Source organism: Rosa chinensis, chromosome 4, assembly GCF_002994745.2.
Source record: "Rosa chinensis cultivar Old Blush chromosome 4, RchiOBHm-V2, whole genome shotgun sequence".
Taxonomy (NCBI): domain Eukaryota; kingdom Viridiplantae; phylum Streptophyta; class Magnoliopsida; order Rosales; family Rosaceae; genus Rosa; species Rosa chinensis.
The window spans coordinates 48,281,178-48,334,685 of NC_037091.1; the positions used below are offsets into that span (position 1 = coordinate 48,281,178).

Here is a 53,508-nt window from a genome sequence, read left to right on the forward strand (position 1 = left end):
TAGTAGGGCTTCCTTGATATTCTTTGGTTCAATTAGGGAAACAAACCCACACTGAGATATGACATTCATCGTGGTTTAATTTTTTGTGATAAAACAAAGTAAAGCATTACCTTGACTTACATCATCTACACTTACCTGTGGAGCAGCTTGGCTTCTTGTTTTGAGACCATATGAGATTTGTCCAATAATATCTTGACGAGAGTGATCTTTTTGGACTTGCTTGAACCCTCTTTTCATTTGAGGAGCTGGCTCGAAGATGTTGTCAGCATTCTCTTCCAGTTCATCAATAGCTGATGTGTCTTCTGATTCTGAGCTGAGAGGAGATGATGTATCTATAAAAGCTTCCTCCTGTCTAATGTAATCATCAATAGACATGTTAATAGATTCCATAACAATCCTAGTTCGTTTGTTATAAACTCTATATGCCCGACTGTTAATAGAATATCCAAGGAAGATACCATCATCACTTCGTGCATCAAATTTTCCGAGTTGCTCTCGATCTCTCAATATATAGCAAGGGCTTCCAAACACACGAAGGTGGCCTATGTTTGGTTTCATACTTTTCCACAGCTCACAAGCTGTTTGGTAAGTTCCAGGTCTCAAAAAGACTCTATTGATGATGTAACATGCAGTACTGATTGTCTCAGCCCAGAAATTCGAGCTTAGACCAGCAGAATGCAGCATTACTCTTGCCATGTCCAACAACACTCTATTTTTGCGCTCAACTATCCCATTTTGCTGTAGAGTGATAGGGGCTGAAAATTCATGGGAAACACCTAACTCATGGAAGTAGTTAGTAAAAGCAGCATTTTTAAATTCAGTTCCATTATCAGACCTTACTCTTACCAAGCACATATTTGTGGACTATTTTTCAATTATCATTCTCTGGTTTAAACTCTTAAATGATTCAAAAGTTTCAGCTTTGTCTTTTAGGAAATAAACCCAAGTGTACCTGGAGAAGTCATCAACTATCACAAGCATGTATTTCTTACCTCCAATGCTCTCTGTTTGAGCTGGTCCCATAAGGTCCATATGCAGTAGTTCCAACACTCTTATGGTAGTAGCAGAGTTTATTGTTTTATGAGGAGATCTGGTTTGCTTTCCAGTTTTGCATCCTCCACATATCTTGTCGGTCTTGCCACTTAGTGTTGGTAAACCTCTGACACACTACTTGGTGGATAATTTGAGTAGATCCTGATAGTTTACATGTCCCAATCTTCTGTGCCATATTTCAAAGGTCTCTTTGGCAGATCTCACAGACAAGCAAGCCTGTATATTTAGAGGTTCATTAGATTGAATGTGATAACAATTATCGAATGATCTCTTACCTCCCATAATATTTTCACCCTTTTTATCAAGGACCACACATCTTTGTTTGTTGAACCAAACATCCTCATAATCATCAGCCAAGTGATTGACACTTACTAGATTGGCAGTTAAACCGTCAACATACAAAACATTTTTTAGATTAGGAATTCCAGGAGTATTGACTGTTCCTCGTGCAAGAATTTTGGCTTTCTTCCATCACCAAAGGCAACTGAACCAGTGGTGCTTTCATCTTCGAATGAGGTGAACCAAGCTTTATCCCCAGTCATGTGTCTGGAGCAACCACTGTCCACATACCAGAAATCCTTTCGCTTATCTGCCAATGCAGTGAGTGCTACCAGGCAGGTTGCCTCAATATGTGTTGGAGGATTATCTGTACTTACATTTGCCATGAGACAGATAGCATTAATAGAGTCAGTAGAATCAGTGTGATTAGAATGATGATTATTCAAATTCTTTCTACTCCAGACATGGTTATCTCTAGTTTGCATGTTTGCCTTAGTAATCAAGTTAGCCAATTTATTGATAAGCTCCTTCTGCTCTTTAAGTTCACAATGCAAAGATTTTAGAGACAGCTCTTCCTCACCAGATGGGATTGATTTATGTCTCTCATTACATCTAGGTCTAATATGTCCCAGTTTACCACAGTAATGACATGTAGGAATAAAAGACTTAAAAGTTGAGTACCTGTTATGATCAGTTGGAATCCTCTGATTCATATTTACCTGAGTGACATTCTGAGAAGGTTTTGGTTCCTTGTCAACCCTCGTGATAGTGTCCTTGATGACCTTGGTGATTGAATCACTTTTCTCCACTTTTGGATTGGATTCTCTCACAAAGCGTGTACCTTTGGAGCTTTCTCCAGAATATCCACGGTCGAATGTATCATGGTGGGCTTTTCCAGAGCTGAATAACCTAGATGCAGTTCCAAAACTTATCTCAAACTTTGTGAACTTCTCTTGAGTGGACTTCAGTTCTTCCTGCAATGATTCATTTTCAGTTAGCAGGTTTAAGTTTAGAGCATGTTGTCCTTTTACCTCAAGTTCAAGAATCTTGATTTTGTTTTTCAGTTCAGCACATTCTATCTTCCAAGTCTAGGGACTTTTGTCACTCTGTGAGTTATGTAGCTCGTCTGTGAGCTTGTTTCTTTCTTGTTGCCAAGTGTTTTGAGAAGTCCTCCACATAAGCTCTAATTTCTCATTCTTAGCCTTCAGTATCGCAATTTCATCTTCCAAACCTGCATTTTTGAGTAATGTGGCTTTTGATGCTTTATAGAGTTGTTTGCAGCGGACAGTAGTCTCGTCATCTGAGAATCCTTCATCACTTTCAGACTCGAGTGAAAGAGATGACATGAAGGCTACATTTTCAACCTCTTGATGTTCATCATCACTCCATGTCGAGAGAAGGGATTTGTTGTTGCTATTTCCATGCTTCTTGTTACCACAATCAGTAGAAATATGGCCATAGCCACCACATTCACAGCATTTTATTTTTCCAGACTTATTTGCTCTAAAATTTCCTTTAACGTTGTTATCATTGTTAACAAAATTTTTCTTGGGAGCATTAAAATTTTGAGAAGAGGACTTATTTCTAAGGAACTTTTTGAACTCTTTAGTCAAAAGAGCAAGATCAAGTGATTCATCTTCCTCTTCTGTCCCTTTCACAGCCTTGAAGGCCACACCTTTGGATTTCTTTTCAAGTTTTAGCCTTAGTTCATAAGTTTTTAGATTTCCAATGAGTTCGTCCAAAGGGTATTCATCAATGTCAAAAGAATCCTCGATACTAGTGACTTTAGAGTGAAACTTTTCGGGTAAGGCTCTAAGAATTTTCTTGCCAACCTTATCTTCATCAAAAGGGGCACCTAGACTACGACATTGACCTGTAATCTTTAGAATTCTACCATGAAAGTGATCCACAGTTTCATCATCTCCCATGGTCATAGTTTCAAATTCATAGATCAGACCTTGTAGTTTTTGTGCACGTACCTTTTTGTTTCCTTCATATGTAGTCTGTAGCAGATCCCAAACTTGTTTTGCAGTGTCACAGTGACTAATCCTCAGCTTTTCACGTTCAGAGAGAGCAGTGAAAATGCTATAATTTTTTGCTTTGAAATCAGCTTGAAGATCGCGTACCTCCACATCAGTCCAGTCCTTCCGTGGCTTAGGAATAGAGACTGATGAGCCCTCACCTTTAGCCGGAATTATAGGTGTCTTCCAGCCATTTTCCACAATGTTCCATACATGTTCATCTTGCGCATACAAGTATGATTTCATGTATATCTTCCATTGAGTGTACTTTTCACATCCTCCATCAAACCATGGAGGACTATTAACAGATCCACCAGCAGCCCTATCTCGATATTGTTCCATCGTCCCTGCGATCTACTAGAATATTCTAGAACCCGCTCTGATGCCAAATGAAAATACCAAACAGAACAATATTGTACTATAATCAATAGAATAGCTTAACAATGAAATCACTATATCAAAGAGGACACAGAAATTGCTAACGCAGTGTAAATCTCTCCACTGAGGAAATTTCATTGCGTGGCTTTTAACGTAGCCAACACGAAAAATCAATCCAATATGAATCAAATGAGTTTACAGTATACAAGTAGTGTTGTTCATAACAAACACATTCACTTAGCAACAAATGCTAACTTGATTTATAACTGATCTAACTTTTACTTAATCATCACTCTTTGAACAAGAGCCAATCAACCAATCTTCCTTGATCTCAATGTCTCGCTGATCTTGAGAATGAATTATGAACTTGAGAGATTATGCAATAGAATACATGAAACAAGCAGAGAGAGTTTTTTTCAGAGACAAAAACGAGCAGTTCAAGAGAGGACGATTTTATGCATGAAAAACCTACACCTAACTTCAGTTTCGAAACCTTTTATAAGGGAGGAAAACTCCCCCTCAATCAAATCTTTTCTTAATTAACAATAAGATAAATATGGAAAGATATTAAAACTAAAATCAACACTTCCTATTTATCTGCCATGCATGTCAAAAATCTTTAATGCAAATGTGTATACCAAATCAATTTAATCGACATGCATATCAATTTAAATCATCTAGCATGATATGAAATGAATACCACTTATACTCAAGATCAGTGAGAATGATCCTCCTTGATTTCCTCTTGATGATCCGATCTTGTAGACTTCTTTGATTTTCTTTAAGCCTCCGAACAAGTAGGAGAGATACTCTCCTAGTGCTTTGTATTTTCTGATTTCCTTGTGGTTTTGGGAAAGTCATGTGTTGAATAGGGATAGTCCAATGTACTTACAATTTATAATGGATATATATGATTATGTATTATGTTTTTAGGTTTTTATCTATAGATTTGTTTATATTGATTGGTGTAAATGATTATAGAAAATCATTGTTTGTCCACAATCATTATGCTTGTACAGTTTGCAGTTTACAAGGTGCAATGGTTACGATTATTGATGTTATTATTTTGGTGGTAAATTTTTGGAAAGAACAATTAATTTGCTATCTAGCACCATTTGGTGTAATGGCATAAACCCAGTTTGACATTGCTTTTGGAGCCTGCTTTTGGTCGAAAAGCACTTCTGGTGCAAACTGAGGCTGTTTGGTAAACTCTAAAATTTTAGCTTTTGGGCATAAGCGCTTCTGCACGCAGCAGGAAATCAGAAGCTACTTTCATATATTAGTTTTTGAAAATGGCTTTTGCGGAAGGGAACTGAAAAACACGGAACTACTTATGATTACCTTCTCCTCCCCTCTCTATGGTCAGTTCATCATCAATTATCCTCATCATGAACTCTCAAAATCAATTAACAAAGCTAGACCCATCCCATACCTCAAGAGCTCATCAACATCTTATTTGAAACCCAGAAAAGCCGCCTCAGAATTCTCAGAGAAAAAATTAGTGTAAGAGCATAAATAACACACCCAATTCCACAAACACACTCACTTTTCTGCTAAGGCTTTATAGCTGAACATCACTTCGAACACTCCAAGATACCACTAAGTTTTTCAAATCACTGAAGACCCATCATTTGAATTGCAAAAACAAAACTACCCCCCATCTCTAAAATTGATGAAATCTTGCAAAATTCAACTTTCAAAAGACAACCGCACAAATGAAATAGTGCTCCACCCAGAACATCAAGTAAAAAAATCTCAAATACCCAACACAAAATCCCCAATTTAGGAGCAACCCATCAAAGAAGAAACAAAAGAACCCCCTCACAGATAACGCTATAGAAACGTATTGATATGAAATAGAACTCTTGCTCTTTCTTTCATTTTTTTGGGCCTGATATATAACTCTAAAGGTAAAAAAAATCTAGAAAAAAGGAAAAAAAATAGACGAACAAATTTTTTTATTTAGTGATATTTTCAACATTTATGTCCCTGTTTAATAATTATAAACAGTCACGACACTTTTTACACACAATTTACCAAACTTAAATTGCTTTTTGTTATCACAACACTTTTGAAAATAGTTTACCAAACACTTAGGTGCTTCTTGTTACAGCAAAATCAAAAGTGCTTCCTCCTACATCAAAGTCAGAAGTGCTTTCTCTCACAGCACAACAATCCCAAACTGGACTTAAGTCTCCTTTTTATAAGTAGGAGGTTGTGAGTTCGACTCATAAGACTATTTGTTGCTATAATTAAAAAAAGAAGAAGATATAACAATTAATTTGTTGTTTTAAATCGGGTATTAGGAAAATGGTTAAGTATTTATGGGAAATTGGCTGTTTTAAGGACTTAGGAAAGGAAAGTCATTATTTTCCTTTCTTTGGTAACCACAAACTCCCGAAATACTTTCCTGACAGAGGGAAAAGTAGGGGGAAAATCATTCCACTCAGACCCCATGGGATTGATTTTCCCTTCTTATTTCCCAGCATTTGTTACAAAAGTTTTGGACAACAATACCCTCTCTTGCATAAAAAATTGGTGTACTTTTGAATTTTTATGATGTTGTTTTTATTTTAAAATACAAGGGTATTATTGAAACATTGATGTATTTTTACTTTCCTTTCCTGCACCAACCAAACACCGGAAGGGAAATCAAATGATCTTTCCTGAATACTTTCCTTACTTTACCAAATAGAGGAAAAGAAACTTGATAGGAACTTTAGTTTCCCTTCTCCATCGGAAAGACAAGGGAATTGATTTCTCTTCCGTGAACCAAACGAGGCCTAAAAGCATGTTGTTAGATTTTAGAGTGCTTGAATTGAGTTGAGAGTCAATTATGGGATTTGAGAACCGTATCTAATTATTGACATCATTTTTTCTGTGGATGAGTTATGAAAATTGCTATTGAAGAAATTCAGATGAATTTTTGACTTTCCAGTATATGTCATGGTTTATACTGCTCTTAGATGCTAAAATGTTAGATGTCTTTAAAACATCGAGGCATGAAATGCCATGAAAAAAGGCATTCGTGCATGATGTTGGCAGGTTGTCAAATTAAAATAAGGAATTGGCTAGCCTTTGCATAGTTTCAAATGTATATTCTTTTAGCTCCTGAAGTAAGCGGCTAAGCCTTTTTTTTTTTTTTTTTGAATGAAGGGCTAGTGCAACTGCCTTCAAGCCTTGATTAATGAAACTATCGAATACAAGGGGAGACATTGAGCCTAAACCCTTGATTACAATAAGCATCTAGAGAACGTCCTGAAATAATAACAAGAGTCTCTATCAAATAAATGTACTCAACTAGGCACCAACTAGCAAAGAGTGCACTACTAGCACTCTATTTACTTTTGACATAGCGGTGACATAACGGAAAGATAAGATAACTCGATATGTAACCTGATTACAATGAAGCATAATTACCATAAACATAGCTTTCCTACTATGTTGCCACCTGAGGTTAAATCCGACAACACTTAGTTTCACCTTGCCACTAGGCGATAGCAACCATTTGACTCGCCGCCTACCTAGACCAGGCAAGGCACTTAGAGTGCATATACATGCATTCAGTCCGACTACCCTGTAAAATATATGCAGGGATTTATTACGTGCCAAAGGCGCATCAACATTAACCAACTAACATAATTCAAATTAAAAATAAAACAAAAAGTGAAGCCAGCCCAGGCCGGGCCCAAAAGAAGAGCCCAAGCCCAAGCCTTAATATAGGAAGCAAGAGAATTGCGTGCTGTCAGCCAAGCCTGGCCCAATCCAACACCGACCGCAGCGGGCGAATCACCACCAATGCCGCCTCTCCTGAAATGCCAGACCGCCACCACCATCATACTCGAATCACCCTTGCGCCGTGGATGCACACTACTTTCAACCAACCCCGTCCCAATATCAGATCCAAGAGATCCGATCCAGATCGGAACAAAACGATCAGAGCGATGCCGTGCCCCCACGAGCCCTCCAACACCCAGCAGCCTTTGAAATTGCGCCGCCCATCCCCTTTGCTAATGCCAACGATGAACAGACCAAGTCTTAATAGCTACTGTGATTTCCTCTTGCCCCAACTTGCAAACTACCACTAACGACCCCCCGATACGGACAAGGATGTCGATTGGATTAGGTTAGCTCCAGACCCACATGGGGCCGATGAGGCCCATCCAACGATGGTGAGAGGGCACGTCGCCGGACAGGGATTAAAAATCGACTCTTGCTCTCTCAAACGGCTATTTTCGCTCTCTCGTTATAGCAAAGATAAATTGTGTTTATAGTAAGCGGCTAAACCTGCCTACCCTTGTGGGTGTTATATTATCTAGATTGATATCAAAATTTAAGCTTTTAATGAAATATTGTTTTTTTCATGGAATATATATATATATATATATATATATATATATATATATATATTATCTCCTTCTCTTTCATTTCTTCAGATTGCATTGGTTATGCATTTAATGTGAGGGGTGCAATGGAATGCCCCATTTGCCGGGCGAATGAAAATGGCACATGGAGGAGGTATTCTGAGAATCACGGCCCTGAACAGAACTTGCATTTTGAGAATCAACATGAGGACTACTTTCCAGAGCCTATTTCTATGGTAAAACTTGATTTATGTTTTTACCGATCAATACTTTTTATCAACTTTTATAAGTCTTCTATGACATTTCTAGTATCTTACTTGTACCACAATTGCATGATTGACAAGTGAGGGCTAGTTGAATGATTTCTTTTCCGTAGGAGGCGAGGTTTTTTCATTCTTGTAGAGGCTCGCTTAAATGTGAGCGTCTCAGATATTTTAATGATCTACTCTAACTTAGGTAGGTAGTTCGGCTTTTCTTATCGGATTTCTTATGTAAGTTCTTGCATACTCTAGCCTTTGGCTCTTGATCTAATGCATTCAACTTCTACTTTAAAAAATCAAGGTTGTAAATTCCATTTTTCTTTTTCATTTTGACTTGATTTATTAGGAAGGAGTTATATAATTGGTTGAAGGATTTACCCGTTTGTTAAACCAAGTCAGGACTCTGTCCTTTACACTATTCTTGATTCTGCCTTGAAGGATCAAGAAATGTGTGCACGATTGCGAACCTTACACTCTTTGATATTTTCTTATTCGTTTGGAGTTTCATCATCAACACACATGGGATAAAGTGTTTGCAACCTGTTCATGATGATTTTCAAGTTTCAGTCGATTCACTGACCTGGATTATTTCATTAGGATAGATGAGTGTGGTTGACATTGAACTCTATGTTCAGTTAACTTAAATTCTTATAGGAAAAAATTGTACAAGAAAATATGCATGCGGAATGGCTTTAGATCCTAATAATATTATCTAAGTTTGCACACTTTTTTCAGTACATAAGCATGTACTAGTGCGACTTACCACAAACCCGGCGATTTCAAAGGTTCACAAAAAAAAGCTCGGTCATTCTTTGATATGCCTGACACTCAAAACTTTAGCTACCTGCAATTCCCACTGTCAATTTAAAACATGCATAATTTTGTTTCAATCTACTATGTCGGCTTTGTACTTTTAGTTCTAACTCTTAACTTTCCTTTGTGAAGCGACTATCTAGGTTTTGCTACGAAGAGAAATAAACCACCTTATTACATTATAGGGCCCTACATTATAACTTCTAATAGGCAAATAACATATAACCTATTTATGATCCCAATTCAACGTTATGTAACTCGACAGTTTTTGTGCTTGCTTGGTTTTATTAAACCATCATTTGCTTCGTATTATGACTTGGGGATACATAGTCATGTATGTCCTTTGAATCTGTCATGTCATTATACACTGTTTTTCATCTCATTAGATCTGAGTTCTCCGCTAACTCTCCTTGAGGTAGCTAGTGTGGTTTCTTATACCCTTTTATTGCACATTAATCAAAGAAATATAAGTTGATTCCTATTAGCGGAAGGAGCTGAAAGCATTTAGATATAGGACTTGTAGGTGTGTGTAATGTATGTGGTTATCTGGGTTTGGATCTCCTAACTGAGTATATGAGGAATTGTATAAATGAATGATTACACTTTAGATTGTATAGTTATTAATTAGTTTATAGTGTTTTTTTTCTGGTAAGAATGCAGCTTCTCTTGTAGAGTAATTATATATGAGTGAAAACTGTGAAATAGACAGCCAACAATCATGTGGGCTGAAGTACTAAAACATAGATGACGCAAACTTATTTGGCTGATAAAAGGTCAATAGATATTACAGTTAGAAATGTGACATTTAAAGTGATTCATTTACGGTATTATGTTAAGGAATCTAAATATCTAAAGCACTATTTCTTTTGCTAACAACATATGTAGTTGGATTATCTGAAGCTAAATTTTTAACAGAGGATGAATACGTATAAAATTGTTCGCTCAAAAGTTTGATTCTTTTGCTGGATGTTTATTGTTGGCATGGCATGCCTTACCTGAATGTTTCGCATTTCTTTCTTCTTTCTTTTATTTTATTTTTAACTCTTTCTATGATTCATTTCCAGATTCCACCGGGAGATCCTCACTCTATTTGGTAAGCATTATTTTTAAAAGTTTTTTCCAGTCCGTCATGGACTCGATTTATGTAGATTTACTTGGTCTTGCCTGAAAGTGATAAGTTTCTGTTTTGATCTTTGTATGGATGAAGAGTTCACAGCAATAGACTTTACTAATCATGCCATGTAGTGATGAATCATTGAACTCACAACATTTTCCTGGCAGGTATCTACATTAATAATAATTGTTATAGATGTCATGATCATTATTTCTTTGGTCTTTAATTGTCTTAGACATTGATTTTCTGTGCCATGATTTGCTTGGCTTTATAAAGATTGTTTCCACATCACCATAATAAAAAGAAAAGTAAATTTGACAGATGAAATATCTTGGTAAAAAGAGAACAAGAATTTCTTACAATTGCATACCTCTTTCAGGATAATTATTGAGATTAGAAAATAATAACTATTCTAGACGTGATGATTAGTATCCTTTTGGTCTTCATCTCACATATGGATGCTTTGAAACTTGCAGGCAGTGGGATCTATTATTGTCGGACTGTAAGTTCATTTTCTTTCCATATCACCTTTGATCTGACTTACTAATTAATTCACTTTGTTCACAGTAGACTTGAAACAATATTTTGATTATGCAGATCGATTTGCTGTAGACCCCAATGGTGGTATTCCTAATAATCATCAACCGACTGGCCCTTCTAAAGTATCCGAACCAACAGAGAGTCCTCTACGTTCTGGAATTTGTGATGATTGTATCAACACACTTCTGTCAAGTGGCCATGCTGGTCATAGTAATGGGGTTTCAGTTCCAGCTGGAAACCTGGGAATTCCTAGTGATGATGTCAATGCCAATATCCATGTGATTTCATAATTCCTCCTGCTGGTTTTGATGGTATACAGAATGACAGGGGAATGCCAACGGCCGCCTATACAAATGAGCAGGAGTAAGCTTTGAAAAACTTGGTTCAATAGTGACCCCCCGGGAGTTAATTGAATTGGTAGTGTAGACATTGACATCATCACTCACTCAATGCCATCTAATAATCTATGTCGTGACTCGTGAGAGATGCATTTAAATCTCCCAAGTCATTTCTGAAACTTGCCCTTCATAGTCTGTAGTTCACTCTTTCAGATTTTACATCGCATCTTTGATATCTTACATATATGCACCTCTTCTTTGTAGGATCATCGTTGTGCATCATTATTACCCACAACGGCAGGCTGCATCATCTGTCCCGGAGAACCAGGAGGCTTCTGAGGTTCATGATCAAGAGGAAGTATCTCGGGCTCACACCATTTGATATCAAGAATTCAGAAACCATATATAATTGTAGAACTATTTAATAAAAAGTAGTTTCTTCTTTGCCTTACCAATAAGTCTGGCTGGTTAGCTCCATCTGATATGGGACAATTTGTTTCATCCTAAAACTTTTGTAAGGATCGAGAAAAAAACCCTAAGTAGAACGCGCCTCACGTGCGACTAACCTGCCCTTCTCCTCCTCTGTTTTCTTGCTTGTCCGGCTGCGCCTCCATGCCAGCTCGGGCCTTTGGCCCTGCCGGCGTGCGGTGTGTGTGGCCGGACAGGACTGGTGTCCATGGATTACTCGATGGTTGAACAACGGGATCGTTTGGCGTGATGGTGTCCAGAAACGGGTTGGTGGCACAGTGGAGTGGAGATCAGATCGTTTCCGATCTGGATTGCGGAGGGCTGATCGGATTTGCAGGCGGTGGCGCTTGGCAGTGTGGCGTCAGTTGGTGGTAGTTGTGTGGGATGGGCATAGCCGGCGACTGGGGTTCCTTGCTGCGTGTGCAGCGGTGATGTGATCAGGTATTGGCGCGATTCAATCCTAGATCTGTCCTAGTTTATTGGATTTCAAGGATCGGGACTGTGGTTGTCGTCTGTTGCCGGCCTGGTGGCGGTGATGTGAGGGTGACGCAGACTGGTGCCGTTGGGTTTGGAGGTTGTTGGGCCTGTGGGATCTGCTGCGTTTGTGGGATGGTTGGTGGACTTGGGCCATGTCATTGGGTTCTGTTTGGTCAGCCTGGTTTCGTAGGTTTGTTGTTTTATTTTATTTCTATTATTTAGTTGTTCATGGCCTTAGGGCTTTAATAATTTCCTACCAATTTTTGGTAGAGATAGGTGGGCATTGTCTTGATATGTACACTCAGCGTGTCTTGTCTGTTCTAATGAGTCGGCGAGTTCCTTGCTTTGTCAAATGGTTGCAGCCTCCTAGTGACATGATGAAATTAAGTGTCACTGGTAGTATCCTCCGGTGGCAACATAGTGGGAAAGTTGGTATTCTTGGTATATGGCTTCACGTGAGCAGTATCTTTCCGGTATATCACCACAACTGTAAAGCAAATGGAGTAGCCAATGATGCACTCTTTGCTAAATGGTGCTTGTTAGAATACATAGGTTATATAGAGAATCCTGATATTATTTTGGGATGTTCTCTTGAAACTTATTGTAATGTTGGGTTTAGGAAAAATGTCCCCCTGTTATAAATATTATATATATGTGGCTGTCCACTGTAAATACTCATTAGTTATGTCCTTATGATGTAAACACTACTCCAATATAAAGGGGTCTAATGAGAATGAAACACACATTTCTACCTCCTCCTACATTTTGTTTCTCTATTCTATCTCTCTCTTTTTCTCTAGTTTATAACACGTTATCAGCACGCTTTGCTCTTATTTTTTCTTCTCTCTAAACTCCATGATGATCCGTAAGTCTATGGTGCAACATAGTTGCCTATGACCAAGGCTAATAATCTATGAGTTTTTCTTTCATTCTTAATGAATTGCTTCATATATAACATAGATATCTTATATTATCGCATAACAAATATATGTGTTTCATGTTTATCATCTTTGTTCCTATTACATATGAACATCAATTTTTTTTTATGCGATCATTTTCATATTTTTGTATGTATCCACTACTACAATAACATGATTTAAGTGAAGGAGTTATGTCCTAAAACAATCATTTTGATGTAATTATTATTGTAATGATTATTAATCAAAAGGGCAAGTTTATTGTTCATTGCTTATATTTGATATTTGAATGAACAAGGTCCAAGGAATATGAGTTAAAAAGAAAGTAATCTAAAGAGTTAGATGTGTGAGACATTTACTCTTTTACACTCTTATCCTAAAAGGTTCCTAGTCATAGGATTATCATTGGATATTGATAATCTGGAAAGACTAGCACATACTATATATGCTCAAATATTGAGGGTGATATGTCTCTTGTCATTCGTGTGGAGACACTAATACAAGTATGTGTGTGCTCTTATTGAAAAGAGTACACTGAACGCGATCGTTAGAGTTCTTGTATGGAGTTTTACTTACATGTCAAACTTGAACTCTAAATTGCAATAATACAAATTAGTCCTTTGACCTGAGACACCATGGTTGTCTTATGAGTGAGTGGATTAACACTTAATGATGCAATAATATTGTGTCCCTTAACGGATATGATTGATGCATTCATTGGTGTAATCAATTCGTTCATAGAGACATGTGAGTGTACAATGAGGAATCTCTAACCTTAAGTAAATAAGGTGTATGTTCAAAGATGTGATTCAATGAGTCTTTGGCCAAAACATTGAATGAGATCAGAAAGGAGTTTCTAATCACATTCAACGAATCACATAAGAAAGGAAATCACATTAGAGGGTTGACATATCAATTCCAAACCCCAATGATGTGATTTAGAATATCATGTTAGAGAAGGACCGTATTGTATTGTAATTCCAATTGAATGAGTCATTCTACATTAACTAGGGTAGTCATGATATGTTGCAAGACATCACTCATGACTTGTGAAGTCCCTGAAGATTGATAATCATTTATGATCCTAATAACAAGGGAGAATCAAGAAGGAGTTTTGATTCATAAACGAAATAGAATGGTTCTATAAACTTCACTGCCTTGTTAATTAGAACCTAAGAGATCTCACATCATATAAGTGGATCCTTGAGATTGTATATGAAGAAGATTAAGCAAGAGTTGGTTATGACCAAATAATTAATTAGATTTATTATTTGGACATAATTAGGTCTATCGGGTAAAACCGAATGTATTGGGTCTAAACGATTGTCGAAATGGTGTGGACTTGGGGTTCACTAAGTGAGATTGAATGAAAAACCCAAGATACAATTTTACTCCCCAATAGCATGAATAGACCAGCCAACATATTGGCTTTGTGAAAGTCAATATTTCACTTTTAGTAGTTGGAGTTATTTCCAATTATAAAAAAGGGAAAACATCACAAATGGTGTATGAACTTTAGTCATTTATACACTTTGGTGTACCAACTTCCATAACTATCAGAATGGTGTATCAAGTTTGCTCAAATATTTCATTTTGGTGTACGCCGTTAAATTTTCCGTTATCTTTGCAAAAAAAAAAAAAAATTTCCGTTATCTTTCCTTTAGCTTTGTCAGTTTTTTTTTGTAATAGTTGATTGACAGTGTAATAGTTGAGTGACCAAAGTGATATATTTGAAACTTCAATGACCAAAGTGTCGAATGAGTCATAGTTGAGTGACCATTTGTGGAATTTTCCCTTTACTATATACAAAAGTTCCTACACTAATTCATTCTATTGTTCACTCGAGGCGGAAATGACAAGTTTGCCGTCGAGTTTAATGAATGAAGAAAACGCCTGGTTTATTTGATCCGTCTTCATATTTATTCTAGCACGCAGCAATCAAAATTTGGGATTTTGATTTATGGATTTGATGTAATTTGTGATTTTGATCGTAGACCGCTGAGGTTGCATCCATCAAGCTCTAGGATATGAAGGTTGGGCTTATAACAAGTAGGAAAGGTTTAGTTTGCAAAGTTTATGTGCGATATTTATTTTAGGATTTTGAATTATTCTACCAGCAATCAAAATTTGGGATTTTGAATTATGAATTTGATGTAAGTTTCTGATTTTGATCGTAGACCGCTGGGGTAGGAAAAAGAAGAGAAAAAATCCAAGATTTTGGTTGCTGCTAGAATTTTCATCGAGTTTGGGAGGAAGCTTTAATAGAAGAAGAGGTATGTGTTTGATTTGTTTTTTTTTTTTGTTTATTTTTTTTTTCCAGTTGTTTAAAATTGTGGTTTTGCACTGTTCTAGCTTCCTTGATTGGTCAATCCGACCAGGTAGTCCTTTCATTCCTATTCTATGTTCTTGATTGATTGCTATGTTCTTGATTTGCATATGAAATAAGGGATGCTTCTGGTTATTTGAGTTCAAAATATTGGTGTTTGGTGATTGAGTTTAGGGATTTACTTTATGTCCTGCAAGTACAGGAACTTTTGATAGGGAAAAACTTGATCTTTTTAAATTTATTTTTAAGATTATGGTGGTGAATTTTAAGGCGGTGTGAAATCAATTGTATCCAGCATATATATACATATATATATATATATATATTTTTTTTTTTTTGAAGAAAAGGAGAAGCTTTATTAACTAAATACAAATATGATCGTACATGAGAGCGTCCAGTATGAATTCTAGAGCAAAAGTAAACCAATCCACATGGATGTTTGAATCAAAACTATGACTAGCTAAGCGATGTGCAACCCTGTTTGCTTGCCTAGAAGCAAAGCAAACTGTAACTTCTCCTACTGCAGCTAATAGGCCTTTAATCTCTGAGATCAGAGCTCCCAAGTTAGACAAGTCTTCAGCTAGAGAGTTTATGGCCTGTACCGCGACTCAGCAGTCACTTTCTACCACTGCCTTTGTGATATTCATGGCTAGCAACAACATCAGACCATATTTCACAGCAAAAAACTCTATATGCAGGGGAGAGCTAACAAAAGTAGCCCCGTGAGAGAATGCAGCAACGAAAAGAGCTTGAGCATCCCTAATCACCCCACTTGTACCTCCATATGGAATAGGAGAAAAAAAGGCTCCATCAACGTTCAGTTTGAGTACAACCTCCACTGGAGCAGTCCACTGTTTCCAGCTTACAAGTCGACCCCTATCCATGGCCTCAGAAACTTGGTTAGCTCGAGAGTACTCTTCGAACCATGCCATGGCAAAGGCCACCATTCCAGGTCCAGTTTGAGACCGGTCTCTCCACATCTTGTCAAAACTATTCTTCCAGATACTCCATAAGCAGTTTGTCAAAGGACTCCGATGTCATAGAAGTGAATTTTTCCAAAAACCATTCCTTCCATGGTAAAGAAGAAGGTTGGATGAAAAAAAGGGAAGCTCTTATGATCTCCCGAGATAAATCACGTTGACATAACAAATGTTCCACAGTTTCCATAGCATTAGAACAGATAACACAACGAAGATCACCAGAATACTCTTTGTGTGACAAGGCAACACGAGTAGGGAGAAGGTTGTGAACTGCTCTCCACCCAAAAATAGCCACTTTGTTGGGAACCTTAGCCTTCCACAATGCTCTCCAAATTAGGCGATATGGATCTCTAGTGGAGGATGAGGCAAAGATGTTTCCAATCGAGAAGTCTAGAGCTATAGTGTAAGCAGATTTCATGGAAAAGAATCCTCTCTTATGAAGCTTCCAGGCCACTCTATCCTGGCTATAGCGACGACTAAGTGGAATAGACAACACTTGAGATGCCACATGAGGTTCAAAACAAACATGAACTGCAGCTTCATCCCACGTCCAAGTATCCATGTTGATCAAATCAGGCACTCTCTCAAAAATAGTATCCGAAGGTTTAAACAAGGAATGATAAGAAACAAATGGTATCCAGTCTTGATCCCAGATACTAACAAAAGCCCCATTGCCAATCCTCCACGATAAGCCAGCCTGCAGAACTGGCCTAGCTTCCATGATACTCCTCTAGGAATACAAAGGTCGCTCACCCATGTCAGCAAAAAGAAAAGAACCATGAGGATAGTACACTACCTTGAAAACTTGGGCCACAAGGGAATTTGGCTGAGTAAGCAAACGCCAACCTTGTTTTGCTAGCATAGCAAGATTATGAGCATGAAGATGTTTAAACCCTATACCACCATGTTCTTTTGGAAGATATTCTCTCCCAAGATCGCCAATGGATTTTTCGTTTTTCAACAGTACTTCCCAAAAGAACTAACAACAGAGCTATTGTAGGTCATCACAGGGTGACTTGGGTAAGGCATAACAGTTCATGACATAGTTAGGAAGAGTTTGAGCAACTACCTTGATAAGTAATTCCCTCTAACACTTAGAATCTTTGTTCTCCAGCTAGTAAGTTTCTTTGTAAGCCGTTCTTTTCAGAAATCAAAAATGGCCTTCTTATTGCGCCCAACGTGGATGGGTAGCCCTAGGTACAATCCATGTTCTTTAACACATTCCACACCCAATATAGTTGCCAACTCGTTCTCTTTGGCAGGCTAACATTATCGCTGAAAACTACGCTGGATTTCTATAAGTTAATGTGCTGCCCAAAAGCCCTAGCATACACAGCTAGTATGTTCTTGAAAGCTCAACATTCTGCTGATGAAGCTTCTGCAAACAGGAAACTATCATCTACATACAGCAGATGGTGTAAGATAGGTGCAGTGGGAGACATGGTAAGCCCTTTAACCACTCCACGCCGTACAGAAGAAGAAATCAAAGCTAAGAGCCTTTCTGCACAGAGAATAAACAAATGCGGAGAGAGTGGATCCCCCTGTCGAATGCCCCTAGAAGGTAGGATGAAACCTGTAGAAGACCCATTAATCAACACAGAATAGCTAATTGACTTCACTGTTGCCGTCACAATCCGAACCCAGTTCAGACAAAACCCTAACATAAGCAGGACTGCCTCCAAATAACGCCATTCTAGGTGATAATAAGCTTTAGAGATATCGAGTTTTAAAGAGAAGAAACCATCTACCTGTCTGCGTAGTTCCTTCATTAAGTGAGCTATTTCAGTGGCCACCAAAGTGTTATCAGAGATCAGCATTCCCGGGACAAATGCACTCTGCAATGGAGAGATGATATTCAGAAGCAGACACTTCAAACGATTTGCCAGGACCTTGGAAGCAATTTTGTAAACCACATTGCATAACTCAATTGGTCACAAATCAGACATTTGCTTAGGTTCTTTTATCTTCAGGATCAAAGTGAGATGAGTGAAGTTGGATTCCCAGGATATCTGCCCTGTATGAAGAATCTCTCAAATAGCCATGCAGACATCTTGTTCAACAATACTTGAAAACCTCTGAAAGAAGCAAGGAGACATCCCATCTGGCCCTGGAGATTTGGAAGGACGCATTTGGAACAAAGCTTTCTTAATCTCCAAGTCAGAATAGGGAGCAGTGAGGTCAGCATTCATTGTGGGGGAAACCCTAGGTTGCAAGCATGCAGTATTCATCTCCAAAACTTCCTGATCAGTACTATCTACCCTAAAGATGGATTCATAGTACTTGACAATAAGACCATTTACTTCTTATGGATTGGTAGTCCACTGCCCTTCCGAGTTTACCAAACCCTTAACTCGGTTCCGACATCTTCTATTAGAAGCTCTTCGATGGAAAAAAGACATATTGCAATCCCCATCTTTCAACCATAGAATCCTTGACCTCTGTCTCCAGTATGTCTCATTAGCAGATAATAATTTATTCAAACGAACCTGAAGAGCTTTCTGGACCTCATAATGGTGCGGTTCAAAACTCTGTTTCATCAGAGTGTCAAGCTTATCCTGAATTAGCCTCATCTCGGTTTGCCTTTGTTGGAAAACACCTGAATGCCAATTTGAGAGAAGGTGGCCGATCTGCTTAATTTTCCTACCAACCTGTGACATTGGCTCCCCAATAGTTGGAAGCATCCATCCTTGTTGAATAACTTTCGAGCAATCTGAGTGGTGCAACCACATCTCCTCAAACCTGAATTGCTTTGGGGTTCGATTCCTAATAACTGGCTGGGGAGAAACTTTGATAAGTAAAAGGCAGTCATCTAATTTGCTAAAAGAGGAAGTGTAATACATCTAGAGAAAGGGTAAAGCTCTCTCCATTGCGCAGTTTGGCAGGCACGATCGATCCTTTCTTTGGTAAACCGGTTAGACCACGTGAAATGAGGTCTAAAGAACCCCATATCCAGCAACTCACAATCAAATAGCTCTTGGTGAAAGCGAAGCATCTGTGCTGCACACCGAGGAGAGCCACCCTATTTTTCGGCATGACTAAGGATCTCATTGAAATCCCCAGCTACAAGCCATGGCAGTCGACTCTATGCCACTAGGGTGCGCAACAGATTCCATGTGATAGTTTGATTTGCTGTTGACGCAACACCGTAAATACCAGTGAATCGAAATACTCTAGCAGATCCTATGGCTCCAACCTCCGCATCAATATGGTTAGCAGGGTAATGCCTGAGGCGAACATGAACCTCATTGCGCCAAAATAGAGCTAAGCCATGACATTCATCTTCTTTTGGTGCACAAACTACACCGTCATCCAATCCGGCGGTGAACTGTTGTCAGGAGATTTGGTGAAGCTGGGGTTTCAGAGAGGAACACAAGGCTAGGGTTTTGCTGATGAACAATGCTAACGAGGGCATCCTGAGTTTCCATGTTATTTAGGCCTCTGCAATTCCAAGATAGAATCTTGAAAGCCTGCATGGAGATCTAAGTTTGGTATAGTGATCGTCGCTGGTCTAGGGTTTGCTAGGGCGAGAGAGAGAGAGAGAGCTCTCCTTTAGAGTATGAAGTAGAATATGTAAAAAGTTTCACAGTCTACCGTCCCAAAGGTTGATTCTACAAGCAAATGATCGTTAACTTTTCTTCAATTAAAGGTAGTGGCTTTTGTTCTTCCAAGCTATAGCTTTCCTCTGATGATTTGAATAATTGCCATTTACAGTGGTCTGTGCTTTGGGTTCATCTGTTTCTTTTGCTTTGCTTCATTTGTTTTGGTTAGGGATTGATTGACTGTTGGATCCATTTGGGTTTGTTTTGTGATCAATCTCAATGCTTCTCTAATTTCAGGTCAGGGGGTTGGATTGTTTTTAAGATTTTGTGTTATGTATTTTTTATGTGTTATTTTATGACTGTTATGATGCAAGCTGCTTTACTTCTCTGAAAAGCATAATTTTCCAAATTGTTACTATACTGGCCAAGTCCAAATTTTTAGAATCTCATTGCTTGATAGGTTGTGATTAGCGCTGTATAAGAGGAATGGAAAGGAAGTACTGAAACGAAATGTGATTCTAGCTATTTGGGGTAAAAAATAATGAGAGTTAATTTGGAAACTAAAAGAAACTGCATCTATGCTTTTTGGATGCTACTGGTAATTAAAAGAAACTGCAGTTTACGTATGTAAGAAATTACCAGCCACCCTAGGAACAATGCTACACCGTTACAGACGTACAGGTTAGAGTTCTTCTTACCAGCAATACCCAAGTACCTGATACAATATACATGAGTACATAAGTAATGCCACAATGATGACCAAGAGAACTGGACAGACTCAGGAATATACAAATGCTAAACTCACCATCTTAGGTTTACGAAAGGAGTTGTGCTCTCAGAGAACAAAACCATTAGTATGTAAATCTACTTTTCACCACTTACAAGGGAAAGTTTGATTGAGAACATAGATAGTCCATGGTGCAAAACCTAAAAGGAGAATCAATAAGATAAGCATAATTAAACTAGATAAATATGAACTTTTACTTGCAAAAAAAAAAGGATAAAAAAAATCTCAATTCTCAGAACTTGATTGAACAACTAGGATACAGATTCAATTGATGATGCATTAACATGTGAGAGTTTCCCAAACTTCACCAAAACGGCCAATTATTTTCAACCAAGCAGTTGTCAAGATTTGAGGAAAATGCACCATACGAGATAGTCAGATAGCAGTGTATAAATTATATTTCATGACAAAGAAGCATTATCCTTCAACCTATGTACTCACATACTCTAGTCCACCTAAAGCAGGAAACCAAAAAATCATTGCTATGTCTGCCAGAAAATAACCAATGCAGATCTGCAAAAGTACCCAAATAGAAATAAAATTAGTTACGACAACAAGTTAACTATGCAAATAATCAAAACTCAAACATATCCAAGTTCTTTACAGGACAACAAGTGAATCACCGTAATTTGGGACCTAGCCTCAACAAAAAGAAGAAACAACAGCCTCCTATTAGTTTCAGGATACACTTAGGGGGCATTGGTTTTAAGTAAACTAGCTCAAACCAAACAAATCAAAGCAATTGAATTGGGTTCAGAAATGCCGTAAAGGAAACATTTAATGGGCTGGTGAGGATAGATGCAGACACAAAGGTCAGAAATGTAAAACTAAATATTTGGCATTCACATGAGACTAACATTATCAGAAGTATACATTACCCATTGCTACACAGTCAGATAGGTTCTCAAATCATAAGCAAACAGTAAACTTTGGCTGGACATTAACAACTTTTAGAAATTAAACAATGAACTAATGCTTTTTCCACATCCACTTTCCCCCAAGGCCCCAATGTTGTATCTGAAAAAGTAGATCTTCTACTAATGATCAGTTCATCACTATAACCCTCATGAAATGTATCTGATAAGAGTATAAGGTGAAAAGAGGCAACTGCTATAGCAATAGCATGAACAGTTAAGAACCCCCTGTACAGAAGGGGAAAAAAGGCATCAATATGTAAGTCAATAGGAATATCAGAAAACTCAAATCTTTAGTGTGGTAAAAGGTACATCTGTATCATGCGGAAGATATTTACCAGTTGTTCCATTCAACTTTTTCTGCTTTGCTCAATTTCTGATATTCCTTGAAGCTATGAAGGCTAATAAGACCTGTTAATTTGTAAACCTTCAAGAGCAGAATTTAATCAAGTTCAAAATCCACACTGATATATCAAGCCTTCTTTTCTCTATGTTGGTTTTGCAGGTGAGACTTATTCTTGAAGAGCCTAAACCTGAAACCAGAGGATTTGGAAATCCAATTTTGAAGGTCTGGTATTGATTCCATTCTCACTCTGTTCACTAGGTTTCAGTTCCGACATATTTTTCCTCCAAAATTTTACTTTATTCTCTATACACGACCTCATTTATGTACCTGAAATAGTTTTACTTGGAAATGAAATTTTGGTATGGGATTAGTAATTTTGATTCAGATCTTACAGTTTTCCAATTTTCTAAGGTTGAATTGCTACCAAAAGGCTTGGAAATCCAGTTTCTTTCACTGAAAATATGACCTTCTTCAACAATATCAGCTGCTTTGTTTCTATTTTCCTCCAGTTCAATATTGCATGTAAAATCCTCCTCCGGACTCAACCATGCTCTATTTTTACCAGTTTCGTATCCTCAACTTTTTATGCTGTTTCTCTCAATCTTATAAAAACTTTCATTTCTTTATTTGTTTCTCTTGCTGTTGCCTACGTTTGGACTTTGTTCTTTATTTATTTAGCAACTGAATCAGGTTTCTGTTGTTGGTATATCTACCAATTCTTGAGCAATTCTATTACCAATTAATCAGCAAAGAATAACATAGAGGCTGTTGGATTAGCATTCTAAGTTTGAGAGGTTGACTGAGATATATGTTAGCATCCTGTTAACATATATTTGATAGATTTAATGTCAGATATATGTTAACAGGGTCAGCAGTCAGTGTTATGTTCAAGTTGTCGTGGCAAAGTCAGAAACAAAACAAAGAAAGAACTGATATATTCATTCGATAAAAAGTCTAAAGCTGTAGAAAGACTGAAAGTGATGCTCATCTAAAAACTAAACTTGGTGAAACAGAGTGTAAGCTATTTTTGTTTTATTCATCAGCTTATATTTTTATTTATGTGTTACAGATTTCTTTCAATTTCAGTTTAGACCTTTCTGGAACATGTTGTGCAATGTAGTTAGGCTTTTCTGATATGATTATTTTCTCTGTCGGTAAAGATTGTTCTTGAATGGAGGGATTTAGACTTTAGAAGTATGCTACTACGTTTTCTCAAGCAATGTTATGTTTCCTTATGCTTTTTCCCTTTTAAGCCTCATCCCCTTTCTTCAGCTTCCATCTTCGTGCTATTTGCAATTTTTGGAAAGGTTAATTAGAGTCCTGGAAAAGCAAATTGAAATGCTAAATTGGGTTGGTGATATAGAGTATGATTGAGATTCTTTGCATTTTCTGGGAAAATGTCGTTCAGCGGAAGGTTTCCTCCTTCGTAGTTTGTGCATGAATTATATCATGTTTCAGCTGTTTTTTTCAATAATCTTGGAAGTTAGAATTAAATTGTTTTAATTGTGTTGGAATTTCAGGTATGGTTGCTGGAAAATTCTTTGGTATTGGAATCTTCTTCTGGAATTCTGCATCTGCTACGAAGTTTTCATCAAATAAAATCATAATCTTCTTCTGGTGTAATATTGATATTTCTTTCTCACGTAAGATAGAGCTTCATCCCTTAACTGGTTCTGTTCAACTCACTTTTATTTGCTCATGTACCAAACAACCTGACTTTGGAATTCACGTATGTTTTAACTTTATAGCTACTTACAAGATTGACACCGGGTGCCTGTAAAGCTTTAACCATTGTAGCTGAGATTGGAATTACTGTATCCTTTTTTTCAGCTCTGATGCTGTTACTAGATTTACTGGCCTTGGTCTGTTAACCATTCAGACAATTGTACCTTCTTTGTTTGAGGTAATAGTCCTTGAAAACTTTGTCTTCCACCTATTTCCTCTTTGAGATGTACCTCAGTACCTGCACCCTTTTATGTTAATTCCTTTCTCTTTTCCTTCACAGATAATTGAAACTTAGGAAGGGTCCATAGGGTCAAAGCTTTGAAGTCAGTTTCGATATTATAATGTTAGGAAAAATCTCGATATAAATTTTTGAAACACTAGAAAATCCTATAGTGGCTTACAATTTGTATTACATTATTTTTATCATAAGATGCTGCGATGAATTAAAATAGAAATCTCAACCTGAAAATTTTCGTATCACTTTATTTTGCATATTTCTCACTTTATTTAAAGACATCTTATTCATCTTTGTTAATCAAACCATACTCACCTACGAAATCTGCAACTCAGTAATCATCATGTAAAAATTCTACCCTGCAGCATCGCGCAGGAAATATTCCTAGTAAAGATTGAGCCTGTATACATGAATTTAGCCCCCTCCAACCTGGGATACAGCTCACAGTATCCAATTATTAAGTAACAAGAATGGAAGTAGGCAAAACGTCACTACACCAAAACTGGTCTTTTACAGCCTGTCATGTGCGCCGTAAAAACCTATTTACAGAGTACAGAAACAGGCTATACAAGCTTGCGCCGTAAAAGACATATCTCATTCACAGCACGCTTTTGTAAGCCATAAATGTTCATCTATGCACGCAGTAAAAGTGTTCCTACCGATTCTCGGATCTCTAATTTGACATATAGGTGCGCCGTAAATGCTTAACAAAGTGCGCCGTAAAAGACTTTCTGTGGAACTCATTTACGGCACACATGGTATGCCATAAAAGAATACCTGTAGAGTTATTTACGGTCCACATAGCACGCTGTGCAAGACTTTAGGCATAATTCTTAATGTCATTTGTGACACACTCTGCACGCCATTATTGGCATTTCTTCTTTGCAAGAAATTTTATATTGCTGCTTATTTGCCAAATATGGCAGTATATTCAATGTAGCTGCTTAACTAACAATAATTCATTTCAAAACCTTATATAGATTGTCAAAGAGTAAAGGTGAATTAACATATATGATACATTAATTGAAATAGGATATCTATACAAACTTGTTACCATGCCATATGCAACTAAACTACAAAACAATTGCATTTGCATGTCCCTACAAACTTGAGTTTAAAAGTGACATATTACAGTTCAAAAATATATTGCAGGGTAATTGTAAGGTTTCAAGCACCACTATCCAACTGCAATTTGTATCTCCCAATTAGTTCAAGCAATTTACTAGCAGTACCAACATAAGGCATTAATCTGCATACACCACAAAATTTCGTAGTACCTGCTGGAAACAAGTTTGAGAATATATGTTATACATTGGCTGCACTGTTTTCTTCTTCTTTAAACTAGAGTTAATTAAATAAGATACTAGCAAAGGATTAGAACAGAATCTAAATCACTGAAAGTATAGTACAATATTCGAAATAATAAATAAGATAAGTTCATGCAGTTTCTAAATCTTTCCTCATTCTTTCAAATATATTTGCATTGAATAATTGGTTTTCAAAAGAGATTCTTATCTTCACAAACTACTTGAACTAAAGTTTCTGGAAATATTTATAATTTGAACTTGGAAATTAGTATTCACCCGACTATAATGGCATAGTCCTCGTATAACGACCTTAATTCTACAACTATAACTAAATTATAAGCAAATGTAGAGAGTTGCAATATGAGAACAAACCAGAATAGAGAATCTAGATGGATGTTATTAAACCACCAAAAACAAATAACACTACTCAAAACAAAAATGAAGAGGTGATTAGTGTTAGGATATGTTACCGAAAAGTTCATAAACTAAACTTGTTTGATGTACATGATAGGCCATGCAATTGTACTTCCTTGAGCCATACTCAGTGTTCCAAACTCCCTAGTTGGTCGATATAAAGCTATATCCTCAAAAACATCAAGCACCCAAACTTTCCAACATTCATGACCAAGGGGCACATGATGGACCTTTACATTTGGATCTTTTGACTCAAGTTTTGCAATTGCAAAAACCTGTTCTTCCATCTCAAACCAACTTAATAATTCGATTCTATTCTGATCATCCTTTATAACTTTGGTCATTTTACCTTCCTTGTCTTTGCTTTGTCACCCATGATTAGCAGAATATTGAATACTTGAAGTTTTCTTTTGGTTGCTTTGCTTGCTTTGTGGCCTCCCACGGTTAGAACCTCGAACACTTGCAATATTTTTTTTCTTTGTACTCCATCACTGCTATGATGTTGAACACTAGGATTTTCATTCTGCGTTTGTAGTGCAAACATATTAGCAGAATGCTGAACACTGTTACTACCCTGCTATTATAACATTAAGGAAATCAGTAACCTGGTTGACTTATCAACCCAAAGTTAATAATTACAAATAAATAAATAATTTAATAGATGTATTTTAAAGACTTACGTGGTTATTCCCTTCATTCTCTGATCTTGCTAAAAGAGTGGCAACCACTTCTTTCAATCGTTCAATCTCTTGTGATTGAGAAAGCATATTCTATGCTTGAGTAGACACTTGTTTCTCTAAGTTAGCAACTTTGTTTCCAACTTTGGTTTGATATTCTAACTTTGAAGGGACTGCTCCAAATCCTAACCCTCTTACCCGTCCTCGTGGATCAGGTCCTAGTACTTGTGCTATAGTATCATCTTTCAATGAAGATGTTTGTGAAGGTTCTTGCTCTGCCCTTTTTTGCTTCACTTGTTTCTGTAAAAACCATGTGTCATTTAGATTGTCAATTAACTAGTCTTATGGTATAGATATAGATTTCTTATTGAATTATTTGGTTAAAGAAATATAAATATCTATGGTATTCAGTAAATACTTATTGATGACAATGGAAGGTGATGTTCTTAACCACAAATAATCTATTATTAAATTTATCATCTCAATAACCAAATCATTTTAAATTCTTGCAAGATTAGAAGGGGGAAAAAAACAACCATCCAAATTGCATTAGTACATGAAAAATGCACTGAAATCACAATGACAAAGATAATGCACTGAAGCTTTTCCATACTACACATTCTGGAATAAATTCAAGAAAATCAAACCAAAAGTAACTCACATATAGTCCCCAAAATTCTTTAACAACTTGATATTTGGATCATTCCCATTGAAAACTTTGAAATAAAAAGAGGTACTAATATAAACAAACATATGCAATTGACTCAGGAAACCTAATTCAAAGCCTGCTTAAGATAAAAAAACTCTGGCAGATTGAAACCATTGAAAAAGTAATTCAAACTAGCAAAGCATGCAAATGGAGAACAAACACATAATGGAACCAAATTTGCTTCTAGACAGAGAATTAATGGCCATTATTTGACTCTTTCCATAGAAGAAGAAGAAGAAGATATTATTCTTGCAAGTAATGACAATTTACGAGTCAAAACAGACTTACACTAACCCTTCTGGTACCTCTTCACCAAAATCCAAACTAAATACATAACTGATTAGGGAAAAAAAAATACCAAAAGATGAGCCATAAAGAAGAGTATACAGACCACTATTTCCGGATCCTCAACTACTTCATCTGAACCCTTCTTCTTCTTTGCTTCATAAGCATGTATCCATATATCAGACCTTGATATCGTATCTGGATTTTCACTTTGTTCCCTATACAAATCAACTAGTAGAAATAATCTTTATGTTATCAAATTATGAAACTCATATGACGTTAATATATAACCACATTATTCTTACCAATTCTTCTTCAAGCCGCGCGAAACTTTTTTTACTAATTCTATGTAGTAAAGTTCTTCCTGCCTGCATTCTCTTGAATTTTTGACACTTCTCCTTTGATAAACATGTGGTCAAAGCATTTTCTGAAATCTGATATTGCAAGATAAATTCAGACTTGTATATATATTACAAAATACTTCTAAAACATACTTTAAATCCCACACTAGTTCTGTGTTTAACAAGAGCTAACCACTCATCCATGGATTCTATGTTATTAGGCTTGAGAAGGGCAGCAGCACGCTGTAAACCAACAACTTTGGCTTGCTCTTTCACTTCTTTCATCACTAAAGATCTATTATCTCGCCAAAGTTTCGTCATCCTTCAAAAAATATGCTTCTTGTAGAATTCATCAACAACGAAAGTTGTGTGCAAAAGAAAATAAGTGAATAAATTGGTGAACATAAAAGGCTCGTGTAATATGTTCCTATATATAAGTTTAGAAAACTTACTGTGACGTGTTTTCAAATCTGATCTTTGAACTTATTAGATAGATCTTTCCAAGTTCCAGTGGTCATTGTTATTAGTTCTCTTGCTGAGGCTCCAATGAAAGAAGAGAATATACCTGCATTTTCTCCAATGGGCTGGCCTCTTTCATTGAATTCAACTACAATAGGAAGTTTCCTTTTTTTTTTTTTGCCAATATCCGACAATTTGGCTTTACCCCGAGGTGGAATTGTTTTCTTTTCTAAGTTTGATGTAGCTTGACATTCCTGAATATCAGCTTCCATAGGGGATGAATTTGAATTTCCATTAGATATTCTTAAGGATTCATCCCCTTTTCCCCTAGCTGCAAGCACAAGAGCTGCTCGTGCAGCTGTTTCTTGCCTTTTGGCTTTCTTTCCACCTTGTGTTGAGGTCTCTCCTCCACCCATACTTTATAGGGTCAACATAATATGTTCTACAAAGCACAAAAAAATTATGATCAATGTACTAACATGTAAAGCAATCTTATCCAAAACCACAAACTAAATTAGATCTTACCCTTAGAATATTGATGTGCTGATAGATTATATCAATGCTTCTGTGGAATTTGAGTTATTCAGAGTCACCGTCACTCAGTTCAGCCAGCAAACATGCAAATTAATATCCTTGCTGATATTGATACCAGAACACACACAAACACATACAATGCAATAAATTCATTTAAGTATAACAAATATATATTGATACCAGAACATACACAAACACCTACACAATGATATATCTATTATTGTATGCAATTCCTACAATTACCGAATTGATTTTCTCATTATCATATCTCTCACATTCTTCATCCTCAACGTCGAGGTCTAGCTGTGATACATCTATTGGCATGTAAGCACTTTCATCACTATCATTCTAAAAAAACCCTCTTGGCGGTGCTTTGAGTACAACATGCCAATTCGAAGTGTCACTCTCTCTTGAATAAAAAAAACCTATATCGCTTGGGAAGCAAAAATAAACGGATCTCCATCAAACTGATACTGCCCCTTGTGGAGGTTCACTAATGTAAAACCATCTTCAAATTTGACACTGGTCCCTATATTAGCCCAATAACAATCAAATAGGGGAACCTTAAATTGGCGGTAGTCTAGCAGAACTATATCTCTTATAACACCATAGTAGGATACTCTGTCCATCTTCTGAAAATTATCCCTTGCACTTGCTCGACACTTAGTGTCTCCTTCAGCAAAAACACTACTATTTTGTGTGCTTTTCTCACTGGCCGCAATTTGAAATCGGTTTCCATTGATGATGAAGCTTGTATGTGATACCACATCTGCTTTTGGCCGACAAGCAATCCACTTCACTGTATCTGACATATCTCTTGAATCACCAAATTTGACCTTATCAGCTAACCATCCACTAAAAGTACTAAGATGTCTATGTTCAAGAAGGTTTTCATCATGCTCAAGACGCGTATCAGAACACTTTAATTCTTCCCTGTGCATTCTGATAGGAAAAAGACTTGTATAAAAAAAACTGGACATGTAATCTAAAGTAAATTAGAACAACTAAATTTAGCAATCAAACTTACTCTCTCCATGGATCGACTTCTGAATTATTTGTCCACCCAAATCGATGAGCAATCTCTAGCATAGAAGAACTGAATAGTTTTAGCTTCCCCTCACCAAGTGGTCGCCCTTCTAGTATTGTTTGATGCTCAAAATCCTCATTGCGTCTACTTTGAACACCTATTTCAGCTGCTCCTTTAATGTATCCACTACAAAAACGTGACATCTCTTCAGCCAAATACTTTTATGCTATTTTGACGTATCCTTTTAGATCCTTCATAAACCTAAAATATATATATATATATATACACACACATACACACACATTAGTATTGATACTATACAAAGGAACTAATCAATTATAGTTAATGAAGTGCAATGTAAGCTCACCTTTCGAAGGGGTACATCCAACAAAAATGTACAGGGCCACCAATTAGAGCTTCTTGTGCAAGGTGAATTGGTAGGTGAACCAAGAGGGAGGAAAAAACCTTTCAAACATACACAGTTTCTGCAATTTCTTCATCAAGAACACCAATATTTTTCTTCTCAATCACTCTTTGACATAACTGATGGAAGAACACAAGCGAAAAATTGCAATTCTTGGTCCTTTGGGCAAAAGTCCTTTCAAAGCCACCGCAAGAATCTGTTATATCAAAACATGGCAATCGTGTGACTTCAAACCCATGATCTTGTTGTCTTGTAAAGAGACACGATTTGCAAGATTAGAACAATACCCATCCGGCAATCTTAACTTGGCTAACCTCTTACAAAATATCTTCTTCTCCTTCTTTGAAAGCACGTAAGGTGCTACATCACTTTTGGATTTGTTGGAACCATTTTCTTTTGGATGCAATTTCTTTTTAATACCCATCACTTTTAAATCTTTCCGAGAATTCAAGTTATCCTGCGTCTTTCCCTTCATGTTGAGTAAAGTGCCAATGATGCTCTCACATATATTTTTTTCAATGTGCATCATATCCAAATTGTGTCGCAATAACAAAGTCTGCAATATAGAGAATATATATTAAATTAATGCAATCAATGTTACAAGGTTTTAGCAAATTGTAATGAAACTAATTAAAAAAAAAAAGGATTAATTTTAGTTTACCCCCCTAAGGTTTGGGGTGTCATCATTTCACCTCCTGTACTTTCAATTTTAAATTTTTACCCCCTAAACTTTCCAATTTCAATCAGTCGTGTCCAATTTCTACTATTCCGTCCAAATTGGACGTTAAGTTTGACTTTTGAGGGCTAAAATGGTCATTTCAACATTAAAAAATTAAAAAAAATTCTGTTTTTTAGTTTTTTTTTTTTTCTTTTTCTTCTTTTTATTTATTTATTTTTTATTATTATTTTGTCTTCAACCTATACACCACAAGTTATAATAGGTTTATAAAAGCAAAAAAAATACTCTAGGTAGTTGTAAGCCGCTTGCTGATCAACGATATTTGTGACATATCTCCGATAAAGTGAAGAATTTAGGATATATCCCTAATATCTGTAAAAAATAATTTTACACTTTATCTGTAAAAAATAATTTTACACTTTATCTGTAAATAACTATCTGTAAAAAATGATTTTACACAAATATTTCTTCACTTTATTGGGGATATATCATAAAATTCTTCAATTTATTGGAGATATATTACAAATATCGTAGACCAAAAATGATTTTACACAGATATTTCTTCACTTTATTGGGGATATACAAATATTTATTTACAGATAAAGTGTAAAATTATTTTTTACAAATATTTCTTCACTTTATTAGAGATATATCCTAAAATTCTTCACTTTATCAGAGATATATCACAAATATCGTAGACCAGCGAGCGGCTTTCAACCACCTAGAGTATTTTTTTGTTTTTATATAAACCTATTATAACTTGTGGTGTATAGGTTGAAGACAAAATAAAAAAAAATAAAAATAAATAAGAAACAGAAAAAAAAAAAAAAAAAAAAAAAAAAAAAAAAAACTAAAAACAGAAGAAAAAAAATAATAATAATTTTTTTTATGTTGAAATGACCATTTTAGCCCTCAAAAGTCAAACTTAACGTCCAATTTGGACAGAATAGTAGAAATTGGACACGATTGATTGAAATTGGAAAGTTTAGGGGGTAAAAATTCAAAATTAAAAGTACAGGGGGTGAAATGATGACAGCCCCAAACCTCAGGGGGGTTAAACTGAAATTAATCCAAAAAAAAATGTACCTCCCAATATGGTAACTCAAAAAATATTGATTTCTTCTTCCATCTCTTTGAAAGCTTTAAAGGATCCTCACTGTCATCATCACTATCATCATCTGAATTGTCAATGGAGTCATCTTCCATTTCATTGACTGAACTTTTTTTCCCTTCAGTTCTTCTCCTTTTTCTGCTGTTACTGCTGCCAATCTTTTTTTTTCTTTCTTGTGCAACGCTTAGCCTCCTTACCCCAATTATTTTTAATATTCTTCACCACTTGAAATATCTCTGAACCAGTTAGCTTTCTAGGCCTCACTATATGTTCCTCGGTTCCATTAAACCAAGTTTTATTGTGTCGATATGGATGATCATGTGCAAGAAATCTCCTATGGCACATATATGCATGCTTTCTTCATTTGGCAGCCATTGAGAGGATGTTTGAACACCACATACCAGAAACGCTTTCTTTCCCTTTGTAGAATATCCCGACAAATTCCCATAAGCGGGAAAATCGTTTATTGTCCACATCAATATAGCTTTCAAGTTGAAGGTAGACTTGGTGAACGCATCATATGTAGTAACCCCATTGATCCATAACTCTTTTAAATCTTCAATAATGGGTTCCAAGTATACATCAATGTCATTTCCCGGTTGCTTAGGATCGGGGATTAGTAATGTCAACATTAAATGTTCCTTGGACATGTATAACGATGGAGGGAGATCATATGCAACCAAAATCACAGGCCAACAACTATATCGGGAACTAAGATCACCAAACGGATTAAATCCATCGGATGAAAGACCAAGTCTAAGATTATGAGGATCTTCTGCAAATGAAGGCCACTTGCTATCAATCTTCTTCCATGCAAGTAAGTCAACTGGATGATGCATCTTGTCATCTTGACTTTTATGAGTGTGATGCCATGTAAGCTATTCAGCCTTTTCAGAATCCTTAAACATTCTTTTAAATCTAGGGATAATAGGAAAACATCTCAAGACCTTTGCAGGGACTCCTTTCTCAATCTTTTGGGTGCGCTTATTTACTTTCCACTGAGAAGCACCATATTTAGGACAAGTCTCCATGTGCTCTAGACTCTTTCTAAATAAACAACAATCATTAACACAAGCATGAATCTTCTCATACCGTAGATCAAATGCTTTGAGTAATTTTTTTTGTTGAATATAGAGAACTAGGGAGTATGTTATCTGGAGGTAGAAGACTACAAACCATCTCTAGAAGTTCATCATAGCCACTGTTAGATAAACTATTTCTAGCCTTAAACTTGTAAAACATAAATGTTGCTGACATCTTTGTGGAAGGACAACCTGTGTATAAAGGAAGTTCTGCTTCGGAAACTAAATTTCCAACATTAGGCTCTAGTGGTGCAGGTGCAAGTTCCATAAATTCATCATCTAAATATGCATCTCTGCACATTCTATATGTCTCTAAATTCTCCATGTTTTCTATCATTTCTTGTTGTACAAAAGTGTTCGGATCTCCATGAATGGTACAGTTACTATAACCCTCATATAACCCATTTGAGATCAAGTGATCTAATACTTCATTAGGTGGATGGGACCAGATGTTTATACAGCCACTACAAAGGCATTGGATCCTCTTCGGGTACCCCTTACTTGCATGAATACTAGTAACAAAGTTTCGCGCTCCATCATAAAAACCTCTAGGATCGCTATGACAAAAAAAATAACATAATGTTTTTAAATTAGAATTATGGTTTATATTATCATAATATTAATGTTTCTGGTTTAGATGTAACCTGCTTTTACAATGTGCGCATTATGTATCCATTTTGTTTCACCTTTGTTTTCCTTGAGGCTACATTCTAACTTGTATTTAGACAGCAAACGCATTCCAGATGTTTAAATGCTATAACTATAATTATCCAGATAATAAAAGAGCTACAAGTAATAAAAAGAAATTTAAAAAAAAAAAAAAAAACTAGCACAGAACTACACATATGCAGTTCTTTATATTTCATTGTTTCAATCATGCGCTTGCTTAGTTAAAGGAATCTTGAAATCAAATGACAAGGAGAGAGAGAGAGAGAGAGAGAGAGATCTTACTAGTTAATGCATTTCACGGGAAGCATGATAATGGAGGTGATCATTTAATCTTTCATTCCACAAAAAAGTTACCTTTATTACCAACTCTAGCACTGAACTGTCAATGTTGATATCTCCAAGGGTTGAAAAAGTGTAGCTGGCTAATAAAACAACTAGATCAGAAATCATATAATAACAATATAGCAATTAAAGAAAAAGTGGCTAGATAGAAGTAATACAACATAGACATCCAGAGGACAAACATATAACAAATTTGAAAAAAAAAATACAAAGAATTATAACTCTTCTGATTAAATATGCTAATTAATACCTACAACGTTGAGAGAAAAGAGGAAAGAAGAACAGCTCAGAAAACGTTAAGGTGGTTTTGGGGTCTTCCTTTCTCTTAAGTTTTAATTAGAGGGTTCAATAACTATAAAGGTTTGAAGAAAGCAAAAACCAAACTCCTCCCTTCAATTTCAAAGGCTTGATTAGCTGCTCTAAGGCTGCAAGTCATGTATAATATTCCCTTCAAGATTATAGCATGAGGGTACCTAATACCAACCATACCAAATGAGATGTTGGAATCATAAACAAACCGCAAACTATCAGATCTTTTGCATTGCTTCTGCATCACATCAAAGAACATATACATTCATGAATAATGATGCAGAATACATATATATACTATATCTGTCTTAAGACTGCTCAACTTTATACTACATATACATATTGAAGAATATACTATATTTGCGGTCATATATACTCGGAAAATAAGAGAAATAGATGTTTGAGAATTATTCTCAAGAGGTTCAAAACAAACAGAAAAATAGGCGAACATATAACAGGTTTTTATTCTTCTTGCATACAGACTTTATATCCATATATACGATATTTATGTTCTCATGCCCCAAAAATGAACTCAATTCTTCAGGTCTTATTTAAAATAGATAGCTGCTACTACTGACTAATTGTTATTGCAGGATGCCCAAATAAATAGCCACCCTCAAATTAAAAAAAAACTCCTCATGTTCTAAAGTTTTCTGAAGCTTTGGCTAGCTTGGAACCAAGCATATTGTCCAGAAAAGCTATAGCTTGGAACAAATGAAATTTAAAATGCAAATTTATATGCTTGACCAATCTGTATGACTTTGGGAAGCAAATAATTTGGAGCTATCCGTCATCTAATAAATGCAGAGGAACGTACCAATGCATCTACCTTGTCATAGTGCTCCAAAAACTCATCACAATTGTGCATAAGACTTTGATCTGCTTTAACCGAGTCATCCACCAAATCAGAAACTCTGTCTCATCAATCAAACCAATTTGATACACTCAATCAAACCAAAAGTTTCAGATATTACATATCAAGTAGAAGCCCATCTCAGATAAACCAAATACGCAGCTACAAATCCTAAATTTTAGACAAACCCGGTTCACTTTTGATATAAAAACCCAATCAAATTTACCAAAATCCATATGAATCCACAAGATCATATGGCCATACCTGAATTTATGAATAGAAATCACAATCTGAGATGCTCATCTTCGTCCTTGACTGAACACACAACGGCCGTCGATCCCTGTCGCGAAATCCGATAACCCAAGAGAAGAACTTGTTCTAGGAAGAGTTGAGATTTTTGCAATATCTTGAGAACAGGGTGATTAAATGGGAAGAAGAACTCGCGGGAAGGTTTGAGATTTTCGCTATCAGTTTTGGGGCATTGCGAACTGGTGATGAGTTTACCAAAAGGCATGACTTTCTTAGAAGAGAAAACTAAGAGAAGTAATTTTCAGGAAAGTTGCCAAAAGAGGGAAGAGAAAAGTGAGAGGGAAATCATATATTTTAGGTTAAATTTCGCGCCATCAAAAATTATGTTTTTATGGCATGATTTTTTGCGAGCCATAAATAAGCTTTTCTATAGATGTTTTTACGGCATGCTCATTATGTGTGCCGTAAAAGCATAACACAATTACGGCGTGCTATTTTTGTGAGCTGTAAACGACAAACTGATAAGGTTTGTTTGGCTCCAGTTTTGTTGCAGCTGGTCAACAGTCTCTTTTCTGTGCAAGCGTGCCAGCATCGTTCGGGTGCAGTCGTCGGAGGTGTCCCTTGACCTGACTTCTTTCAAGCGATTGTGGACGAGGAGAGCACCAACCTCGTCGCGGGATTCTTTGTGCCTCATGGTGAGGACTTTAGCTAAGCTTCTTTAAGATCACACAATCGATATTCGATGTAGTAGATCGAGCAGAGCAAAAATCACTGGGAAATGGGGAGAACTTGCTAAAGCGTGACTTTAGCTTGGCTGGTTTGCAAGGGCGTTACCCTTGCTTGGATGGTTCCATAACCGTTGTGGTCGCGGTACTACAGTCGGCTTCCAAGGAGACTAGGACCGAAGCACGTTGACAAAGGGTTTGGTGCCACTGACAGTCGGCTCCTGAGGAGACTAGGACTAGAGTGTGATCACCGGTAAGAGAAAGAGAGGGGTTGCTTCGGAGAGGCTTGGATGATCGTAGAGATTAATTGATGAATTGTGTGTTGTTACTTCGTCGTAGCCTCTATATATAGGCTACCAAGACATAGTGGTTGGCCTTAAACAAATCATAATGGGTTAAGCACTTAAGCACTAATGGAATTGTTAGGTTTAAGCACTTAAACACTAATGAAATTGTTAGGTTTAAGCACTTAAACACTAATGGAATTGTGATAGGTTTTCCAATTAAGCCACCATAAAATGTAGTTGAATGCTTCCCCACGTGCATGTCATATTCCTTAATTGAATGGAGTACGAATATTCGCATTCTTGCAGCTTGCATAATCTTCCATAATTCTGCAGGTAGGCTTTATTTAACCTCTAAATAATATATTTTGAATTTGTCAACAATATATAGCTTGAGCCACTGACATTGGATCAATTTCTCCAAGACACGCCTTGTCAGGTCAAAATGCTCATTTTGGGTTCAAACATTGCCCCTAGACCTCGAAGTCAAAGGTCTTCGTCTTGACTGAAGAGGTCTTGAATCAGCACTGCTCTAATAATGTCGTTGCTCCAAAGCTACTTGTATTGGCTTGACTGAAATTACTTGACTGATTCCATATAGGCCTCTAAATAGGCCATAAAGCTTGAATTCCACAATTTGGATTGCCTTTGTAATGAACTGACGCTTTCTTTGCCAACTTTATTGCCCCCCATGTATTTGATGTCTGGTATGCAGTGAATTGGCGAAACTTGGGCATGTTGTAGGAGATCAGAACTTTAGCGCGCCCCCCATGCGAAGGAGACTGCTTTTGATCGCGAATGAGGATCCTTATCTTCCTTGGTGGTAGCTTCGCCATGTGTATAGCAGCAAGTATCTGCCTTGTTCGCTGGCTCTCTGTTGAGAATGCAATTGCTACAGAAGAATCCCAACTCGATGAACCTTTGGCTGCTTCTGAAGAAATGGATCGCAACCTAGCCCATGTCAGAGAACGGGCGACTCAGGCCGAAGCTGGTGCCATTGCGGTGAACCTCCGCGTGGAGGAACTTTGATTGAAATTAAGCTTCATGGGCCAATCTCTATAGGCCTCCTCGAAAACTATTCGGACTCCTCACGTGCTATTAATCCTTTAATAATAGCTAACCCCTCGAAAACCGCTCCTCACATGCTACTAGTCCCTTTTTTTTTTCTTTTTTTTTTTCGAGATTTGGAATCACTAATCTCGATTTACTAACATCAGTTTGACTCTTTAACCATCCATCCAAGGGTGAGAATTTGCCTGAAGTCCCTATAAATAGTTGTATTTTGGGCAGGGAATACTCACAACAAATCTTCTGAAATATTCAAGAAATGGCCTTTCAGTCATTGCTTCTCTTTCTCCTTCTTCACAAATCTTCTCCTCATGAAATGGCCTTTAGCCTCTATATTTTAGGCTTTATGGTGTAATCTCAAGCCTGGGTTAGGCCTTATGGCGTAATCTCAGACAACCCCTTGTTTCAGCCTTTTGGAAGTCTGGATGGAAAATACCAGGCTTCAGATTGTTTTAGAAACACGAGGGGGCTCCAAGTGTGGGATCTCTGGGCATGCGAGATCATCTTTGTTAGGATCCCCCACTTGGAGCAAATCGGGAAAGGGAGGAAAGCCACTTTGAGGCCAAAGACCCTTCCTCGAACCCCTTCCTTCTGGAGTGAGACCAAACCGAGTCCTCCAAATGAGAAGGGCTTTAGTGGTCGCCCTCTACTCATGCTCTCTCTTCTGAACATTGACAGAATCTTGGAGGGAGATCATGGATTGGTGGAAGTAATGGGTATGAGCCACCTCATGGTCGTTCCCACACTTCATGCTAAGAGAATGGTGGCTGCCAAGGGTGAAAAGGGCGCAGAGACTCAAGCCGATATTGGGTTCCTTCACTCTCTGCCCCTCCCAGAGATAATGGCGCGGCTCAACTCGATGTTGGATTCCATAGCTGCTTCCACTTGAGGGGGCTTGGAGGCTCTTTTTTCTTTCACTGGAGTCTCCCCTTCTCATAGATAATGGCGTTGGCCAAGCCTATGTTGGATTCCTTTGCCGCTTCCATGTAAAGGCGGCGCGGGGCCTCCGTTCCTCCTCTTTTTTCTTCCCTGAAGTTTACCCCTCCTTGGGATAATGGCGTGGCTCAAACCGATGTTTGGTTCCTCAATTGCTTCCATTTGAAGAAAGATTCAGAAGATATCCGAAGGATGCTACCACGACATCATGACAATACTATTTTCTTATCCTGATATTCAAATATCCATGAGGAGCCAATAATTATGTCTCGCAAGGCCCCAAATATAGGCCCCCATAGTTGTATATGTACTGCTTTTGGCTGCAAAGCCACTTTATGAATACAATACTATTTTCTTATCCTGATATTTATCTTTTGGATCCACTTGCTGACCCCAACTCAAAACTCTTGGTTTTATCTTCTTAATGAGTCTTTAACTTCGCATTAACTAACTGTTGAAAACTCCACCTTGAGAAGATAATATTGAAAATAGAACAGTTACCTCCTCGAAAACAGTTCGGTCCCCCCACGGGCCAATAATCCCTTCTTTTCCGAGATTTAGGGCAACTTTAATCAAGATTTACTGACACTTAGTTTGACTCTTCGACTGTCCATCCAAGGGTGGAGATTTTCATGCCATGTTCCTATAAATAGGTGCATTCTAGGGATGGGAACGTTCACGCCAAAAAAAAAAAAACTTCCTCTGAGTTTCAGATCCTAAACAATACCCTTCCTTCCTCTTTCTTTTTTACTCATCCTCATCACTCTTCAATTCTTGCATTCTCTCAACCCATCACCAATGGAACCACAAACCCAGCAACCAACTGAGGATGGAGGAAGCAACAAAGCAGCCGGGAGTAGTGCTAACATGCTTTGCAGGCGGAGCAGTACCAGGTGGACTCCCACTACAGATCAGATAGAATCCTCAAGGAGCTTTACTACAACAAGGGAGTTAGGTCCCCAACTGCAAAGCAGATTCAGAGGATCTGTCTCAAGCTGAAATGATATGGAAAGATCGAGGGCAAGAACGTCTTTTATTAGTTTGGGAACCATAAGGCTCGGGAGAGGCAGAAGAAGAGGTTCACTTCGGATGTTCATGTGCCTATGCAAAGATCAGGGCTCGTTGGTAATGGTAATGGTACCAATTGGAAACCTAAGGATCAGTATATTAACTTCTGATCTTCTGCATCTGCTTCTGCTTCTTCAGCTGGTGTGATTGCTTTTAAGGGGCAGATGGGGAACTATGGTGGTTATGGATCTATGAACATGGAGAAGAGTTTTAGGGATTGTTCAATCTCAGCTGGAGAGGGAACTAGTTCTACTGGTGTTGGTGGATCCATTAGTCACAATTTTGGGTCATGAGTTGGCTACAGTGTTGACCCATATTCCTCCTTATCCTACACTACTAGTACTAGTACTACTTTCTTTGGCATGAATGAAGAGCGAACTTTCATGGAACAACTAGGAGAAGATCACCAGGAGATTGAAACCCTTCCATTGTTCCCCATGCACGGTGAGGACATCTTTGGCAACATGAAGACTACTTCTGAGGGAGGTAGCGGCTACAACAGTGGTTCTCGCACTTCCCTTGAGCTCAGCCTCAACTCTAACGGCACGACCCTATTTTCCTGTGAAGGTGTTTTCTCTGCGAGAGAAGAGACAAAGCTCAAAAAAATTTCCGGAGCTGCTGACTCGGCTTAGTATAGTGTAGTGTTGCCCTCCTAGTGTTGCTAGGGGTAGCAAAGAAACAATTATGGGCCTAAAAAACAGGCCTTCATGAATGGGCTTCGTGAGTGTCGGAACACAAGAATTGGCCCTCATGTCTTATGCGAAGAAACCTTCTATGACTCCTCCAAGTCTCAAACATTGGGAAAGTATTTCTTCAAGTATCTCCCATTGATAGGGTTATGATGGACATGTCCATCCAGGTCCTTAAGATGAAAAGCTCCTTTCTCTAAGATTTTATAAACGATGTACGGGCTTTCCCATATTGGAGTCCATTTGCCGCGACCATCTAACTTTTCGCCAAGCGGGAGAACTGCTTTCCAAACCCACTCTCCTTCTCTGTAACTCCTTCCCTGCTTCCGCTTGTCATAAGCGCAAGTGAATCGTTTCTTTTCCATGACCAAACTATCTAAAGCCTCCAAGCGCTTTTCGCTAAGGTCTTCATGTTCCTGCCACATAGCCTGAACGTAGTCTTCTCCAATGAGATGATGTTGCTTTTGAACTTGTAATGATTGGACGTTGACTTCCAAAGGCAGAACTGCATCATGGCCAAACATCAAAGCATAAGGTGTTGTTGCGGTGGGATTCCACTTAGATGTGCGGTAGGCCCAAAGGGTCTCATAAAGTGTCTCATGCCACTGTTGCGGATTAGCTTCCAACATTTTCTTCAGCAAATTGATGATGATCTTGTTGCTGGCCTCCGCTTGACCGTTAGACTGAGCATAATAAGGACTGGAATGGACGAACTGTATTCCCCATTCTCTTGCTAGTTTATCAACTTCACCACCAATGAAAGCTGCCCCTCGGTCCAAAATAAAAACTTCTGGGATACCAAATCTGCAGATGATGTTCCTGAACAGGAATTGTCACAACGTGCCACCAGATGCTTCCTTTAAAGGTTCTGCTCCAACCCACTTTGTAAAGAAATCAGTCACGACGATGATGAACTTGTGTTGAAGTGATGAATGTGGGTGAATCATTCCAATTAAATCAAGCGCCCATCCTCTTGCGGGCCAAGGCTTTATAATGGGCAGCATTGGAATATTAGGGACATGTTGGACCGGTCCATGAGCTTGGCAGTCCAAACAACCTTTAATGAACGCGATACAATCCTTCAAACTGGGCCAAAAATATCCATGTCGTTTGAGTAACCAACGCATATTTGGACTTGCCTGATGAGCGCCGCATATGCCGGAGTGAGCTTCTCAGATGAGCTGTTTCGCCTTGCTGCCATAAACACACCTGAAATCTACGCCATCTTCTCCTCTTCTACGGAGCTCATTATTTCTGAGGAAATAGTTGAGGGCAAGGTAGCGAATCCTTCTATCTGCGGTGTGATCAGGATGTTTGATATAATTGATCAAAGGGATGCGCCAATCCACATCAATGGGCTCCAAATTCGCTATTGACATGTTGTCTGGAGGATCTTTTCTCGCCATCCAAGAAGGAAGCGTTCGACGCTCTACTTTCAAGATTCTCTCGCGCACGCCATATCTCAGCGTTACCCCTATTGCCAGTTAGGCCAACTAGTTCTTGGCGAAATTTCGTTTGAGAGGAATGTGCTCAAGATCCACGTCATCAAACTGGTCCAACAGTTCTAGTGTCCTGTTTAAATAAGGGACCAACGCGAAGCTAACACATCTGAACTTTTCGTGCAGCTGATTGATGACCCGGTGAGAATCTCCAAGTATTTGTACGTCTCTAACTCCCATTTCCAGCAGTACTTCTAGGTCTATGATTAAGGCCTCATATTCAGCATGGTTGTTGGTACATTGAAACCCCAACTGGAATGAATACGAAAAGTGATCTCCAGCCGGATTCTCCAGTGCGGTTCCTGCTCCGGCCATGGTATCTGTTTGGGAACCATCAAAGTACAATACTCATGGCTGTAACATGACCGCTGCCTGGCCATTAGTGAAAGGTTAGGAGCAATGTATATGACATGCCTTTCCTTATAAATTTGCCGCGACCTCTAGCTCGCGAAGCTCTGGAGTGTCTAGCATGGGATAATGCGCGAGAAAATCTGCAATGGCTTGACCCTTCACAGCCTTTTGAGACACATATTGTAAAGAAAATTCTGAAAGAGCCAAGACCCATTTGCCAATTCGGCCCCTAAGAATGGGCCGGGATAACATATATTTGACCAGATCGATCTGAGCGATTATGCATGTAGTAAATGACAACATGTAGTGGCGCAGCTTACATGCAAAGAAGTATAACGTTAAACACAATTTTTCCATTGGTGTGTACCTGGTTTTGCAATCTGTTAACGTTCTGCTAAGGTAGAAGATGGCATGCTCCACTCCCGCTTCGTCGTTTTGTGCCACAGGCTACCTATTGAAGCTTCTGCCGTTGAGATATAAAGTTTGAGCGGTTGGTTTGGTTTCGGAGGAATGAGAACTGGTGGATTGGTTAGGTAGGCCTTAATTCTATCAAAGGCCTCTTGATGTTTCACTTGCCACACAAATTCTGTTTGTCCTTGCAGCTTTAGTAGAGCAGAAAAAGGCTGAATCTTGTCGGTGGAATTGGAAATAAACCTTCATAAGAAATTGATTTTTCCCAACAACCTTTGCAACTCCTTCTTTGTTCGCAGTGGTGAGGCATTGATAACTGCTTTAGCTTTATCCTCTGATACCTCAATGCCTCTCTGATGTACAATGAATCCCAAAAAATCACCTGCTTGAACCCCAAACACTCATTTCACAGGGTTCATCTTTAGCTTGTGACGCCGCATAGGTTCAAAAACTTATCGTAAATCTGCAATGTGATTACACCACTGCCTGGATTTAATGACTACGTCATCTATATAAACCTCTAGAATCTTCCCTAAGATGTCATTGAAAATTAGGTTCATTGCTCACTGGTACGTGGCTCCCGCGTTCTTCAAACCAAAAGGCATGACCATGTATTCGAAAACTCCAGCGAAACCTGGGCATCTAAAAGCAGTTTTGTGTCTATCTTCTTCCGCCACTGGAATCTGATAGTAACCGGCAGTTCCGTCCATAAAGGAGAGAAGTTCATGACCAGCTACTGCGTCCACCAACATGTCTACTACCGGCATGGGTAAACGTCTTTGGGAGTGGGCTTATTGAGATCGCAGTAGTCGACGCACACCCTCATTTTGCCATTCTTCTTTCGAACTGGAATAACATTGGATAGCCACTTATTATACTTGGCTACCTTGATGATTCCTGACTAATGCATCTTCTCAACTTCCTCCTTAACCAACACCTGGGTTTCTGAGTTCATTCACTTGGATTCCGCTTCACCGGATTTTGATCTGGGATAGTCGGCAATTTATGGCAGACCAAGTCAGGAGATAATCCGGGCATATCTTCATATCTCTCCGCGAAACAATCCTTATATTCCCGCAATAAGTTAATGAGCCTCTGCTTCTCGCTAGGCTCTAAATATGTGCTGATAGCCACTTCCATAGGCTCATCTGCAGTCCCCAGATTGATTTTCTCAGTGGGGTCCCTGACCTTTGGAGGAGTATCATCTAGCGCCGCTGGCGCAACCTGGATTTCCTCTTCTTCCTCCTCTCTATCAGATATTTTTTCGCTAACCACTTCTAATGTTCTGACTCGATCATAGGCCTCTTTCTCCACTAAGTACGAAGATAACCTATCGTACAAGGAGTGGAAGGCCTCTACCCCTTCCTCTAGAAGGCTGTAATCTATTAATTATCCATTGCGTGGGGCATAGCATGGCCGGGCCTCGCTAGATCTTCTTTTGTGAGCGTGAGCCCCCACTGTGCCAACTCAGAAGCCGTCACCCCTGTGGGGAGGCCCTTGTTGTCGATGCTACTGACTTGCAATGGAGTAATTGGCTCCAAATTGTACCTGGCATCTACGTAATTCGCTGAAACAGGGAAAGGGTGAGGGTCTGCTTTAATTATCACAATCTTACCTGTCACCCTGTTCCACATGATCACCTCTTTGTGGAGTGTTGATGAAACACAATAGCTTCGATGAATCCAATCTCTTCCAAGATGGCACTGTAGGCCGCGTAACAATCCGTAATGAAGAACACATAAACGCCTTATGTGGGACCCACCTTGATTTTTAGGAACAGTAAACCTAATGTCTTGGTTACTGTGCCCGCAAATTTCTTCAATGTGAGAGAGGTAGACTGGATCTTCTCCTTCTTGATTCCCAAAAACTGCATGGTCCTTGTAGTAATGACATTCACAGCTGCATCGGTATCAACCATTATCTTGCTGACCTTAGTCCCATTAATTTCCGCTGTGATATACAAAGGTCGCATGTGTTGCACCATGGCGGGCGTGGGTCTTGTGAAGCTTATGAAGAAACCCTTGCTGTTAGCATCTTCAGTCTCAAGGAACACTGCTTCTTCCACCGGCGTTGTTGCGGCTGAAGTGATCTGCAACTGCTGTTCTCGAATTGCGTCAGCTTCTACGCATTCCTGTGCAGCGACTGTAAGGCATACTTAGGAGGACGCACATAAACCATATTGCAAGAGGTATCCACCATTTCTGTCTCGTCCATGTCATCATCAAGATTGAGCTTGGGTTCATTTGCTGGGATTTCAGCGTTGAACTGTTTAGCCACTAAAGCAACCAATGATTCCTCTGTAGGGATCACCGCCTTGGCCTGTTCGTGCTCTTATACCATGGGAACCTGGTTCAGCTACTCTGAAATTTGTTTCGCCGCTGGCACTTCCTCTGGGAGAGCGACCACCAAGCTTTAAACTTTCTTAGGTCTCCACTACAAGGTGTTTGAGGCGTTGTCCTTGCCCCCAGCCTCTCAAAAACTAAGGACTTGGTTTCAGGCTAGTCTCGAAACAACCTGCGTCGGATGCCTGGACGCCTATTTGGAGAACTTTCCTTCCTAATCGGCGGGGGTGTCTTTTCTTTGGTGACCCTACAGAAGACGCTGGGCTTAGATTCCCTTGATGCTGAGCTTATTTGCTTCTGAAAGCTGCGGGGAGCCACTAAAGGCTTAGCAGCTAGTGCCTCCATCTCCTTCTGATATTGCTCAGGAGACTTAACCAATTGCGAAGGCTTGATTAAGCCCTGATCTAGAGCCTCTAATGTTCGCTTGGCTTCTCCAAACCTGTGTTGCAACTTCCTTTTCTTAGAAGGGCTGATTTCTACCGCCTTCCCCTTTTCTCGGGTGTACCACTTACCTTCCTTGACAGAAGACGTTGAAGACGGCGGTATGTATGGTTTGGTCCATCGCTTTTAGGCTTCCCCACCTATTTTTGTTCAACCGCAGCTACCCTTAACTTATTAAACAAGTTGGAATCCTTTGGGGATGATGGCGGCTCTATCTTGTCTCTCGCTCTTGGGCTGGAAGGATGATAGTTTCGCGCCGGCAAAGCCCACTTAATTGGCAGAAGAGAGCCAAAACGAAATGTCTACTCAACCTCTTCATGTAATGCCTGGATGCCACATTCCTCCTTGCATCACAAACACAAGACCACTGATGCGGCTTCGTTGACAGGCCTGCCCCTTTTTTTTGTTGGGACCTGTTCCTGTTCATTTTTTCTTCTTATCCTCTGGTCGTCAGGTTCAGGGTTGGCCTCTTCTAGCCCTTCTTGGTCCAAGCTACATCAACCATATTCACCCCGGTGTCAGGGAAGGGATTCAAATCAACCGGCGCTGCTGCGGTCGCTGGAGTCTCCACCTGCAGACTATCATTATTGAGCCATACTTGAATCTGGTCCTTTAGCTTAACACAGTCAGCCGTGTTGTAGTTCCACATATTATGGAATTTGCACTACTTTTTTCCTTTTAGCTGATCGGGGCGAGGAAAAGGTCCAAAGTCATTCTTTACCATCTTCGCGGCTATCATTTCATCTAATATCTCATATGCTTTATTGGCATCATAGGTATACGTCGCGAACTCAGGTTTGGTGAAGGCTACGGACTTGAGCTTGACTGGTTCCTTGGTTATTTTCAACTGTTTCAAGGCGGGGTTCTTTCTTCCTGTCAGCTCAAAAGCGAAAACATCATTCTCCTCTTCCTCATCGTCATCCTGGAAAACCTCTTCACCTTGATAATAGGGATCATAAGTGGCTGGCTGGTAGTTCAGGGCCGCCACCATACGGTGTTTGCCAGGGACATAAGTTCTTTTGGACGCATTCTTCCTAGCATTTGTTTCTCTGAGGAGATGCTTGAAGCTACCTACCTCAGTAATAAGCTCGCCCATTGACTGTATCATGCTACCATGCTGCTTCTTTTGCTGATGCGGCTCCAAGCCCTTGATTGCCAGCTTAACCAATTCTCTTTCTGGCAGAACCATGTTCAGTTTAGCCTTCTGAATCTGGAACCTTTGGAGATAAGCAACCGCAGATTCAGTAGGCTATTAGGACATCTGGGTAAAGGGAAGCCAAATCAACCTCAGGCTATATAGCTCTGAAAATCTCTCTAAAGAGTTTCTCCATTGCTGGCCAATTTACCACCGACCCTGGGCGGAGTTTAGAGAACCATGTAAAAGCAGCTCTAGACAGAAAAGTGCCAAAGATTTTGCACTTGAGGCTGTCATCATTCTGGTATTGGCCGTATTGCACCTTGAACCTGGACAGATGAGTTGCCGCGTTCTCAGTGTCTTCCCCTGAAAAAGTAGAAAATATGATATTCATATAGCCTCTGGGGAAAGGTGCGAGCATGATGTGTGGCGGGAAAGGCCCCTTATAAACCCCATCGAGGTGGGCCCTAGGGTTGGCCAACTTAATCATCTCCTCCACCTCTTCACGTTGCACATAATCTGGGCCAGGAGGAGGAGGTGCAACCACCGTCTGATAGGCCGTTTGCAAAGGAGGCACCGCATGGCTAGTAGTCGCTATTCCATCTCCCAGGAGAAAGACCCGGGGAATACTGGGTTGTTGAAGAGTAATTGCTGGTGCGGACACATCCTTGGCCAAAGCAATGATTTTGATTGGAGTGCCCATCTGATCAATCCCATAGTAATTCCCTGGGAGCTCTTAGTAGACATTCTCTGTCCCATCACTATCATATTGAGCAAATACAATAGGATTAGCCAGGGTATCGTCACCAAATTTAAGAGTTTCGCTCTTTTGCGCAGTCGATGGTGTTGCTTTGTCTTTGCCACCAATCACCAACGCTTTGTCCTTAGTTTTGGGTAGATGTTGTGGTGGCAGCTGCAGAGGGTGTGGCAGTACTGCTGCTAGCCTTCTCCCGAGCATTCGGCGGAATGTACTTGCCTGATGCAGAGGGTTGGCTAAGGGAACCGAGGATGGTGTTAGGATCTCCCAATGCTTTATTCAGAACCTCCTTGGCATGTCCCAATTCGGCTTGCTGCGTGGCAACTTGGGTTACGAGATTAGACCCCTCTTTGTGCATTGCCGCGATGTCAGCTGCAGTATCCTTGCTTTGTGTATTAAAAGTGTTAACAGCACTCAGAAGCTCCTTATATTGTGTGAGATTTGTGTCAGCAATCTTATCTGCATGAATCATTGGCAAGATTTTGTGCATGCTCCTTAGCCTTCTGGGCATTCTCGTTCATTTGTTGATCGAAATCGTGAAGCCGCTGCTCAGTCCTCGCGATCAACGTAGCCAGGACGTGCCTTATATAGTTGTCACTGTTGACAGTAAGGATGCAGAGTCATTCATCGATGCTAGCATCCTCTGGGATGACGAGGGGCGTGAACTCGTCGGTATCAATTGTTTCGCTAACCGCAGTGGCTACTGTGGTAGCGGGGACATTGGCCACCTTGCTAGTAACAGAATTCTCACCCTCAGTAGAGGGGCGGCTAACTTCCTCCCTGCTTAGTTGACATGTCTGGTGATTGCAAGTTGAGAGAAAATCTTTGAGTTACTTGTTCTTCAGAAACACCACGACAGTCTGCACGAGAGTGCGAGCTGTAACTGGAGGTCTTGTGCTTCGGGCAGTTAACGTAAACCTTTTGGTAGGGGTTTGCGCTTGACTTCCCAACGGACGCGATCACGAAGAAATGCTATGTAGAGTCCCACTGGGCGTGCCAAAATGTTTGGCTCTAGTTTTGTTGCAGCTGGTCAACAGTCTCTTTTCTACGTGGGTGTGCCAGCACCGTTCGAGTGACGTCGTCGGGGGTGTCTCTTGATCTGACTTCTTTCAAGCGATTGTGAACGAGGAGAGCACCAACCTTGTCGCGAGATTCTTTGTGCCTCGTGGTGAGGACTTTTGCTAAGCTTCTTTAAGATCACACAATCGATACTTGACGTCGTAGATCGAGCAGAGTGAAAATCACTGGGAAGTGGGGAGAACTTGCTAAAGCATGACTTTAGCTTGGCTGGTTTGCGAGGGCGTTACACTTGCTTGGCTGGTTCCGTAACCGTTGTGGTCGCGGTACTACAGTCGGCTTCCAAGGAGACTAGGACCGAAGCACGTTGACAAAGAGTTTGGTGCCACTGACAGTCGGATCCTGAGGAGACTAGGACTAGAGTGTGATCACCGGTAATAGAAAGAGAGGGGTTGCTTTGGAGAGGCTTGGATGATCATAGAGATTAATTGATGAATTGTGTGTTGTTACTTCGTCGTAGCCTCTATATATAGGCTACCAAGCCATAGTGGTTGGCCTTAAAAAATCATGACAGGTTAAGCACTTAAGCACTAATGGAATTGTTAGGTTTAAGCACTTAAACACTAATGGAATTGTTAGGTTTAAGCACTTAAACACTAATGGAATTGTTAGGTTTAAGCACTTAAACACTAATGGAATTGTGATAGGTTTTTCAATTAAGCCACCATAAAATGTAGTTGAATGTTTCCCCACGTGCATGCCATATTCCTTAATTGAATGGAGTATGAATATTCGCATTCTTGCAGCTTGCATAATCTTCCATAATTCTGCAGGTAGGCTTTATTTATCCTCTAAATAATATATTTCGAATTTGTCGACAATATATAGCTTGAGTCACTGACATTGGCTCAATTTCTCCAAGACACGCCTTGTCAGGTCAAAATGCTCATTTTGGGTTCAAACAAGGTTATTAACGGCATGCATCTTATGCACGCCGTAAAAGAGTAAATGACAAAGGTTATTTACGGCACAAAAAATTGCACACCGTAAATTTTGCGCAGTAAAAGCCTTGAATTGTTGTAGTGTGTAAAGAGTAACACAATCATCCAAAAACACTAGCCACTCACAGTTATCAAGTTTAAATCAGAACAGTCTTTCACATTTCTCATCCAAAAAAAAAAAAGCAAAAAAAAGAAAAAAGAAAAAAAGCCAAGTAGAGGGGTTAAATTCATGTATTTTAATACAATAAACTGAGTTGTGGAGATTTTTTGGGTTAACATTTTTTTGATAAGAAGAAATTCCACCTCCCCTTAGTTCCTTATATATTGTGTGCTTCTATTCATACTTCCTCATTTAGTCTTTAGACCTCCTCTAATTTTTGTAAAATTCTAATCTCAATTTTTTTTAAAATAAGGGCTGGTGCAGCCGCCTTCAGACCCTCCCCAGTCCTTCATTGATGAAACTGATGAACACAAAGAGGGGGACATAGTGCCTGAACCCCATATTACAATACACCAATAAATGACATCCCGAATAATAACAGGAGTCTCCACTACTACAATATATTCGAACATGCACCCAGTAGCAAAGAGTGTCATATGAACTATTCCATTTGCTTTACAATAATTGTGGCATATCGGAAAGTTAAAGCAATGCTATAAAGCTAATAAAATAGCTTTCCCAATATGCTGACGATTAGAAATAAATCTACTGACACGATGTTGCATCTTTCCATTAGGAGATTGCACCCAATTCAAGATCCACCACCTCGCTAGGGCAGAGAAGGCATACTGAGTATGCAGTCTGGTACTGAGCCCACATAACCTTACCGAGAGTTGGCAGGGATTTATTGTAGATAAATTACACCTAAACTTGATACAAAATATCAAATTAAACAATACATACCATAAGCCCACTGGGAGAGGCTCAAGGACTGAAGACAGGCCCACCGCCCTGGAGAAGCCAACGACCCATGCCATGCCCCTGAGTCGTGTTGCATAGGGTCGTTCAACTTTTTCAGTCGGAATGGCTGCACCGCAACCAATGAACCACGATGCCATCAAATCTCGACCGTAACTAGTGGTCGGAATACGACACACTCGATCCTTGTCGCTGCCAATGCACACAAACGTCCAAGTATCTTGTCGAAGCACTCAACTATAGCAGCACACTGAACAACCGTTGCCAGATTGCCATTTGAAGCAGGGTCAGAGTGCAGCCGGATCCAGATTGCAGCCTTGAATGAGCAAGTCGCCATCCCCCAGGCCTCCACGACTGCGGCCAAAGGCTGATTTGTTAGCCCAAGTTGGCGGTTACAAACAATTCGTCGATCTCTACAATTACATACTGAAAACTCCACTAACGATCTTTCTCATCTTGGCCCGTACTCTGCTTCGGACCTTCATTGGCAGACTGAGAATCTAAATCTAATCGTCCAATGGTGACGTCCTGAAGACGGAACATGGGAACACAACTAGTGCTTCTCTTCGAAAACGAAACCGTTTCTCTCTTCTCTGAAAAATGTGGAGCCGTGTATTTCTCTGTTCATTCTCTTTTTTCTAAATCTCAATATTACCCCTGTAGGAAAAAGAAAAAGAAAAAGAAAAAAATTATTCCAGCATAGTCGTCTCTCTCAAAGGCGTAGCTACACATGGGCTCTGTTGGGCTACAGCCCAGCCCAGATTTTGAAAAAACATAAATTTGTAGCTTAATTATGGTTTAACATATTAAATATTAAAGATTAGCCCACCTCAAATTTCCAAACTTAGCCCGTATGTTATTTCTTTTCTTGTTTTAGTCATACACTAGTTTGCAACTTTGCAATCACATGCAGACATGTGTACGAAATTATTATTAGGGGAAATTACTGGTCACTCCCTGTACTTTTAGGGCGTCGACAGTTCAATCCCTGCTATCCTAATTTCGACAAGTTACTCCTCAGACTTTCAAATCTCACACAATTTGGTCCAAAATGACTATTTTGCCCCTCCCTTCCTCTTTTTGTTTTTTATTTTTCTCTCCTCTCCCCTCCTTTCTTCTAAAATTCATAATTAATTCATACGAACTCCGATATTTGCGTTCCATATATGTACGAGATCGTATCGATGAGCTCCACAACTTTTATGAAGAAAGTTTTTCCAAATTTTGTATGTATAAAAAGTCAATTTTCACGAGCGCTCCAAATAACATTCGTTTCGAAAATCCACTTTCTTCTAAAATTCATAATTAATTCATACAAACTCTGATTTTTGCGTTCCATATATGCACAAGATTGTATCAACGAGCTCTACAACTTTCATGAAGAAAGTTGTTCCAAATTTTGTACGTATAAAAAGTCATTTTCACTACCCCCCTAAATAACGTTCGTTTCGAAAATCTCCTTTCTTCTAAAATTCATAATTAATTCATACAAACTCCGATTTTTGCGTTCCATATATGTACGAGATCGTATCGAGGATCTCTATAATTTTTATGAAGAAAGTTTTTCCAAATTTTGTATGTATAAAAAGTAAATTTTCACGACCCCCCCTAAATAACGTTCATTTCAAAAATCTCCTTTCTTCTAAAATTCATAATTAATTCATACGAACTCCGATATTTGCGTTCCATATATGTACGAGATCGTATCGATGATCTCTACAATTTTTATGAAGAAAGTTTTTCCAAATTTTGTATGTATAAAAAGTCAATTTTCATGACCCCCTCTAAATAACGTTCATTTCGAAACTAAAATTGATACGAAACCGAATTTCTTGTACAACTACTTATGAAATAGTCTCAATATTCATAATTCAAATATTTGATATTTCTTGGGTTGAAATGTGCATAATGAGAGAGAGTGTGTGTGTGTGTTATTTTGTGGTTGGGGGGGGTCGTGAAAATTGACTGTTTATACATACAAAATTTGAAAAAACTTCCTTCATAAAATTTGTAGAGCTCATCGATACGATCTCATACATATATGGAACACAAAAATCGGAGTTTGTATGAATTAATTATGAATTTTAGAAGAAAGGAGATTTTCGAAACGAACGTTATTTAGGGGGGTAGTGAAAATGACTTTTTATACGTACAAAATTTGGAACAACTTTCTTCATGAAAGTTGTAGAGCTCGTTGATACAATCTTGTGCATGTATGGAACGCAAAAATTAGAGTTTGTATGAATTAATTATGAATTTTAGAAGAAAGTGGATTTTCGAAACGAATGTTATTTGGAGCGGTTGTGAAAATTGACTTTTTATACATACAAAATTTGGAAAAACTTTCTTCATAAAAGTTGTGGAGCTCATCGATACGATCTCGTACATATATGGAACGCAAATATCGGAGTTCGTATGAATTAATTATGAATTTTAGAAGAAAGGAGGGGAGAGGAGAGAAAAATAAAAACAAAAAGAGGAAGGGAGGGGCAAAATAGTCATTTTGGGCAAAATTGTGTGAGATTTGAAAGTCTGAGGAGTAACTTGTCGAAATTAGGATAGCAGGGACTGAACTGTCGACGCCCTAAAAGTACAGGGAGTGACCAGTAATTTCCCCTTGTTATTATTATTATTTTTTTTTTTTAAAGGTGGGTAGTTATTGTAGAAGAAGTAGATTCACTGGTAGTTATTGCAGAGAGAAAATAGTGGGAGAGAAAAGTGGGGGTTGTGGAATCATTTCTTTTTAATTTTCTTGATAAAAATCTATTTTATAATTGTCTTATTTATCCTTCTGATTTAATTTATTCGAAAAGTTTTTTAATCTTTCAGGGTTAAATCTGTACAAAGCATTTTCTCTTAATAACAGTATAGATATGTTATTTATTTGCTTGAAGTATTTGATTTGATTTTATTTTGTATTATGTTTTAAGAGGCATAGTCGCATAAAAAATTTGTATTTTTTTTTTTTGGTAAATTAGGTCTGAAAAAAGAGTCAACTGAGAATTATAATACATATTCAATAATTAAAATTTTTTGCTTCTATTCAAGGGCGCGGGGTACAATTTGAGTAAGTGTGTTTTTTTGTCTTAAACTTTTGTTATCGAATTTCTATCACACATTATAATGTTGATTTTTTTTGGGTCATTTAGCTATTTGATTATTTAATATGTATTTAATATATAATGTAGTTTAATTTAAGAAAAGAATAAAACATATTACTTGTAAAATTAAGAAAAAAAAATCTGAAAGCATTAGTAAACTTTTAAGAAATTTTTTTTTTTTAGCCCACCCTATTTTAAAATCTTAGCTCTGCCATTGGTCTCTCTACCCTTTGTATGCGACCTTAATCATATGAAGAAAGCTCAGATGGGTGGCACCATACGAATTGCATTTCCTATAGCAAATGAAAAAATATATAAATCTATGTGCGTCGATTGTTTTGTATTGGATCTGATATGGTGGAGATTGGGAAAAACTATGAATATGGGTTTCTTTGCTGCAAGGCCTTTTGTGAAATGAT

General features: G+C 38.5%; 2 protein-coding genes and 1 pseudogene across 2 annotated transcripts; 2 read left to right on the forward strand and 1 right to left on the reverse strand.

Moving 5' to 3' along the window:
* The first annotated feature begins 8,202 nt into the window (after positions 1 to 8,202).
* LOC121052863 lies at positions 8,203 to 12,768 on the forward strand. Its single transcript, XM_040518781.1, has 4 exons — positions 8,203 to 8,331; positions 10,233 to 10,261; positions 10,759 to 10,784; positions 10,880 to 12,768. The coding sequence occupies exons 1-4, from the start codon at positions 8,203 to 8,205 to the stop codon at positions 11,110 to 11,112; spliced, it is 417 nt and encodes a 138-aa protein (XP_040374715.1). The 3' UTR covers positions 11,113 to 12,768.
* A 26,388-nt stretch (positions 12,769 to 39,156) lies between these two features.
* Positions 39,157 to 40,058, forward strand: LOC112199456 (annotated as a pseudogene).
* Positions 40,059 to 40,216: 158 nt separating this feature from the next.
* Positions 40,217 to 41,521, reverse strand: LOC112199457. The gene is made up of 2 exons (XM_024340474.1): positions 41,325 to 41,521; positions 40,217 to 40,919 (listed from the first exon to the last, which is right to left on the reverse strand). Exons 1-2 carry the CDS (start codon positions 41,519 to 41,521, stop codon positions 40,217 to 40,219), a joined length of 900 nt encoding a protein of 299 aa, XP_024196242.1.
* Positions 41,522 to 53,508: the final 11,987 nt, after the last annotated feature.

Coding starts and splice junctions, on each gene's coding strand:
- LOC112199457 (XM_024340474.1), bottom strand. CDS start 41,521: ATGGCGAGAAAAGATCCTCCAGACAACATGTCAATAGCGAATTTGGAG. Junction 40,920..41,324: donor GAAGATGGCGTAGATTTCAG/GTGTGTTTATGG, acceptor CATCATCTGCAG/ATTTGGTATCCCAGAAGTTT.
- LOC121052863 (XM_040518781.1), top strand. CDS start 8,203: ATGGAATGCCCCATTTGCCGGGCGAATGAAAATGGCACATGGAGGAGG. Junction 8,332..10,232: donor TTCCAGAGCCTATTTCTATG/GTAAAACTTGAT, acceptor ATTCATTTCCAG/ATTCCACCGGGAGATCCTCA. Junction 10,785..10,879: donor GGATCTATTATTGTCGGACT/GTAAGTTCATTT, acceptor TTGATTATGCAG/ATCGATTTGCTGTAGACCCC.